Raw genomic sequence first — 72,089 nt, 5'->3', positions numbered from 1 at the left:
TCCTCATCTCATCTGCAAACTCATGACTCATCTTTTCATCTCTACCAAAGATAATGTCATCAACAAATAACTCACAGATTAGGATCAGATCTCCTTTAGACTTCAAGTAGATATTTCTATCTTTGCTTGTTCTCTCAAAGCCAATCTTCTCAAGATGGGAATGTAGGCGTTCATACCATGCTCTAGGTGCCTGCTTTAGACCATATAAGGCTTTATGTAGCCTACATACCATGTCACTGTCTTCAGATAGGGAAAACCCATCTGGCTGCTCTATATACACCTCCTCTTCAAGTACACCATTTAGGAATGTAGATTTTACATCCATTTGATATACTTTGAATCCTTTAAAAGATGCATATGCAAGAAGCATATGAACTCCTTCCAATCTGGCTATAGGAGCAAAGGTTTCTCTATAGTCTTCTCCTTCTTCTTGGGCATATCCTTTGCACACCAGTCTGGCTTTGTTTCTAATCATTGTGTCATCCTCATTCAGCTTATTTCTGAAAACCCATTTGGTACCAATGACATTTTTATGCTCTGGTCTAGGTACCAAAGACCATGTACCATTTTTCTCTATCTGGTCAAGTTCCTCTTCCATTGCCTTGATCTAGTCTTCATCTTTATGTGCCTCTTTGAATGATTTAGGCTCAATTTCAAAGATCATACATGAGTTTTCTCTGACCTTTCTTCTTGTAAGGATTCCTGCATCCTTATCTCCTATGATCTGCTTAGGGTCATGATTCAACTTGACATACTAAGGAATGGTCTTGATAGATTCCTCTTGCTTTTCTTCTTCATCTTCATCTCCATCAATATCAGCATCTACATCTATTGGTGTAGGAACACTGTTACTGGTACTTGGTTGACAGACAACCGATTCCCAGAAGGTTACAACTGGTTCATTTACCGCTTGCTCACTATCGGTTTCCTCAGTTTTCTCAGAGGTTTCATCAACTCTTACATTGATGCTTTCCATAATTCTCTGAGTCCTATTATTGAAACACTTGAGAGCTTTGCTCTTGGTGGAATACCCTAGGAATATTCCCTCATCACATTTCGCATCAAATTTGCTCTGGTGTTCGCTCCTCTTGATGTAACATTTTCTACCAAACACTCTAAAGTAGCTAACCACTGGTGTCTTACCATTCTAATACTCATAAGGAGTTGTATCCTTACCTTTCTTGATGAGTACCTGGTTCATTGTGTAGACTGCAGTGCTCACCGCTTCTCTCCAAAAGGTGTGGGCTACCTTTCCTTGAATTAACATAGTTCTAGCTGCTTCAACCACAGTCCGGTTATTCCTCTCTACTAGGCCATTCTTCTGTGGAGTCTGGAGGGTAGATAGTTGTCTCTTGATGCCATGTTCTTCACAGTACTTGTTGAATTCATCGAAAGTTAATTCCCCTTCTTGATCAGTTCTCAGGCACTTGATCCTTTTACCGCTTTCCTTCTCCACTAATGCTCTAAAAGCTTTGAACTTTACAAAATCCTCAGACTTATCTTTCAAGAATGTGACCCACATCATTCTTGAGTAGTCATCAGTGAGAATCATGAAGTAACTATCACCTTGCACACTCCTAGTTTTCATAGGACCACACAAATCAGTATGCACAAGATCAAGCAAATTGTCAGCAGTGAAAGGTTTACCTTTAAAGGTTGAGGAAGACATTTTCCCCAATGGACACTCTCTGCACAAGGTATTATCCAATTTGCTTAGCACCGACAACCCTCTAACTACCTTGATCTTACTAGCCTTCACAATGTTATCAAAGTTTACATGGCAGAGTCTCCTATGCCATATCCAGCTATCATCAAATTTAGCCATAAGACATGTACTTATATTTGCATTCAGCTGAAATAGGTTACCTTTGGTCTGATGTCGGTGGCCACCAATTCACCATTCTTTCCTTTGATTCTACATACTCCATTCTTGAATTCCAGAGTGAGACCATTGTCATTCAGTTGGGCAACACTTAGAAGGTTGTGTCTAAGACCATCAACCCAATACATATTGTTAGCACTATTCTTTCCATTCAGAGAGATGGACCCCCTGCCTTTGACCATACATGGTGCATCATTACCAAAGCGAACCACACCACCATCATACTCTTCCAAGGATAGAAACTTGCTCTGATCACCAGTCATATGGTGAGAACAGCCACTGTCAATAATCCACTCATTGGAATTATCAAACCAGGAGACAAGAGCCTTCTTGTCTAACACATCTTCCTTGACAACAACAAACACAATATCTTCATTTTCTTCATCTTCTGATTCCTCATCTGTGACACCTTCATCAACAACCACAAAATAGTTTCTCCCGTTTCCTCCTTTGAATTTCTTGAACCTTTCCGGTTTGTCCTTGTTGTCACCATTAGGACAGTTTACAGCAATATGTCCTACCCGATTACAAGAAAATAATTTCAAAGGGAGCTTACCTCTGTATTTGCCGGTTCCTTTAGGAATTTTCCTTGCAAGAAGAGCTTCAAATGCCATCAGAATCTCCTCATCATCCATTTCTCTGCTATGTCTTGGTTCACCACTAGTGCTAGCTTCTTTTCCTTTTCTGGATGGTACAGCAGAAGCTTCAAAAGTTGATTCAGTCTTTTGAACACTACCATCAAAACTATTTAGCTCATAGGCTGTCAACTTTGCAATGATGGAGTCTAGGGATACCTTAGTCTTGTCTATTGATCTCAACTCCTGAATAGCAGCAACCCTTATTGCATAGACCGGTAATAAGGATCTCAGGACTTTGCTTACCACAGTGGAATCTTCCATTTAACCACCTGCACTCTTGATATCTCCAACAATGGTTTTTATTCTTATTCAATACTGCTGAATGGTCTCACCTTCAACCATCCACATGTCTTCAAACTTCCCTCTAAGGCTTTCTTCCTTAGCTTGTTTTACATGCTCATCACCACCATAGATATTTTCAAGAGTATCCCATACCTCTTTGGGATTTACCTTATCTTGGACATCAATAAACTCAATGTCAGATAAACTACGAATTAGGGCTTCCATGACTTGCTCATTCTCTTGCATCTCTCTCTTTTGGTCATCGGTGAGAATACCGGTAGGAGCAACATAGGAATTCTCAACATAACTCCAGTGTTGAGCACCCATGCTTCTGATGTATATCTTCATTCTGTCTTTCCATATACTGAAATTTTCTCTATTGAACTTTGGACCTTCCCTCTTCATCATTAGACTGAGATCTTTACCTCAAGTGGTTAAGCTTATAACACAGAGGACCTGGAGGATGCTTTGATACCAATTGATAACTCAATGATGAACAGATAGTACCAAACCGGTACTAAGAGGGTGGGGATGAATCTGTATAGACAAAAACACAATCCTAAACTGGTTTGTCAGCAGACACTGTGCTTAGGCAGACAAACAATAACACCGGTCTTGAACAGAGTACAACCAGCAAAACCCAGAGTAACTGAGACAAGAATAAACCGGTTGACACTTATCTTCTCATACAATCTAATACTTCATTTTCATTTCACCCTAGTATTTGAACAGGTAATCTACTATCAAAGATATATATATATATATATAAACAGCTAGATCAACATGATTCACCGCTTGACAGAAGACAACATATCATCACATGAAAAAGACATCACATATGACACACATATTTTTCACGTGGAAACCCAATTGGGAAAAAACCACGGTGGGGATGAATACCCACAAGCTTGTTTTTTAACTCTTTAGAAGTCTGCTCTGTTAGGAGCCTTGTCCGGTTAAAGACTGATACAATAGGTTCTGTTAGGAACCGATCCTGTTAGGGATCACCCAGTTAAGGGATGGCTAGAATACCCAGTTAAGGGTTAAACCCTGTTAAAGGTTACCTTGTTAGAGGATTTCAAGAACTCAATGGTTTTGAGTCACCCTGTTAAAGGATTTACAGGAAGCTGGTTAAAGCTACCCTATTAAGGGATTTCCCAACTGTTGAGGTGGTTAGAGATCAATAGGTATTACAATGCTCTGGTAACAGCACTCAATGCCAATGCAGATCCACTTAAGCTCCTCTTCACCTTCTGCACTTACACTCTACAGGTATCACTTCTTTCCTCTAGTCTAGCAAGAATCACGTATCTCTTCTCTTGGATACACACACACAACTTTTTCCAACAACCTCAGAAAGAAACACAACATCAACCTTATAGGAAAGATAGGTCAGTAGCATAAACCCTAAACCTATTAGGTTAAGGAATTCAAACGGTTCAATCCTGACCGTTGAGCATATTGCATTAAATGCAACAATCTTGATCCAATCTCAAGACATTCTCCATCATTCATTTTCCACCAATTTCATGGCGGCTGATAACTCATCACACGTTATCATCATTTTACAAGCTTCGCACATTCCTAAGGTAGATGGGAACAATCTCCTTCATGCAAGATCCTTCACGCACACAAAGTTGATGTGGCAATAGGATATATTCTTCATTACAATGCTAACTCATCACACAAAGTCACCGGTTGAGCCACATAGGCTTGAAGAACTTCAACCAGAAACCCTGAAGTTGAGACTACCAACTGGTAGTCATACAAAGCTTCCATGTGCCGATTCCCATAACCACATGTTGGTTCACCTTAAACAAACACACCTCTTCACTTTGGCACAAATGTCAGTTCACAGTGTTATACTAGTTCTCTTCTCTTTAGCATATTGACATCAATGACAACATACAATGTCATTATGTCCTCATACCAGTTCACATAATGCCAATAGTCAGCATATTGAGTTCTTAATTCTATTTGAACTACTATTCACCACAACTATGAGTCTAATTGAATTTAACTTTTCCTTACAAAGACCAACCAACAAGAACATAAGGATGAGGTTGTCACAGATGTATCTTATTTTATCAGATTATTATGATCACAAGTAAATATTTCATAAAATAATTTAAGATAGCATTCATTTGCTGGAAATGAAAATCATAGAGAACTAATATCTAGAAACAAGAGATCTTCCACAATGCAACTAAAATGAAACACTGAGTCTATTACTGGAATGAAAAAAAAATCAAAGTTTATATAAAACTATTGATGATGATGATTCAAACGATTATATTACATACTTATAATAAAGTGAGGCACCATGCCCCTTCAAAGAGTCTTTTGAATATTAACTAGCATAGAAATTAACTTAACAACTAGATATAGTAAGATCTGATCAAGAACATATGCACTTTTGTCAAATGATCAACATATCTTTGGCTCAAATAAGTGTCACGGTCCTCCATAGTTCTCCTTGTCATGTTCTCTGCAATGATCATCTCCTCCGTATGGTTGTTGACCATATCAGGATCTCCTCTTTTTGAAGCTTTCAAAGCATCTTGTAAATACTTCTGACAGTTATGGATCCATCTGGTTTTATCTTTTAGTTATCCATCTTCTTGCAATGCCTTATTAATTTTTTCTATCCAGAATATCTTTAATAACTTCTCACAGAGTATTCTTATTGTACAACATTAATGTCATCTACAATGATTAATACTTCAATGAATTTCAAAAATTGGATTGTCAGACTGGTGTGACAACTGCTTTCATCAGTATGGCACCATTTTTTTGCATATCATCAAGACTTGAGTAATATGTTTTCAATGGGGGATGTCATTTGGTCATCTTCCTTTCATTCGGGTTGACAACTAGCGATCTTACTGATTTTCTTAGTGACCTTATGTTTTGGTAGGTTTTTCTCATTGGGGAAACTTTCTCTGATCATATAGCCTTACATAGGAAGGTTACTTCATTTTTATAGGTTCTAACAAACTTATCATTCATAACAGTGAATTGATGAGTTCACTATTATAAATGGCAAATTTGTGCTCAATGGAGCTATAGTGTCAAGAAGCAACTAGCAGTTAACTTTGCATGTAAAGTCATAAGTAAAACAATATTGAATACATCAAAGCATGAGTCACATGAATAGTATCAAAAAAACTTTGACAAGTTCAAAGAGAAGCTATCAAATCATGAATAGTTCTCATTGATAAGTAATAATTAGTAGTTAAGGACAAGAGAGTCCAAGACATAATTGATCAAAAGATAGTCAATATTGATTTCCATATAATAATGAGGGTCTCAGTCATTGAAAATGATGAAAGATAGTCCTTGGCGTAGTCACAGTAATTTAGATAGAGGTCTCGAGGCAGTGGTGCATTATCAATATGAGAAGTCATGAGAAAAGTGATGTCATTATTAAAGCCTCAAGACTTTAGCAATGCAAACCTTAGGGAAAAAAGAGCCTTGCATTTATCATAGAAGAGTGACTAGATGGTGATTAAGATAGAGCCTAAGAGAGATCATAAGGGCTCTACAAAGACATAACAGTCTGTCACTCCATAAAGGGAAAATAAAGATCGGGATTACAATGACCAAAATCCTTACATGGATTCCTCAAGCCAATGAAGAATGTTGTATTAATAGTGAATCTGTCAAGCCATAGTTGATAAAGATATACTAGTCTCCAATGCACTATGACAATCCATTGTCAAGACATATAGAGCATCACCAAAACAAAAGTAAAGATGGTTTTATTAATACAATCACCAAAGGTGGTTGAATTAATAGTCATAATATAGTGATAAGGCCACAAATGCATCTAAAATTATAATAATAGATCTTTGACTTTGAACACAAAAAGGAAAAAGAAGATCAACCCATAGGTAAACTGCTACCAATGCATGAATACAATCCTCCATTAGATAGAGAAAATATATTTAACAGTCAAGTCACGAAGGTTCATCAAAACACCATTACTTGCAGCTTTACCACTAAATCATCATCAAAAAGACAAATTATTGAGGAAGATAGAACTTTAATATCATGAGATGTTTCGCACAAATAAGGGTGTGTAGTGGTAAAGAGAAACATGAATCATCCAAAGGTAGTCTCAAAGGCTAAAGAAGAAAGTTCCCAAAATAGTGATGCAGTCACAGAGATGAAAAGTTACAGTCAAGTGTTTAAATTTGCAACCTCAGTAAAAAACATACAACACTATGAACTTTCTCATAGGATAGTCAAGAACATAAAACATAAAATATCACATATATATCATAAACTATCCATCAAATAATAAATATCAAAGCATCATAGAGGAAACACTATATAACATCACTACCAAAACTGCATATCATATATAGCTCAAAAATGGTATTAGAGTATCATGTCATCATATCGATGAAATATGATAAGGCTCATAGGTGAAATGAAATCTACAAATGCCTTATCATAAAAAGAGAATCAATTAGTGCTCCCCCTATCCTCAACATATGGAGCCCTACCCTATCCCCCAATCGAAGTGCCTACCCTCAGATGCACTTAAGGTGGCAATGGCCTAGGTGGTGGTCCCATAGCACCCTTACTATTGGTTGTATCCCTAGAATTGTATGTGGCTTTTTTATTGACTCTATGATTGATCAGCCTTGTACTTAGTGCCCTTTTCTCTATGGGTACTTACACACTCTCATACAATCCACACTAGTAAGATATCTCAAGACCCGAATCGTATAAGTGATCAGCCATAGCCCTCGTGCCTAGAATTGTACCCCTTACAAATTACCATTGATAGGAATCAGTGGCCTGCTATGCCCTAGCCATGACAACATTTGTCTCAATCTGTAGATATTCCCTCTCTACAATGGTAGTCTCTCTCTATGATAAGAGAATCTCACTCCTATCTCCACTCAACATACTCCATAAAAGATACCATATCCTCAGCTATATGCCTCAATGTTGTACCCAGGAGTAGATCCAACTCTGTAATGTGACTCTATATTGTTTGAATCTAAGCCCTAATAGCCTATGGATCTAGTATTTGAGCAAAATCATCACTCACCTATACATCCTATAGTGTAATATTGACCATATATATATCAGGCATGGCTACACCATGGCCCTTGTCTTGATCACCATCATCACCCTCATAACTAGATCCTTAACCATCAAAGATCAAGAAATATGAAGATATATCATCTAAAGAGCTACTCTTCTGTGTCTCCCAAACCTCCTCAGCATCTATGTCCATCCCCTCCTCCTCTCCACCTACTATTTCTTGTGACTCAATCACTGGGGAATCCTTTGTATCTCCACTATCTCCTAATGTAGTCTATCCACAATCAACTCCACCATCATGTTCTCCATCACCATCTTCTCTCCTTCTCCTACCTCTCCCTCTTCCCCTACCATGGCACTGGCCTTTGCCTCTACCCCTTTTCCCTCCACATCCACCATCACCTCCCTAATCCTATTCATATTTCCTCCCATCACCACCTTGGCATTGATTCATTTACTAACCAAGCCCACCAATAATAGGAACTGCCAGGTCTATCAAGGGAGTCAGTCTGTGAGTAGCCTGCCACATATCATACTATGAAGTAGTACCTACATCAATAGTCACAAACTACCATACCCACTGAACTGGAAGAAGGCCTTAAAACTTAGTATATTCCACCTATGGATTGATGAATAGTCCCCAATCTATGACCTCCCTAGTAGACCAATCAAAATAGGCTATACCCTATGGAGCACAATATACCTCGTCAAACTATCTAAGCACCCAATTAATGTAATTATATATTGATAATCCACTAACACCTCACTATTTGACCAATCAAATACCTCTATTGCCTATAGAATAGGAGGTGCTACATATCATCATCCTAATTGGATCAATCATTATATGACCTCCAAGTGAATTTCTATAATATGTATGTCTTGTGTTGCCAATATATCATGTGACCCATGTTTCTTTGGACAATAGTGCCTGCATACTGATACACATAGGGCTTCCGTACCTCTAACTATATACCAACTATGGGCTAAAACACTACACTGTGCTCCCAAGCCCACGGTTGTAGAAGCATGACCCCATAATTGATAGAGTGAGCCCCTAAGTATGTGACTAAGTGTAAGAATTTTGAGCATACAATGACCCCAAGCATATACTCTTATATCAGATACCATCGCCCTCAGGACTCTACCCCAACTGACCAAAAAACCATGGTTCTATCTATCATAAAATAACATGTCAGCAATCAAGATGCATAAAACCACAAATTAACTACCATATGCTACCACCAAGATCCTCCACTTGATCTCATACAGATCACCCATGTCTAGATCCTTAGGATCACACTCATACAAATTGTAAAGAGATACAATTTCATACCATGGCTCATAGGTCACCCTCTCACTATGGATAGGGATTTATAATATCTTCCAAATGTCCTCAAGTGTCATAAAAGCCTCTCTAGTGGGTAAGTGGAATGAAATCATCTCTGAGTGCCACCACTCCACAAGTGTTATGGTCAGACCCCTATTGGTCATAATCTTGGGCATATAACACATGTGAGATAAACCGATATATTTTAAATAAGTGTTCTCATAATAGTCCAATTGATGGCACCAAGAAAGGCCTTTAGGCCTATTCTCATGAGTCCTTAGAATTGGAAAAATGACCTACAAATTATGCTTAATGCTTGAATAGACCTATCAAAAAACACAACTGCCCTATCCTAGTATAAATTACAAAATCAAAGTGAGGAAAAAAAGTAAGTTAAGTAGCGAAACAACTTCCTACACTAACCTTGAGAGGAGGATAATGCTGAAACTTTTACAAATCATTATAGTAGTTACTAAAACTTAACAGAAATAATCAAAATATCATGCATACCACAACATAGTAACATAGTGATTTATGTGGGGAAAACCCTTTTGGGAGAAAAACCGCACACTCTGAAAGCAGCTCAATATATTATTCAACAATCAACAAAAAATTACAATATACTTGCTGTGTGGGGGAAAAAGCGAGACTAGGCTAACATGTCCTAATCCTACCTTTTGTCACACATTACAGAATACGAAAGAGCCTAGAGGTATCGCACAATTGGCTACTTCTTTTTGGTGAAAGAGAGAGCCACAGGCTACCTATTAGGGTTTCTATTCCTTTGTTGTAATTGAAAGGTAAGATTATGCAAGTTCAATTCTTAACCCCAAAATGCAAGTATGAACTAATAACAAGATTGCAGAATTGAACTTAAACAACGGAAAGCTACAAACATAAGGACAAGATAAGAATGCAGATGCGTACCCGGAGTCAAAATCTGAGTGAAAATGTTTGGGACAGGGGCGCGGGCGCCACTGTCCTGATTCTGCACCTGAAACTGCACCTGAAACTGCCACTTTACAACCTGGAAAACTGTCGGAACTGCCAAAAATTGCTGTCTATCAGGAGGACCAGGGCACCCAGCACCCCTGTCCCAAGGACCAGGAGGCCTAGCGCCCCTGTCCCAAGGACCAGGGTGCCCCACGCCCCTATCCTGGTCTTCTATTCTAAAACTTGGTGTATGGTTCAGTCTCCGTCTGCTTCTTTCGGATCTGCAACTTGCGGTGTCGTCTGAATCCCGAAATCTGCACTTATATCTGAAAAGGTGTTTGGGCGGCTATATAGGGTTTTGCCTTAGTGAAACCCCCGCTTCGGTGATTTCCACCTCCACGAATAGCCAAGTTGTATTGTAAAAGTAGTGTGTGTGCAGACCTTATGTGTGTGCAAGATCTAAAATGCAAGTAAGCAAACTAGAGCAACCTAGAAAGTAAACCCTAATTGCTTGTAAATGACAATGTAAATGCTCCAAATCAAGATGCCAAGTGATCTAAAGCATGAATGCAAGTGACATAATGAGGCTTATGCAAAGACATGAAAACAACATGAAATCATACCCAACCCCAAGGGAGGGGTACAAGCCAATCTTCAGTCGATGATCCCTTATTGCTCTTCAATGCCTTCAAAGCCCTAAGTGAATGAATGGATTTGATGAATGCTTGGAGGATGAATGTTGAGAGTTGCTGAAGTCTTCAAAGATCTACTCTTTCGCTACATATGAGGTTCCTGAAAACAAAATTCGGATCCTTTCTAATGAAGAAAGAGAGCTCTTATGTATGAAACCCTAGGTCTTAATTCCAACTTTTGGCCGACCTAGAGATTGAATATCCTGCCAATTTCTTGGGGTTAATCTTTATTTTATGATTGGATCGCGCTCCTAAAATTTCAAGAAAAATGTCCGGGACCGTGTGCACTCTGGGCGCCATGGTTCCGGCAACTTTTCACCAAATTTTCAGCGCCGTCGGATATGATGATTTTAGAGAGAATCCCAAAGTTACAGGTGATTTCGAGATGTTTTGACCCCCGAAATCAAGCCCCCAAGTCCAAAAGAAGGCCTAATTAGGGTTTTTGATTAGATGATGTATTGGAGGAATAAAATGAAAAGGGGCACACTTTAATGAAAGGGCCCGACTTTATGATGTGGAGGATGATGAAATAGGACCTTAGACCTAAATAATTTGATTAATTAAGTGCTAAAGGGGAAATGCAATGCAAAATGCAAACTGCGCCAAGGCGGGTACTAAACTAGGTGTGAAATTGTACTGCTTTAGCAAGTGCGTACAATTTACGATGCTACATTTAGCCCCCACTTTAGCGGTCATATGAGTACTACGTGCATATGCAAGCTAAAGTACAGGAAAGTAAACATTATTTGAAAAAGGATATATCCATAAGTTCATCGAACGAAGCCCCCAGCGGTATCTGCAGTACACAGTTAGGAACCGCACCCTACAAAACACACGTTAGATCACAAAATCACCTAATGCTTACTAAGGAAAGTGATGAAATTTGTGAGTAGCTATATGCCCCCCCCTGTTTCGGCTTGCTTATTAGGGAGGTGAAATAGGGTAGCATGTTTACTTACAACAAATTGTGTGAACGATTATTGATGAGAGATGTTCACTACAAAGGCTTCATCAGAGCACATTTTGGAACATCAAGGGAGTAAGGGAATGAAAATATGATTCCTACGCAATAAATGGTTCGAAAATCGCATCCCAAACTCAAGTTATGATGAAATGAGTGATTTAGGGAAAATTAGGGTTTTGAAAGCAAAGGTAAAGGAATGAAAGTATATACCTTGAAAGTGACTATTGCATTTGTCACTTTGTTGATTCTGAGTATTGTTCATTGCAGCGGAGCCCACACAGCCATCATCATGCCTTCACGATGACCGGAGCATCCCGCGAGGATTGAGATCATGCGACAAGCCGTGATCGACGACGAGCCACTGGACGAGGTGAGTTGACTGAACTTTGACTTTCTGCATTTCTGTTGACTCTGATTTTCTGTGATCGAAAGCGGGCCCTGGAATCTGACCCTGGGTCCCACCCAGGGTGCCATGGTCCCTTCAGGGTGCCATGGTCCCCTCAGGGCGCCATGGTCCCAATCAGGACTTGGCAGGGGTCAACTTTCGATGTTCGTCAATTTGCGTATTTGGCATAGATGATTTTGATGATTGATTACTAATTACATTGATGTTTTTGTGTTGCAGGGTCTCCCATACATGAGAGAGCACACGGCGGGGTAGATTCTTCATAGTTTTCGAGATCAAATTCCTCAGCTGACTCAGGCAGAGAGAGATACACAGTCTATAGTAGGTTTGTGGTATATGATTCTTATGCCGGCCATTCGATTTCATCCCGTAATGCTGATGGCACTCATGGAGCGATGGGATCCTGACACATGCACATTCCAGCTTCCAGTAGGGGAGATGACGGTGACACTTGAGGATGTGTACCGCATTTTTCGCCTACCGATCAGAGGAGCTACCGTGACATATGCGACCGATCGGTCAGTAGAGGATCATCAGAGGGAGCAGGTATACTGCATAGGGAGAGTCATGCTGAGTGAGACGAGAGGTCGTATCATGGTCAGCTGGCTCTTACATCCTATAGGAGAGGTGCCCCTCATGAGACGTCTTATGATAGCCATCATTGCACTAGTTGTCTGCCCTAATGGGTGAGGTACACACATGCATGGGGGTCTCACATGGTGCATTAGGGCTATGGAGAGACATAGGAGAGTATACGCCTGGGGTCGGAGTATGCTTGCACATCTCTATCACAACCTCGAGGAGTATGTTTTCGGATAGGGTTGCAGCATGATGACATGCACACTTCTGCAGGTGTGGATATTTGAGCACTTTACATGCACTAGGCCTGTCGGCTATCCGATGAGTGTGGCTAGCGAGCGACCTAGGGTATTTGCTTATCCACTTACCAGCGAGTGGAGATTTGGAGGTCTACTGTATTGGAGAGTGACATTTGACAGATTGACAGCTGAGGTGACTGTATGGAGACCATATCTGCGAATGCACAGATGGGATGGGATGGAGAGACAGTTAGCATGCTTACAGAGGACCGCCTACTGAGAGGGCGATATCCACACATCATAGTCCCATTCTACTTTGACCGAGTATGGAGGCAGTTTGGGCTAGAGCAGTGTGTTCCAGCCGATGTACCCATCTACACTCAACACTCACGAGTCCTTCCCAGACCCAGAGCAGTAGCGAGACCCATGATAGATGATATCGAGATCACGGATATAGAGGGGTCCGACCAGGATGTGGTCACTGATTATGCTGCGGACCCTGGAGCACAGCGCAAGTATCTCTCATGGTTTGTGAGGACATACCTGGGGCCTATCTTTCCACCAGATCACCCGACAGGCCATCCAGGTCCATGGAGACATGGAGACCGAGATGAGGATCAGGGATCCAGATCGGAGGAGCCAGAGGAGGGAGAGGGTCATGAGGAGGCAGGAGGGCCTGATCCACCCATAGGAGATCAGCCTAGTGTCGAAGAGGAGGAAGGAGAGGAAGATGACAGAGATAGAGATGATGATGAGGAGAATGAGGATGCGGATGAGGATGAGGATGATGAGGAGGAGGAGGATAGAGATGATAAGGAGGAGTCAGATGTAGCTCCCCATCATTCAGGAGATGATACCATAGCCTTAGATCCTCCTGTTATTACCCAAAAGGGGGAACACGAGGTGATACGGAGACCTGTACCCATCGTGCACAGATCATTCGAGCATGGGGAGCCCAGTAGTTCCCAGTCACAGATGCTACCATATCACGATCCCTACTGGCGTGAGGGAGATCCAGGTATAGTAGGTTTATATTGATTGATTGATGTTTTGATGATATAAAATGGTACTAATAGATGATTTGTTCTACTGCTACAGCTAATGTGCAGGAATGGCGTTCTCTGATCCAGCAAGCAGTGACAGATATTTCTACGATGGCGCAGATCCCTAGTTCCTCACAGGTTGCTTCTAGACCTCAAGGGAACGCGGGTCGACATGATGATTTTTTTTCCCCATTTCGAGTACAGGTAGAGATATGGAGGGAGAGAAAGAGAGAGAGCGAGCTCTATCAGAGGACCTTCAGCAGGCACAGCGTGATCTAGCAGTAGCTCAGGCTGAGGCTACCTCGTATTGCGCGATCCTTATGGATAGGGATCGTAGGAGTTCCTCTCGAAGTCACTCACGATCTATATCATGGTATACCCCTATGGGTCCACCTGCACGGCCGGATCAGGAGGGAGCATCTAGTCGTCACTCTCCAGCCACCAGCCCTACGGATAGGAGATGATCTTATGATGTAGGGTAGGTCACATTTTGGATGTATAGTGACCTACCTTTGTATATTGATCCACATATATATACATATACATGCTTCTTTGTCTCAAACGTGTTATCTTTAATGCCTAAAACAATGTATATATTTTGCTTTGATTAAGGCTAACACATTTGGTAGATTTATATGTATGTTCTGAATTTAATTTCCATGTGATTGATTTCTCAATGCTCCATGATTAAATTGATACATGTGTGACTTAATTAAAATATTTGATCAAGTATTACATTGATGATAGGGAAGAAAATATGTGTTAAGCCTAAGAATCATATAACTAATGTGATTTAATTTGAATTTAAACACAACATGACACGATTCAACTTAACACATAAAGACATTGTATAATATGCCAACATAATGAAAAATGTAAATCTTTTGCAATTTACATAAATGAATTCAAGACAAACCATAAAGTAAAGAAACACGCTTGTCAGGAACGAAGCAATATAGATTAAACAAAACATCATTTAATTCTATTTTCTCTAACAAAGATATGCTAACATATTATCCAATTTTGAAGAAGTGAGAAAGGAAATAGATGAATGATAAGGAATGAGGAATTAAGCATAGTATCTACGCAAGTGCATAGCGTTTATAGGGTCTTTAAGAGATGTACCGTCTACACCCGCTATTTTATAAGCACCTGATCCATAATCTTCAATAACGATATATGGTCCAAGCCAATTAGGACTAAGTTTTCCCTTTTCTTCAGGTAAGGCATTCACATTGCGCTGATTCTCATAGAGAACTAAGTCACCCACTGAGAAGGAACGTTGAATAACCTTATCATTATAGCTTTGTTGTAGAGTTTTGTGATACGCTTGAATATGCTCAAGAGCATTTATACGCTATTCATCAAGCATCTCAAGCTGTTGAAGTGTTTGTTCTCTATAAGCGTCATCATCTACTATACCTTTGAGAGAAACTCTAAGTGATGGAATCTCTAATTCTAAAGGCATAATAGCATCAGCACCATAAACAAGATTATAAGGGGTAGTTCCGGTAGCAATTCGTACACTCATTCGGTAGGCCCAAAGAGCATAGATTAGCTGAGTACTCCAATCCTTACCATGCTTATTCACGGTTTTACAAAGAATTTGTTCAATTATCTTATTGGATGATTCGGCTTGACCATTTGATTGAGGATAGTATGGTGTAGAAAATCGATGTTTGATATGATACTTCTCAAGGAATTTCTTCACGTCCTTGTTCTTAAATGATGTCCCATTATCAGAGATTATAGTGGAAGGTATCCCAAATCGAGAAATAATGTTTTCTAGAAGAAATCGACAAATCACTTTAGCAGTAGTAGAGCGAAGGGGAATAGCTTCTACCCATTTTGTAAAGTAATCTGTTGTGGTTATAATGAAAGTATGTCCTTGAGATGAAGGAGGAGAGATTTTACCGATAAGATCTAGCCCCCATGTAGAGAAAGGCCAAGAAGCTACATGAGAATGAAGTTCTTGGGTAGGAGCATGAATCAAATTATTGTGTTGTTGACATTGATGACATTTCTTAACAAATGAAAAAGAATCCTGCTGCATAGTTTGCCAATAATATCCCATACGGAGCAACCTTTGAACCAAGGATTTGCCTCCAAAATGCCCCCCACAGGCACCTGAATGCGCCTCTTCAAGAGCAATAGGGATTTCTGATTTGTTAAGACAACGAAGGAGAAGACCATTATAACCCCTTCGGTAAAGAACATTAGAAAGAATGATATATCTAGCGGACAGCTTGCAAATTCTAGCCCTAGTGTTCCTATTGGCGGAATCAGGAAAGGTACCATCGGTCAAGTATCTTACGATATGCGAATACCATTCATCTGAGTCTATAAAGTCACAACATGTCACCAAGCTAGAATCATCTACAATAGCTGGAGAAATAAGGTTGTGAATAACAAATTTAAGATCAACCACAGGGTCCTCTAAAGATACCAGAGAAGCCACACATGCCATTGCATCCGCATGTCGATTATCTTTTCGAGGAATAGGTTCCATGGTGTAAGAATCAAATTTTTGTAACAAAGAGATAGCAAGGTCTTTATATTGTGATAATTTGTCTTGTTTCGCTTGATACAGTCCTGTTACTTGTCTTATAATCAATTGAGAATCTCCAAAAATATGTATGTGTTTTATATTCAAAGCTAAGGCTGCCTTTATTCCTACTATAAGAGCCTCATATTCAGCAATGTTATTGGTACATAGGAAATTGAGACGATAAGATAAGGGAATGGACTTCTTTGTAGGAGAAATCAGAACAACACCTGCCCCCGATCCCGTACGACACTTAGAGCCATCAAAGTATAACTCCCAAGTTTCATCTTTCTCTGTACAAAGGATGAAGTCGTCAGGAAAAGACTCAGGGTTAGGGAAGGAGAAAGGTGAAGGGGCCTCAACTAGGTGATCGGTCAACGCTTCCCCTTTAATTGCTCTTTGTGAAACAAATTTAAGGTCAAATTCAGTTAACATCATAACCCACTTATCTAGGCGTCCTGATAAATCAGTTTTAGAGAAAAGATGCTTCAACGGATCAAACTTTACCATGACATGGACTTCTGAATTTAAAAGATAATGTCTCAATTTTTGAGTCGCAAACACCAAGGCCAAGCATTGTCTTTCTATCGTAGAGTATCGAGTCTCATAATTGAGTAAGGTACGACTTATATAATAAACCGGACACTCCTTACCATCTTTATCATGTTGTGCCAACAATGCTGCAAGAGCATGAGAGGAAGCAGCTGTATAAAGAAGAAAGGGTTTAGAAGGTTCGGCAGGTTGAAGGATAGGAGGATTAGCCAAATACACTTTTAAATCTTCAAATGCTTGCTGACAATCTTCATTCCATTGAAAAGTGATATTCTTTTTGAGAAGTTGAGTAAAAAGAAAAGTACGATCCGCAAGTTGAGATACAAACCTACGAATAGCTTGAATCTTTCCTTGTAAGCTTTTGAGTTGAGACACATTTCTAGGAGGTGGCATGTTGACAATAGCATCTATTTTCTTAGTATCCACCTCAATCCCATGATGCGAAACTATGAATCCTAATAGTTTTCCACTATCCACACCAAAAACACATTTTCGGGGATTCAAGCGCATGTGATATTTACGAATCCTTTCAAAGATTTGACGAAGGATCTTAATATGATCTATGCGGAGAATGGATTTGGCTAAAACATCATCAACATAATCTTCTAAAATCTTATGCATGTAATCGTGAAAGATAAGGGTCATCGCTCGTTGATAAGTTGCGCCGGCTTTTTTAAGTCCGAAAGGCATCATTACCCAACAAAACGTACCCCAATGAGTGGTGAAAGGAGTTTTGAATTGATCTTGAGGATTAATGAAAATTTGATTGTATCCTGAAAAACCATCCATGAAGGATAACAAAGCATGTCCTGCTGTAGAATCAACTATCATGTCAATGTTTGGGAGGGGAAAATCATCTTTCAAAGAAGCTTTATTTAAATCTCGAAAGTCAGTACACATTCTTATTTTATTATCTGATTTAGCCATAGTGACAATATTTGAAATCCATGGGGAATAATCAATAGGGCGGATAAATCCAGCCTCCAATAATTTTTCAATCTCAGCCTTAACAAGCAAAGCCACCTTAGGATTCATTTTTCGAATCTTTTGTTTCATAGGCTTAGCATCAGGAACTAAGACAATATTATGAGTGACAATCTTAGGATCTATACCAGGCATGTCAGAATATGTCCAAGCAAAGATCTCAGGGAATTCACGCAATAAATCTTCATATTGTTTTTGTTCCTCTTCGTCCAAACATTTTCCAATTTTAATAACTTTTTCTTCATTGCCAGAATCCATCTTAACATCAATGGTGTCGCTTATAAGAAGATTACTTTGTTGAGGAGTATCCTTTAACTGAGGAAATTCTTTCACAATCTCATCGTTATCAGTCTCTTTTCCAAAATAGGCTTCAGTGTTCAAACAATAAGGGAATCCCCTATTGTGATGATAACGAGGAAGAGTATCATATGCTCCTAAAAACTCAGCTAAAGCATCATCGGTAGGAAAAACATCCAAAGCACAGGCATACGAAGGATCAATATACTTAGGGTGTCTCATTGGTAGAGATGTAGAAATAACATTAACACTAATACATGGTCTTCTAGAAGCTTTAGTGCACTTGCAGAGATTATAACCAAGTCCAAAGGCATAATCATAAAGATTATTCTCTAGAGGAAATTTTATTCCTTGTTCATGAGCGCCACAGCCATTTCCATTATACCCATGCTTAGCTAGAATACGAAAACCATGACCATAACGATCAGCCATTTCAGAAAGAGAAGGTGGTTTTTCATAGGACAAAGAATCAAACTCTTTAGAATTAGAAGTGTGAGGAGAAGAAGTTTGAGAAGCGGCCACGAAGTTATTTCTCATAGGCTCAGGTAATGTTGATTGATTTTTAGCTTCTTCCTTCTTTTCAGCTTTAAGCTCTCTAGAAGGAACCTTATATTCACCTACAAAGGTAGGATTAAAATCAAGAGATCCCCAATCGTCTTCTGCAAGAATCTTCTCAGGATCAAAATCCTTCTTATGTGTAGATTCAAGTCGAGAAGAATCTTCTTCAGGAGCTCCAGACTCATCCAAAGAATTTCGATCATCAGAGAACGAGGATTCATCGATAGGTATCTTGTTTAAAGAGTCATCGCTAGACGAGGAAGGCTTAGAAAAACCCCCTTTGGAAGTAGATGTTTGTAAACAAGCTTGGAAATTAGTATCACCTATCAAGGTATATGTCTTATTATTATAAATAAATTTAACTTGTCTATGCAATGTAGAGGGGACTGCTTGCATACTATGAATCCAAGGTCTCCCTAATAGCAAGTTGTATGTTAGATTTCCCGACATAACATGGATAGGAGTAGGCAAAGTAACAGGCCCCACTGTGATGGGTAAGGTGATAGTACCTAATGAAGTTTTAGCCACATTATCAAAGCCTCGAATAGGACAAGAGTCAGGCTCAATTAGGGATGTATCCACATTCATCTTATGCAAGAGATTAATGCTACACACATTAAGACCAGAGCCATTATCTACTAGTGTTCGTCTTATAGCAGTATCATTTATGATAACCACAATCATCAAGGGATCATATTGATGTTGAATTTCACTAGTGGGCAACTCATCTTGAGTAAACACAATATGAGCTTTAGGATTCATCACAGAGTTAACCAAAGACACTATATTACTAGATGTATTTGGTGGAGGAACATTCAAATCTTTCAAAGCATCTTGTAACATTTCGTGATGAGCAGAAGAAGTTTGAATCAAATCCAAAAGGGATATCTTAGCAGGGGTAGCTTTAAGTTGTTCTATGAGATCATATTCCTTACTAATAACTTGTGAAATACGTGGAGCTTGCGGAAGAATTGGTTGAGGATTAGGAAGAGAAACTAGAGTAACCGGAGGAGGATTAGGCTGCCTATTATTTCTAGTATGATAAGTATGGGCAACCACATGATAACTCTCTCTAGTTAATTGCTTGGCATAATTATAAGGACTTATAGGTTTTCTTCCTTGCACAGTGATGATAGGTTTATTTGGAGTAAGAAAGGAATCATACCCCCCTTGGATAGTAAGGAGAGGTGATTTAGGAACTTGAAAGGTGGCAGAAGGACAAGCACCTTGGACTTCAAAGAGAGGCTTATTATGCTCATTCATGTTTATCATGTTAACTAATTTAGAAGTTTCGTTCTTGTTTAGAGATTTCGATAAAGCCACAAAATCATCAAGAGCATCATCCAACAAAGAATGATCATATCTATTAAAAGGTTTATCTTTTGATTCAAAAGGAGACATCTCCTCATAGAGGGGATTATTGAAAACAACCATGTTACTAAATTCAGTGGAAGAGTTGATAGGAATGTACCCTTGAGAGGAATCATTCAACTTATCTTTCTCATCACAACGAAATGGCATAGTAACAAGGTTTATGAGTTTTTGGTAAAATGAAGGTTTGGCCTCTTTAGGATTCAAAAACTCATCTAAAGCTTCATCTAATTCATCTTGGCTATACTCATAATTGGCATAATTGCATACATCATCATAAATATGAACATCTTGCAAATAAAAATCTGACATTTTGAAATAAAAGTTGCATAAAACTTAGACACACAATGCAAAGAAACAAAGAAACATACTCTTTTTTTTTTTTTCTTTTTTTTTTTTTTGAAAATGAAACTTAAATGAAACACACTAAATCTAGATCTAGATCTAACAAATGCAATGCGAGAGAAAGAAATAATTCGTTCATGTCGGGTTCACCAAAATGTGTGGGGGGAAAAGCGAGACTAGGCTAACATGTCCTAATCCTACCTTTTGTCACACATTACGGAATACGAAAGAGCCTAGAGGTATCGCACAATTGGCTACTTCTTTTTGGTGAAAGAGAGAGCCATGGGCTACCTATTAGGGTTTCTATTCCTTTGTTGTAATTGAAAGGTAAGATTATGCAAGTTCAATTCTTAACCCCAAAATGCAAGTATGAACTAATAACAAGATTGCAGAATTGAACTTAAACAACGAAAAGCTGCAAACATAAAGACAAGACAAGAATGCAGATGCATACCCAGAGTCAAAATATGAGTGAAAATGTTTGGGACGGGGGCACGGGCGCCACTGTCCTGATTCTGCACCTGAAACTGCACCTAAAACTGCCACTTTACAACCTGGAAAACTGTCGGAACTGCCAAAAATTGCTGTCTGTCAGGAGGACCAGGGCGCCTAGCGCCCCTGTCCCAGGGACCAGGGCACCTAGCGCCCCTATCCTGGTAGGACCAGGGCACCCCATGCCCCTGTCCTGGTCTTCTGTTCTGAAACTTGGTGTATGGTTCAGTCTCCGTCTGCTTCTTTCGGATCTGCAACTTGCGACGTCGTCTGAATCCCGAAATCTGCACTTATATCTGAAAAGGTGTTTGGGCAGCTATATAGGGTTTTGCCTTAGTCAAACCCCCGCTTCAGTGATTTCCACCTCCACGAATAGCCAAGTTGTATTGTAAAAGTAGTGTGTGTGCAGGCCTTGTGTGTGTGCAAGATCTAAAATGCAAGTAAGCAAACTAGAGCAACCTAGAAAGTAAACCCTAATTGCTTGTAAATGACAATGTAAATGCTCCAAATCAAGATGCCAAGTGATCTAAAGCATGAATGCAAGTGACATAATGAGGCTTATGCAAAGACATGAAAACAACATGAAATCATACCCAACCCCAAGGGAGGGGTACAAGCCAATCTTCAGTCGGTGATCCCTTATTGCTCTTCAATGCCTTCAAAGCCCTAAGTGAATGAATGGATTTGATGAATGCTTGGAGGATGAATGTTGAGAGTTGCTGAAGTCTTCAAAGATCTGCTCTTTCGCTGCATATGAGGTTCCTAAAAACAAAATTCAGATCCTTTCTAATGAAGAAAGAGAGCTCTTATGTATGAAACCCTAGGTCTTAATTCCAACTTTTGGCCGACCTAGAGATTGAATATCCCGCCAATTTCTTGGGGTTAAGCTTTATTTTATGATTGGATCGCGCTCCTAAAATTTTGGGAAAAATGTCCGGGACTGTGTGCACTCCGGGTGCCATGGTCGGGCAACTTTTCACCAAATTTTCAGGGCCATCGGATATGATGATTTTAGAGAGAATCCCGAAGTTACAGGTGATTTCGAGATATTTTGACCCCTGAAATCAAGCCCCCAAATCCAAAAGAAGGCCTAATTAGGGTTTTTGATCAGATGATGTATTGGAGGAATAAAATGAAAAGGGGCACACTTTAATGAAAGGGCCTGACTTTATGATGTGGAGGATGATGAAATAAGACCTTAGACCTAATTAATTTGATTAATTAAGTGCTAAAGGGGAAATGCAATGCAAAATGCAAACTGCGCCAAGGTGGGTGCTAAACTAGGTTTGAAATTGTACTGCTTTAGCAAGTGCGTACAATTTACGACGCTACACTTGCAAAGTAGGATCTTCATAGGAGTAATACTAACTAGAGACTCAGAGGTAAGTCAATCACCATAAGACTCTTACACACAACCTCTATCTCATGCATCTCATATATAGGAGATACAATATAAGAAACCATCAAGCGATATTACAAAACCATGGGCTAAAACCACCCAATAAAGTAGAGTCGACCTTATCTCCCTTCTAGATTCCCGGTGATGTGTTAAAACACACATCCACACACGTCCCTCCCTTTTACAGCTCATTTATGTGTCCAATATATTTTATATTTTCTATTTCAGGAGTACAAACTTCCAAAGGCCATAACTTGAGAATTGTGTGTCATATTGACGAACCGTTTGAAGTGCTGGAAATCTAGCAAAGAACTCTATTGCCTTGTAAATTGATATGTCATTTACTCCCACTTTTTATTGAATTTAATAGCCTCTAAAGTCCTCAAAATTAAATTTAAACCTTTCATTTCAACCCTCCAAAATAGAAACTTTAATATCTTAAAAACTAGTTGTGATCTTGCAACGAAACTTTATCAGAATGCTTATCTAGCCAACCAAAATCTTAAGGGATAATTTTGCACCATATTATGCTCAAATGAAAACTTACTATAAATAGTAACCTTTTGTAAATTCAATATTGAGACACCATTTTTTCCAAAATTCTCCCACTTCTTGAACACCTTGCAGGAGCAAAGGGAGTATCAACACAATAAATTAATTTATAGGGGCCATGAAGCTCATAGACTTTAAACACCATCTGACCTTCTCTATGCTCACAGCCTTAGTTAAATCATCTCTAATATTCATCAAAGTTTCTACCATAACCAGCTTCACCTTGCCATCTTCGAACATATCTCTGACAAAATGATACTAAACATCAATGTGTTTGGTGCGGGCATGAAATGTCGGGTTCTTAGCTAGGTAGATTGCACTCTAACTATCACAATAAACTGTTACTGTACCTTGTTTTACTTCAATATCTAAACGTAATCTCTTAAGCCAAATGGCTTCTTTACAAGAATGAGTAGTTGTCATATAATCTACTTCAGTAGTGGACAAAGTAACGATAACCTATCACTTACTCATCCAACTAATTGCACCACCACATAAAGTAAATACATAAGCATTGGTGGATCTTCTACTATTAGTATCATCTGCCTATTTTGAATCCATGTAGCCATGAATTTCAAGGAAATTCATGTCTCCAACCAAATTACCATGATAACACAAAGAATACTCTGAGGTACACTTTAAATATCTGAAGATTCTTTTGACTGCATCCCAATGAACTCTACCATGATCAGACATATATCTGGAAAGAACTCCCACTTCTTGGGCAATGTTTGGTCTGGTACAGACCATAGCATGCATCAAACTTCCACCTACACTCTTGTAAGGCACTCTTCTCATGTCTTCCATCTCCAATTGGGATGTAGGACAATCTGAAGCAGATAATTTTGTTCCAACTAAAAAAGGATCACATAATGGTCTACAATCCTGCATGTTGAACCTCCACAGAAATGAATTCACATACTTACTCTGGCCTAGCCATAGCTTTCTATTCAAACTATCTCTTCTAATTTCTATCCCAAGGATGTGCTTAGCTACACCAAGATTTTTTATTTCAAATTTAGCGGCGAGTTGAGACTTTAGTTTTGAAGTCATACCTTTCCCTTTATCAATGAATAACATATCATCAACATGCAATACAATATACAGGAAATGATCACCATAAGATTTATAATAAACACAATGATCTGATTTAGAACGTTCAAATCCAAAACTCAACACATATGTATCAAATTTTTCGTACCACATCATAGGAATCTATTTGAGGCCGTATAGAGATTTCTTTAATTTATAGACCAAATTACTTTTACCTTTCACTACATAGTGCTTCGACTGTGTCATATAAATATCCTCCTCCAAATCACCATGAAGGAAAGCAATTGTCACATCCATTTATTCAACCTTTCAATCATAAGCAACAACAATAGAAAGAAAAAATCTAATGGATGTCACTTTTGAAACAGGAAAAAATATTCCACCATAGTCAACACCCTCAACTTGAGAGTAGCCTTTTGCAACCAATAGGCTTCTATCCTTCAGGCAATGGTACAAGATCCTATGTATCATTCTTTTTCAAAGCTGACATTTCTTCTTCCATAACAATCTTTGAGGATTCTGCATCATTCATATCTGATGCCTCTTCTATAGATCTAGGCTCATCCACATTAGTATTAAAAGAAAAAATAGATCTCCAATCATCAGGTGAATACCTTTTAGGTCGTTGTCTATGTCTTGTATACCTTCAAACAAGTTTATTTGGAGGTTCTTCCTCTTCTTCTGAAGATTCAAAGCTAGATGAGCTCTCCTCAGCTTCTTTCCTATCAAGGGGTCTCAATTCAACTCTCTCATGCAAAGAAGGGAATTGCATCACATCTTACTACTTAGTTTGTTCTGGTTCCAATGTAATAGAAGGAGACTTAATTTCTCTAAAAATAACACTTCTACTATGAATTACCTTTTGTGCAACAAGGTCTCAAAGCTTGTATCATTGCACAACCTAGCTCTCTAACTTTTTTCGCTTCTCCTTTGGCACATGTGCATATTCTTGGCAATAAAAAACTCTAAGATGTCTCAATGAAGGCTTGTGACTTGACCATGCTTCCATAGGTGTTTTATCAACAAGAGCTGATGTAGGAGACTTGTTAATCAAGTAGCAAGCAATGGCAACAATTTCAGCCTAAACCTTTTGTTCTAAACCAACACCACTCAACATACTCCTAACCTTCTCCATCATTGTCATGTTCATTCTTTTTGCAACTCCCTTGAGTTGTGGAGAATACGGAGTTGTCTTCTATATGTTAATACCCTAGTCTAAAGAATCTATCAAAATCATTAGAGAAAAATTCACCACCATTATCAGTCCTCAAATATTTAATTTTCTTTCCGCTCTACAACTCAACCATTGCTTTAAATTATTTAAAACGACTGCAAACTTAAGATTTACTCTTTAGAAAGTATACCCATTTCCTACTAAAATCATCAATAAATGAAACATAATATGTGGATTTTCCAATCGAAGGAACATCTATAGGGCCAAGCACATCAAAATGAATAAGATCCAAAATAGTACAAGATTTATGAGAACTCAAGTAAAACTGAATGCGGTTTTGTTTTCCATAAATGCAATGCTCATGGAAATCAAAGTCAAGATTGCAATCATTCAAACCTTCAACAATTATTTTATTTTTCCTTTTGTCCAATTTGGCCAAGTCTCTGGTGCCATAACATAGTCTTCTTTGTAGGTAGATTTGCTTTAGAAGAAAGAGCACCCTTAGGTACCCAAAAGCCATGTCCATCTACTGAAGGAGAAATCCTCAAATCTTCTGATGAAGCATCAACATATTTTATTTTTACATAAATGCTATTACACTCAACAGTGTATGCTTCTAGCTTGTACAAAGTGTCAAACCTGACACCTCTAGAAATCACTATAGAACCCTTAATCATCTTACATCCTACAACAAAAAAGACTACCTACACACCTGCATCTATCAATTTTCTCATGGATAAAAAAAATTGTTTTAAACCAGGGATATGCAACACACCACTAATCCTTTTTATTCTACCATCAGGAAACCTGATCCTAACTTTACCTCAACCAATAATGTCTAAATGTGAATCATCACCCAAGTACACCTTGCCTCCATTAATTCTTCATATTCAGAAAACTAATCTTTATTGGAATTCATATGAAAAGATACACCTGATTCAATTAACCATGTGGCATTACCTGCATGAGTAGCCAAATTTGCAATGAATGCATCAATATCTTCCTTCTCAGACTCAAAATGGTTGGATATTGTTGCTTCTAGGATATATGTTGTCATTAATGTCAACATATTCTTGTGGTTGGTGTTCTGGTGATTGCAAAATTGATTTGGTTGGTTTGAGTTTTTGTGGTTTAGTAATGAAGTATCTCTACTTCATTCTTTATTGATTCCATGATGCTATGTGGTGATTTGGTCGAGTTGTGGATTCTTGTATGCAAACTATTTTTCTGTTCAACAACTACCAAACTCTGTTATTTGATTCGTTGTACTCCAGTATGATCATATATTTGGTTTCATATTTGGGAAAGTGTTTTGGATGTTCATGTGTATCTTCAGTTCAGATGGCTCATGATTTGGTGCTCTGCAAGCTATCTTTCTAATCTAAATTGTTGTTAAGTGCTCTTGAGTATTAGCATGTTGATCGATGAATATTTGAATAAGTGGTGTTGTTGTAGCTATTGTGGATGGTTCTAACGTTCTTGTTGGTGTTTCCTAATCATGTCCTATTTATTTGGTGGTCTGCATTGATCCTTGTGCACATTATTGAAGATCTTTTGGGTCTAATTCTATTCTTTTAGTAATGTGGTATTTTTGGTGGTGTAGCATGTTGCGATTGATCTTTGCGAGATCTCTTGTGATGATGCATGTTTGAGGAGTTGATTCCATGGTATGTTGTCTATGGAATTGTATTGGCCCATTAGTTTATCTATGTATCGTGTATTGTAATTTTGTAATTAAGGGTTGAGTGTTTGGTCAACCTTGTAGTAAAGGTTGATGATCTTTATAAATAGGTATTATATTCATGTAATTTGGGTTTCGATGAACTGGTTGCATTATTAGAGAGTGGTGTATGTACGAACAAGCAAATTCATCTTTCGGTGTGGTGTATTGAGCAGAGATTGTTGCAAGGTAGGAGCTTAACCAGAACTGTCATTAGGCATTAGCAGATGCTATCTTTACAGTTCATGTAATCGGGATTGTAGTCTAAATATTATTGTAAGGTAGTGAACCCTCCCTGAGGGTTGCAGCCCTCTAGGTTATCATATTTTGAGCATTGAGCTCTAGGTAGTGTTTCTGAATGCATGTGCATTCTTCATTGTAGTATTTACACATACTACTACAAAGTATCATCTTATTATGGGTAGGTTCCCATCATGATTTTTTCCTTAAACGGGTTTTCCACGTCAAAAATCTTGATTTTATGTGTGTTGCTATTCTTTATTCTTTCTACGGTTGATCATATCTAAGATTAATCTTAATTTTCTTGATCCATTGAAAATTGATTCACCCCTCCCCCCCTCTCATTTTTCCTTCATTTTTGTTGCCAACAATTGGTATCAGAGCTAGATCCTTTGAAAGAAGCTTGATCGCTTGTGGAGATCCAGGATGGAAACTTATGTGTTCAAGAAGGGGAGTCTGAAATTTGATGGAATTAATTATACTATATGGAAGGACGGGATGCAAGTTCACCTGAAGTGTCTTGGAGATGAGTATTGGAAGATTACAAAGAATGTCTACAATACTATTCAGATTGGACCAATTACTACTGCTAAGATCAAGGATGTTGAACATAACATAAGAGCTAAGGAAGCATTATTGAGTGCCTTGACCAATTCAGAAATGACTAATGTGATGGGTTTGCAAATTGCACATGAGATTTGAAAGAATATAGAGACCTTGTATGAAGGAGATGCACAAGTTAAAGTAGCTAAGTTGCAGAGTTTGAAAGGTAAGTAAGCATTGAAGATGGGAGAAGATGAAAACATCACATCCTTTATGGCTAAGGTGAATGAGCTTGTTATGAACATCAGATGTGTTAGTGGAACTCTTGAAGAAGATGAGATTTTTGCTAAGGTACTGAGATCATTGCCTCCTGCTTACAAACATAAAGTAGTTGATATTGATGAAACCCAGAGTGTGACTACTATGACTAGAGACATGTTGGTTGGGAAGATTGTTGCATTTGAGTTAAGTTAATTTGGAGAAACAAGTGGAAAATATGAGACAACATTTAAAGCCTCTATATCCAGAAACCAGAAGTATGATTTAAGAGAAACCTCGTGTTGGGTATCTAGATATGAAAGAGAAAAGAGAGATGGAAGAGAAAGAAAGAGAATTGAATGGTCTCGAAATCCTTATTGCTCAGAGATTGCCTAAGGGAGCTGATAAGTATGATGGAAAGTTACCTTTGAAATGTTTCTCTTGTAATAAGATAGGACATTTTACTTCTAGATGTCCTGATAGAATGTCTAGATATGATAAGAATGAAAGGGATGATAGATTTGAGAAGCATGATAAGAATGATAAATCCTATAAGCCTAACCGAAAGTTCAGATATCAGAAAAGATGTTATTATGTTGTTGATGAAGGTGTGATAGATGAAGAATTAGAGAATGGGGATTCAGAAGCTGAATTTGTATTTATTGCTATCAAGGAAGATGGTCTGGTATCAGTGAATTCTACAAGTTGTATTATTGAGGAGAAAGCTTTGGCTGCTAAGATTGAAGAGAAAGATGAATGGGTGATTGATAGTGGTTGTTCATATCATATAACAGGTGATAAAAATAAATTTATGACTATGGAGAGGTATGATGGTGGTAGAGTGATATTTGGAGATGACAAAGCTTGTGTGATTTGTGGTAGAGGTTCTATATCTTTCAATGGTAAGAATAATGTTGATGATGTCTTGTATGTTGAATTTTTTAGGCATAATCTTTTGAGTGTTGGACAGATGGTTGACAAGGGATATGATTTGTGATTCAAGAATGGTAAATGTAAGATCCTAAATGCCTCCGGTATAGAGATTGCATCAAGGACTAAGACTAAAGGTAATATCTTTCACTTGAATGCTGGTGAGAAAAGTTTTTTAATTGCTCAAATTGATGAAAGTTGGTTGTGGAATAGGAGAATATGTCCTATTAATTTTGAATGTATGATAAGGATAAATTCTACTCAAGCTATTAGAGATTTGCCTAAGATTGTGAAGCTTGTTAATTTGGTATGTAAAGAATGATAGATGGGAAAGCAAACAAGAACTAAATTTAAGAGTAAGTTATATTCATAGAATGGTTGTTAGATCTAGTACATACTGACTTGTGTGGTCCTACTAGAGTGAGAAGCATGCAGGGTGACAGATATTTCATGTTGCTGATTGATGATTACTCTAGGATGATGTGGGTTACCTTTCTAAGGGAGAAATTAGAAGCATTGGAGAAATTCAAGATATTCAAAGATAGAGTGGAGACTGAGACAAGATTGAAGTTTAAGTGCCTGAGATCTGACAGGGGAGGAGAATTTGCATCAAGAGAGTTTAATATATTTCATGAGAGGAATGAAATTAGAAGGCAGTTATCTACTCCTAGAACCCCTCAACAAAATAGAGTTTTTGAAAGGAAGAATGGAACTATTTTGGGTGTTGTCAGGTCAGGACTATGTTAATTGAAGGAAATGTTGCACAAACCTTTTGGAGAGAAGTTGTTAGCACTGTCATTTACACATTCAACTGGGTGCATATTAAAGCTGATTCTAGTAAGACTCCTTATGAGCTATGATTTGGTCATGTTCCTACAGTGAGATATTTGAGAGTTTTTGGAAGTAAATGTTATATCAAAAGAGATGAGGATATACAGAAGTTTGATGCAAGATGTGATGAAGCAATCTTCTTAGGATATTCTACTAAGAGAAAGGCCTATCATTGTTACAATAAGAGGTTGAAGAAGATAGTGGATAGTGAAAATGTGAAGATTGATGAATATCTTGGAAAGAAAATCAGAGCATGTAGTTATGATTTTGATGATGTTGTTGTTTTAAAGCCTATGCAAACTCATATTTTGAAGTAGAATGATCTGGTGGAGACAATTAATCAAGATATTGTTGTTGTCGGTGAAGAAGTTCATTAGCCTAAGAATTAGAATAATTAGAAGACTCCAAGGTATGTAAGATTAAATCATTCATAAATTCAAATTATTGGTGAGAAGAGTAAAGGTGTGATGACTAGGAGAAGGATTGTTACTAAAGAGATATGTTTGATTTCAAAGATTGAACCTAAATATATTGCAAAAGTGTGTAAAGATAAGAATTGGATAAAAGTAATGGAAGAGGAATTGAATCATATTGAGAATAATAACACTTGGGAGCTTGTTCTGAGGCCGAAAGACAACAATGTTATTGGTACTAAATGGGTGTTCTGGAATAAACTGAATGAGGCCGATGAAGTGGTTAGAAACAAAGCAAGATTGGTGTGTAAAGGGTGTTCAAAGATGGAAGTAATTAATTATGAGGAGACTTTCTCTCTGGTAGCTAGAATTGAAGTTGTTAGATTGTTTCTTGCATATGTTTCTTACAAGAATTTCAAGGTATATCAGATGGATGTCAAGTCAACCTTTTTGAATGGTTATTTAGAAGAGGAAGTCTACATTGAGTAGATGGATGGATTTTCATTATTAGATGAAGTACCTAATTTGCAGGATGTGCTCGATTGGAAAAATCATAAAAAACAAATACTCAACAAAAATTACAAAAAAATACACAAATTCTAGTGCTCACTCTTAACTATTGTTTGCCAAAGTATTTGTCAAAATACTAAATCTAACTATGAATTTTTCGATGCACACGTCAGACACTATGTTATGTTTTTCAAAAAAAATTAGGGTCTATTTTTCATGCATGATGGATTTGACCCCTTAAGACCATCTGATGTCCTAAGGGGTCATATGATGTTCTAACACATGTGCAGCCCCATATCTCCTTCATCTAATAATGACCCCTTAAGACCATATGATGTCCTAAGGGGTCATATGATGTTCTAACACATGTGTAGCCCCATTATGACCCTACATGACCCTCAATGATGACATATAACCGTTTCAGACCATGTATGATATCTTAAGGGGTCATAGGTGTTGTAACAATGCGTGGATCAATTAGGACCCCATGTGACCCCTAACTACATCATGTGACATCTCTTCCTCTCTCTCTCTCTCTCTCTCTCTCTCTCTCTCTCTCTCTCTCTCTCTCTCCCTTAGGACCCCACATAACACCACATGACCTTTTAGGAGCATATGATTTTTGGTATTATGGATGTGTTGCATTAGTTTTGTCATGTCAACACTTATCCTTCTGGAAATCTATAATTATGTTGAACTGACACATTATGTTCACCGACAAGGTTAGTGACTTATGCACAGTCATCGGTATATGCTCACCGGTAGGTTACATGGTTCATCGACACTGATGAAGACTTGTTATCATTTGGAGATCACTTGATTATGTTGAATACATGGTTTGGATACTTGGGTTTATTATTTTGGTTATTGATCTAATCGGGTTGACATATTTTATGTTACTGACAAATAGGTATAGGTTATGGACAAGTACACGTTATCTATTCCAAATCACCACAACACGTTATGGAGATGATTCATTATTGATTATTGTATTGAAGCCGATATCTTGGATTTATTTTGTAATTAATTTTAATATAATATTCTTAGTGAGCTGACCTACACATTTGATCTTAGGTTTGGTATAAATGTAAGATCTCATTTGTGAGATGAAAATGTAATAGTGTGGTATTTGGTATATGCGAATATGAGTAGATCATAGAGCTATTCAAGAAGACATCATTCAAAGTTTAGAGGAAGGTTCAAACGTGTTTATCAGAGCTTAAACCAGTACTGAATCTAGAATTGGAGATACTATTTTGAGCAGTACATTATTCTAGGATTTAGCCATCCTACTATAGTCATTGCGACTCCCATTTGAGCAGTGTTCTATAGGCGGTTGGCCTTTCTACATGTGCAGACCCCATTTCTATACACATACTATCTGAAGTAGTATCATTTTATTGTGGGTAAGGTTTCCCACCATGGTTTTTTCCCTTATAGGGTTTCCATGTCAAAAATCTCTATGTTATGTGTTGTGGATGTTGTTTCTATTTCTGTTTCATGCTTTAAGTTTCACCGGTATTGATATTCAATGTTAATCTATTAACCGACATTAAGATTGGTTTACCGGTGTTAAGTATCAAGTTGAAGTAATTTATAATTGGGTTGAAATTCATTGACAACTGATTCACCCCCCCCCCCCTCTCAGTTGCCTTTCGGTCCTAACAATTGGTAACAGAGCTAAGTCCTCCTTTTGCAGAATCCTAACAACTTGAGGAGATTGATAGGGAGGATCCCAGTTGCTTGAGTCATCTTGACTCACTCTAAGGATTTCTTCCTAGCCTAACTCAGGAACTCTCCTCTCACTATTCCCCTAATCCACTCTAGGTCCTCACTACTGAGGTTTGATACTCTGCTCTATGTGAATTCACTTTTGTAAATCCACCAACTCATTAATCCACCGGATCTCACCAACCACCTTGCAGGGTTTTCTCTACCATGGATTATACCTACAACTTCTGCTAAGTTGTTTTCCTCCTCATGCTTGGATCTTCTCTCCCTTTGATCCCATCTTCCTCTGGTCTGAGGCTAATAGCCTAGACTCTAGTCTACCCTGCAAGTGATTCCTCTTGGTTACTGATACCTGGTTGAGCTATCATCAAGCTTGCCTAGGTCTAGTCTGTTAAAACAGTCGACGCCATTCCCTGGTCTGCTACAAGTAGAACTCTACTATACATGGCTGGCTCTTCTTGACAACCTCCAATGGTTGTGTGGATCCCATGATGGAGAATCAAGATAGAGCCATGTTATAACTACTTATCACCAATAGAAAACAAGAAACAAAATGACAACTTATTTACAGAGTTGAGCTTGGCACGACTTATAAATTGGAACTCACAAAACACAAAAAAGTAACATCTACTCTATCACCCTGGCATTTAAAGATTTAAGCCATTAAATACAGTTTTCAAACAAAAATTGAACTCTGAGAAAGAAACCAGAAAATGGTCTTCAAATTGTTATTCAAAAGATGTTCCTTGTTCCACCTATCCAACCTCCTAACAAAATGCCCATTGGGTCTTTTATAGCCTCTATGACATGTCATGAAACATCCTTAATGGATGAGATCAAACTCAACACAATCAGTTTCTAGTTGTAGCTGTCTTTCAACCTCCATCGGGTCATCGGGTTAGCACCACAACACTTACCCCAACATCTGATGGTGGTTTACAACTCACTTTTTTTTCCATCAGGTCATCGGAGTAGCCTCAAAACACTTACTCCAATGTCCAATGACATTCCACACATTGCGCACTTCCACATTGGTTTCCATCAGGTCATCGGGTTAGCATCAAGTCATTCTTGTCAATGCCCGATGGTGCGCTCCCTACAAAATGCTTCCTTATCGGGTTGTCGATATAGCCCCAAACATGTTCTGCCAATGGTCGATGATGCACTCCAAACCTTCTGCCTTCCCATCGGGTTATCAGTGTAGCTCCAAACATGTGATACCGATAGCTAATGGTGCACTCCAAACCGCATGCTTTCCCATCGGGTTATCGGGTGGCACAAAAACTAGTCTTGCCCCAATGCCTGATGGATCCACTTTGACTCGCTCTGCTCACTGACTTCTTGCTGGGTCCCACCATGGTCGCCAAGTTGCAGGAAATAAATCTTGTGCAACTTTCCATCGCGGTATAGCGATCGACGTTGATCATCCCATGACTTGCTCACCGGTTAGCTGGTGGTTTCATCGGGTTATCGAGGTAGGTGGAGAACACTCCCATTGATATCTGATGGTTCCACTTTGACTCACTCCAACCGTTGGTGACTTCATCGAGGTAGGCCTTGCTAGAAAATAAAACTTTCACAAAGAAGATAAAAATGCACTCCAAGGTCCAAACAGACAACCTAATGGACTACAACCAGTCCTTATGCCAAAATTGCCAAAATTGAAAAAAAAATAAGGGTATTTTCTCACCCTTAGGTGCTCCTACACCATACCCCCCACACAAAAATCAAGTCCCCCTAGGGGCGGCTAGGTCACTTCAATGCCCAATCTTTTGAAATTGGATTCTACAACCCAAGTGGCTTTGACTTCAAGTATGTTGCGCCACTTGATTAGTTGTTCCATAGACATGCCATGCCTCATTTGCTTCTTCACCCTGGAATCTAAAATCTAATCCGCCTATGGTTTAAAAATGGGTGGTACTGGAATATCACTAAGATTAGTTTCCCCTTTTGGATTTGGTCCATCTGGCACTACTACGGGACCTTTAAACTATACCAAATCTTGCACATTAAACACAAGGGACAATGCCAAATTTGCGGGTAAGTCCACCTTATAAGCATTTGAGCCATACTTAGCCAAAATTTTGCAAGGACCTATTCTCCTCATCTGAAGCTTACTAGGGACTCCCTTATACATTCTTGCCTTGTTCAGATGTACCATAACCATGTCTCCCACTGCAAATTGAATGTCTTTTCTCCTCTCAATTGCTTTAGTCTTAGTCCTCTACATAGTGTCGATCCAGGTTCTTTGCACTTGTTCATGCACCTCTTTCATAGACTGAGTGAAATCCTCTGCATGTCCACTTCTTCCTTCCAAGATTCCCAAATCTTGAAGTTCATAAAAACCGCATGGGTGGAGTCCATAAACAATCTCAAAAGGACTCTTACCTGTAGTTTTGTTGACACTGTAATTATATGCAAATTATGCCTGTGGTAGCACTTGATCCCACATCTATCCATACTCTTTCATCAAACACCTCAAAAGATTACCCAATACTTGGTTAATGACCTCAGTTTGACCATCTATTTGCAGATGGTACGCAGAACCAAAACAAAGGTTAGTTCCCAGTCTTGTCCACAGAGTTTTCCAAAAGTGTCCCATAAATTTCACATCCCTATCTGAAACTATACTGAGAGGCAGCCCATGAATTCTTATGACTTCTTTGAAAAATTAAAGTGCAATGTAGCTAGCATCATGCGTAGTCTTGCATGGAACAAAATAACTCATTTTACTAAACCGGTCAACAATGACAAAAATACTATCCAATCCAGTTTTGTTTTTGGCAAACCTATAATAAAATCCATGTTGATGTACTCCCACGATCTTTTGGGAATTGGTAAAGGTTGGTATAGTCTAGCATTTGAACTAGTACCCTTGGCTTTCTAACACACAATACACTATTCAAAATACTTCCTGATATCTTTATGCATTTTCGGCCAATAATAAAATCTTTGCACCAACTCAAGTGTTTTATTCAGACCAAAATGTCCACTAAGACTTCCATTATGTTCTTCCTGTATAAGATTTTCCCTCATAGATCCCTTTGGCACACATAATTGACATCCCTTAAACAAAAGACCACTCTGCAATGTGTAATCTGCATACTGGGTATTGAAATGATTATCAAACTCACTGCATACCTTGTATACCTCAGAAAAGTCTTCATCCTCCCTGTAAATCTCCTTGAAATGCTCCACACCTATGCTCTGCAAAGTCACTTCTTGGACAGTGAGAAGTTTTCTACTTAAGGCATCTGCTACCTTGTTCAGCTGTCCCTTTTTGTGCTTGATAGTGAAAGTGTATGCCTGCAGGTATTCTATCCATTTGATGTGTCTATTTCTCAACTTTTCTTGATAATTGATAAAACTCAAGGCTTGGTTATCTGTAAACACTACAAATTCTTTGGGAAAAAGATAATGCCTCCACTTCCTAAGAGCTTGCACTAAGGCATAAAATTCTAAGTCATAGGATGAGTATCTCTTCTTAGCTTCATTCAATTTCTCACTATAGAATGCTACTGGTCTTCCCTCCTGGTTCAAAACAGCTCCTACTGCTATATGACTAGCATCACATTCTAAGGTAAACAACTTTTCAAAACTTGGTAAAACTAGGATGGGTTGGGTAGCTATCCTCTTTTTGAGCAACTCAAACCCCTGGTCTGCTTCTTTAGTCCACCTAAACTTAGTTTTCAACCCACCTTTAATTGTATCAAGAACAGGAGCACAAATTTCACTAAAACCTCAAATGAACCTCCAATAAAATTGGGCAAGTCCATGAAAACTTCCTACCTCGGTAGCATTTTTTGATGTAGGTCAACTCTATATTGCCTCCACCTTACTAGGATCCATTTCCAAAGTGCCTTGGGATACAACAAAACCCAGATAAATGAGTTCTTGTTTCATGAATTCACATTTTTCAAGATTGATTGCCAACTCTTCCACGTGCTGTTTCCTTAACACAATTTGCAAGTGTTCAAGATGCTCTTCCTCTGTTTTGGTGAATATAAGGATATCATCAAGGTATACCACTACAAATCTACCTATGTCATCCTTCAACACCTCATGAAGGTGCTAGGGGCATTAGTAAGCCCAAATGGCATAACTAACTACTCATATAACCCCTCTATAGTCTTAAAAGTTGTTTTCCATTCATCCCCTTCTTTAATCCGAATCTGGTGATATCCACTCTTTAAATCTAGCTTAGTAAAATACTTTGCTTCTCCAAGAAAACCCATTAAATCCTCAATTCTAGGGATAGGAAATCTATACCCTATGGTGATTCTATTTATTGCCTGAGATTCAATACATAGTCTCCATTTACCTCCTTTCTTGGTTGCTAAGACCACTAGCACAGCACATGGACTTATACTTTTTCTAATTAGACCTTGATCAAGCAACTCTTGTACTTGTCTTGCCACTTCTTTGTTTTGTTCAGAAGTCATCTTATATGTAGCCTTATTAGGCAGTGATGCTTTGGGTATAAAGTGTTGGCGTTTGTTCCGGTGAACCGGACATGATGATATTGTGTTGTCATTCATGTCAATATGTTGAAGAGTGAACCAGCAATATGTTGAAGAGTGAACTGACAATATGCTGAAGAGTGAACCGGCTAAGCAACTCGCAAAGTGAACTGGTATAATGTTGTGAACCGGTATATGTGCAAAAGGTGAAGCGGTATGCTTGTTTAGGTGAACCGGTATGATGAAATGTGAACTGGCATATGGAATGTTTTTATCAAGGCTTTATATGGTATGACTACCGGTTGGTAGTCTCAGCTTCAGGGTTTCCAGTTGAAGTGTTTTGAGTCTATGTTATTCAACCGATGGAATTGTGTGATGAGTTAGCACTACATTAGAGATCTAATGGAGACCAGATCGTGTTGCCATGTCAGCCTCATGCGCATGAAGAATCTTGCATGAAAGAGATTGATCCTATCTACCTCGAGAATGTGCGAAGTCTCTGCAAATGGTGGAGAACGCATGATGGGTTATCGCCTCCATGAAGCAGTGAAGAATGAATGATGGAGATTGTCTTGAGATCTATTCAAGACAGTTGCATTCAAATACAAAGTGTTCAATGGTCAGGATTGAACCGCCTAAAATGCTCAACCTAAATGATTAGGGTTTAGGGTTTTTGTTACCGACCTATATGTTTCCTATAAGGTCGATGTTGTGTTTCATGCTAAGGTTGTTGGAAAATGTTGTGTGTGTATCTATGTGCAGAGATACGTGATTCTTGCTAGACCAGTTGAGAGGATTGATACCTGCATAGTGTGTGTGTAGAAGAAAGGAACTAAAGCAGATCTATATTGGCATTTGAGTGCTATTACTAGATCATTGTAATACCTATTGATCTCTAATCACTTCAACAGTTGGAAAATCCCTTAACAAGTAGCTTTAACTAGCTTGTTGTAAATCCTTTAACAGGGTGACTCAAAGCCATTGAGTTCATAAAATCCTTGAACAAGGTAACTTCTAATAGGGTTTAACCCTTAATCGGGTATTCTAGCCATCCCTTAACCAGGTGATCCCTAACAGGATCAGTTCCTAACAGAACCTGATGTAACAGTCTTTAACCGAACTAGGCTTCTAACAAAGTGGACTTCTAAAGAGTTCAAAATAGCTTGTGGGTATTCATCCCCACCATGGTTTTTCCCAGTTGGGTTTCCACGTGAAAAATATGTGTGTCATATGTGATGTCTTTTTCATGTAATTCTTTGTTGTTTTCTGTCAAACTGTGAATAATGTTGATCTAGCAAGTTATTATATCTCTGATGATAGATTATCTGTTTATGCATAAGGACAAAGTGGAAATGGGGGAGTAGGTTGTATGTAATAGCTAAGAAGATTGACTGGTTCATGTCTTTCACAGTTGCACGATGTTTAACCGGTAGTAGTCTGGGTTGGACCAATGTTCTGGATTGCTAGTGGTTTACAGTCTGCAATCAAACTGGTTCAAGAAAAGTTTTTGTGCCTGTACTGATTCACCCCCCCTCTCAGTACTAGTTTGGTATTCACTATTCATCATTGAAGTTATCAATTGGTATCAGAGCATCCTCCAAGTCCTCTGTGTTGAAAGCTTAACCACTTGAGGGAAAGATCCTATTGTAATGATGAAGAGGGAAGGTCCAAAGTTCAACAGAGATAATTTCAAAATATGGAAGGACGGAATGAAGATATACATCAAAAGCATGGGTGCTCAACATTGGAGCTATGTTGAGAATGCTTATGTCATTCCTACCGGTACTCTCACCGATGACCAAAAGAGAGAGATTCGGGAGAATGGGCAAGTCATGGAAGCTCTAATCAATAGCTTATCTAACATTGAGTTTATCGATGTCCAGGATAAAGATAATCCCAAAGAAGTATGGGAAACTCTTGAAAATATCTATGGTGGTGATGAGCATGTAAAACAAGCTAAGGAAGAAAGTCTTAGAGGGAAGTTTGAAGACATGCAGATGGTTGAAGGTGAGACCATTCAACAATGGGTGAACTCACAATAATGGTTCCCACTTTTTTGCCACTTTTGACACTGAGATGTACATTTTTAAAATAATCTTCAACTTCCGAGAACTATAACTTTTAAACTATTAAAAATTTGAAGATGATGTAAATTAGTGATTTCTAGCATTTTGTTTGTAGATTCTATATACATTTTTTTCAAATTTTTTTGAAAGATTTTTAAAAAAAATTTCCATCTCCCTCGAAAAGTAGTTTTTTACAACAAACTACATTTTTTAAGAGTGATGTGCCTTCCGTAATGCATAACTTTTTTTCTATAAATGATAAAAACTCAATTCTTTTGAATTTTGGTTTGTAACATCAATATCCAGGGCATGCATTTGGTTTTATAGTGATATGTTCAATATTTTTCATTTTATAAAGTTTTGAAGTCCGACTAGTCATAATTCAAACATAGGTTTACGTTTGAACACATAACTTGTTCTATATAAATCGAAATTCAATTTATTTTTTTTTGTTAGAAAGAAGACATCAATACCAAGGGCATAGATATTTTTCAAAAAAATTTTGAATTAGTTTCTTATTTTTCCCAATGCGTTGAACAGAGAAGTTCATGTTCGGTTAAAAACCAACTTTTAATAAAATTAAAAAATCAAGAACATAATAAATTCAAAATATAACAAAATTATATCCGTTGGAAAGCTTGTTTCGAGTACTACCATCTAATATTTTTGGGTTATGAAGATTATTTCATTCATGTACTGAACCAAAGCTCCGAAGTCATTAATTCTTCAGAACTCTGAAATTTTTTGGGAGAAACTTCCAATTTTGGGGTTTCGATCGAACACGTGTTCGATCGGATTGGGTTCGCTCGAACCAAAAGGGGTTCGAGCGAACCCCCATTCGCTCGAACAAGTGAGCTCATTTTGGCATGTTTGATGTTCGAGCGAACCCACTCGATGTTCGAGCGAACCCAACTGAACAGTTTGGTTCGCTCGGACTCCCAGGGGTAGTCCGAGCGAACATTTGTAGTTCGCTCGAACACTGGCAAATCCGAAATTCCCACTTTCGCCAAATTCCTTCGTTGGCAAAAGTGGGAACCAGTTTTGTGAATTCACCCCAATATGGAATAAGAATCAAGACTATTGTTGGAGACATCAAGAGTGTAGGAGGGAAAATGGAAGATTCTATTGTTATTAGTAAAGTCCTGAGGTCCTTATTACTGGTCTATGTTATAAGGGTTGCTGCTATTCAGGAGTTGAGGTCAATAGACAAGACTAAGGTATCCCTAGACTCCATCATTGCTAAGCTGACAGCCTATGAGCTAAATAGTTTTGATGGTAGTATTCAGAAGACTGAATCATCTTTTAGGGCATCTACTACACCATCCAGAAAAGGTAAAGAAGCAAGCACCAGCGGTGAACCAAGACAGAGTAGAGAAATGGATGATGAGGAGATCCTGATGGAATTTGAAGCTCTTCTTGCTAAGAGACTTCCTAAGGGAACCAACAAATACAAAGGTAAGCTTCCTTTGAAATGCTTCTCTTGCAACCGGATAGGACACGTCACTATAAACTGTCCTAATGGTGACAACAAGGACGAACTAGAAAGGTTCAAGAAACTCAAAGGAGGAAACCAGAAAAACTATTTTGTAGCAGTTGATGAAGGTGTCATAGATGAGGAATCGGAAGATGAATAAAATGAAGATATTGTGTTTGTTGCAGTAAAGGAAGATGTGTCAGACAAGAAGGCTCTTGTCTCCCGCTTTGATAATTCCAATAAGTGGATTATTGACAGTGGTTGTTCTCACCATATGACTGGTGATCGGAGCAAGTTTATATCTCTAGAAGAGTATGATGGTGGGGTAGTTTATTTTGGTAATGATGCACCATGCATGGTCAAAGGAAAAGGGTCCATCTCTCTAAATGGAAAAAGAAGTGCTAACAATGTGTATTGGGTAGAAGGTCTCGGACACAATCTATTGAGTGTTGCCCAGCTGAATGACAATGGACTCGCACTAGAATTCAAAAATGGAGTCTACAAAATCAATGTAAAGAGTGGTGAACTAATGGCCACCAGTATGCAGACCAAAGGTAACTTATTTCAGCTGAATGCAAATATAAGTACATGTCTTGTGGCTAAGTTTGATGATAATTGGATTTGGCATAGGAGACTCTGCTGCGTAAACTTTGATAACATTGTGAGGACCAGTAAGATCAAGGTAGTTAGAGGATTGTCAGTGCTGAGCAAACTAGAAAATCCTTTGTGCAGAGAATGTCAACTGGGGAAAATGTCTTCCTCAACTTTCAAAGCTAAATCTTTCACAGCAGACAATTTACTTGATCTTGTGCATACTGATTTGTGTGGTCCTATGAAAACTAGGAGTGTGCAGGGAGATAGGTATTTTATGATTCTTACAGATGATTGCTCAAGAATGATGTGGGTCACATTCTTGAAGGACAAGTCTGAAGCCTTTGGAAAGTTCAAATCTTTCAGAGTGCTAGAAAAAGAATGCGGCAGAAGAATCAAATGCCTTAGAATTGATCAAGGAGGGGAATTCACTTCCAGTGAATTCAACAAATATTATGAAGAGAATGGCATCAAGAGGCAACTATCTACCCCCCAAACTCCACAGCAGAATGGGTTAGCAGAGAGGAACAACCGGACTGTGGTTGAAGCAGCTAGAACTATGTTGATTCAAGGAAAGGTTGCTCACACCATTTGGAGAGAAGCGGTGAGCACTGTAGTCTACACAATGAACCAAGTACTCATCAAGAAAGGAAAGGATAAGACTCCTTATGAGTACTAGACCGGTAAGACACTAGTGGTAAGCTACTTCAGAGTGTTTGGTAGTAAATGTTATATCAAAAGGAGTGAACATCAGAGCAAGTTTGATGTTAAATGTGATGAGGGGATATTCCTAGGGTATTCCACTAAGAGCAAAGCTCTCAAATGTTACAACAATAGGACCCAAAGAATTGTTGAAAGCATCAATGTTTGGGTTGATGAAAACTCTAAGAGATCAGAGGAAACCGACAAAGAACATGTAGGAGATGAACCGAAAGTAACCTTCTGGGAACCGGTTGCAAATCAGCCCAGTACCAACAATTGTGCCCCTACATCAGTAGATGCTGATGAAGATGTGGATGATGAAGAAAAGCAAGAGGAAGTTATTAAGAACATACCTAGGTATGTCAAACTCAATCATGATCCAAAGCAGATCATAGGAGACAAAGATGCAAGAATTATTACAAGAAGAAAGGTCATAGAAAGCTCATGTATGATCTCTGAATTTGAGCCTAAATCATTCAAAGAGGCACATAAAGATGAAGACTAGATCAAGGCAATGGAGGAAGAACTTGACCAGATAGAGAAGAATGGTACATGGTCCTTGGTACCCAAACCGGAGCATAAAAATGTCATTGGAACCAAATGGGTCTTCAGAAATAAGTTGAATGAGGATAGCACAGTGGTAAGGAACAAAGCCAGACTAGTATGTAAAGGATATGCCCAAGAAGAAGGAGAAGACTATGGAGAAACCTTTTCTCCAGTAGCAAGATTGGAAGGAGTTCGTATGCTTCTTGCATATGCAAATTTTAAAGGATTCAAGGTATACCAAATGGATGTAAAATCTGCATTTCTAAATGGAATACTTAAAGAAGAGGTGTATGTAGAGCAACCAGATGGGTTTGCCCTATTTGAAGATAGTGACATGGTGTGTAGGCTACATAAAGCCTTATATGGACTGAAGTAGGCACCTAGAGCATGGTATGAATGCTTGCACTCCCATCTTGTGAAGATTGGATTTGAAAGAATAAGTGAAGATAGCAATATCTACTTGAAATCAGAAGGAGATCAGATTCTGATCTGTGAAGTATTTGTTGATGACAAAATCTTTGGTGGTAATGACAAGATGAGTCAAGAATTTACTGATGAGATGAAAAAGGAGTTTGAAATGTCACTCATAGGGGAGATTAAGTTCTTCATTGGACTGCAGAATCAACAAATGAAAGATGGAATCTTTATTACTCAGTCCAAGTATGTCAAAGAGGTATTGAAGACCTTTGGCATGGAAGACAACAAACTAGTTGATACACCAATGATAACCGGTTGTAAACTATCAAAAGAGGATGACTCAGCATTGGTAAATGACAAGGAATACTGATCAATGATTGGTAAGTTGCATTATGTAGTGCATAGTAGACCGGACATTGCACATGCGGTGGGTATTACCGCTCAGTTTCAGAAAAGCCCAAGAGAATCCCACTTGGTAGCAGTCAAGCGGATTCTTAGATATCTAAAGGGAACTATTGACTATGGATTATGGTATCCATACAATGATGATTTCAATCTGAAAGTGTTCACAGATGCTGATTGGGTTGGCAATGTAGATGACCAGAAGAGCACAACTAGTGGTACATTTTTTCTTTGTGGTAGACTGGTCTCATGGATGAGTAAGAAGCAGAGTTGTATCTCTCAGTCTACATCAGAAGCAGAGTATGTAGCAGATTTTATGAACTGCACCCAGACTATTTGGATGAAGCATGTGTTGAATGGCTTCAAAGTTCTTGTATCTGAACCGGTAAGTATATTCTGTGACAATTCAAGTGCAATTAACATTTCCAAGAATCCAGTTTTACATGCTAGAACCAAGCATTTTGAGCTCAAGTATCATTTCTTAAGGGAAAAAGTTCATAACAAAGAGGTGGTATTGGAACATGTTTCTAGTAAGGAGCAATTAGTATACATATTCACCAAGCCTCTACCAAAGGCTACATTTACCTATTTGAGAGCTGAAGTAGGGGTGGTGCCCCTTCAAAAGGTAAACTAAACATTTCTGCTCCACATCAGTCAGATCCTACTTTGCTATATCTTTTCAGGATTGATGTGTTGAAGGATGCTACTTCTCAGGGGGAGCAGCATAGTGGAATAGGGAAGCTCGTGTCTTCACTTTGGCATTATTGTCAAAGGGGGAGAAGATGTGAAGTGGAGAAGATATATGCAGTATTAAGGAGAAGATGTGATGCAGAAAGAGAGATATATTTGTATATTGCCATCAATGCCAAAGGGGGAGATTGTTGGCATTTGTTCAGGTGAACCGGACATGAATGCTGAAGAGTGAATCAGCAATATGTTGAAGAGTGAACCGGCAATATGCTGAAGAGTGAACCGGCTAAGCAACTAGCAAAGTGAACCGGTATATGTGCAAAAGGTGAAGCAGTATGCTTGTTCAGGTGAACTGGTATGATGAAATGTGAATAGGCATATGGAATTTTTTTATCAAGGCTTTATATGGTATGACTACCAATTGGTAGTCTCAGCTTCAGGGTTTCCGGTTGAAGTGTTTCGAGTCTGTGTTATTCAACCGATGGAATTGTGTGATGAGTTAGCACTGTATTGGATATCTAATGGAGACCAGATCGTGTTGCCATGTCAGCCTCATGCGCATGAAGAATATTGCATGAAGGAGATTGATCCTATCTACCTCGAAAATGTGTGAAGTCTCTACAAACGGTGGAGAACGTGTGATGGGTTATCGCCTCCATGAAGCAGTGAAGAATGAATGATGGAGATTGTCTTGAGATCTATTCAAGACCATTTCATTCAAATGCAAAGTGTTCAATGGTCAGGATTGAACTGCCTAAAATGCTCAACCTAAATGATTAGGGTTTAGGGTTTTTGTTACCGACCTGTCTGTTTCCTATAAGGTCAATGTTGTGTTTCATGTTGAGGTTGTTGGAAAATGTTGTGTGTGTATCTGTGTACAAAGATACATGATTCTTGTCAAACCAGTTGAGAGGATTGATACCTGCATAGTGTGTGTGCAGAAGAAAGGAGCTAAAGTAGATCTATATTGGCATTTGAGTGCTATTACTAGATCATTGTAATACCTGTTGATCTCTAATCACTTCAATAGTTGGAAAATCCCTTAACAAGGTAGCTTTAACTAGCTTGTTGTAAATCCTTTAATAGGGTGACTCAAAGCCATTGAGTTCATAAAATCCTCTAACAAGGTAACTTCTAACAGGGTTTAACCCTTAACCGGGTATTCTAGCCATCCCTTAACCGGGTGATCCCTAACAAGATTAGTTCCTAACAGAACCTAATGTAATAGTCTTTAACTAGACTAGGCTTCTAATAGAGTGGACTTCTAAAGAGTTCAAAATAGCTTGTGGGTACTCATCCCCACCGTGGTTTTTCCCAGTTAGGTTTCCACGTGAAAAATATGTGTGTCATATGTGATGTCTTTTTCATGTGATGCTTTGTTGTTTTCTATCAAACTGTGAATAATGTTGATCTAGCAAGTTATTATATCTCTGATGATAGATTATCTATTTATGCATAAGGACAAAGTGGAAATGGGGGAGTAGGTTGTATGTAATTGCTAAGAAGATTAGCTGGTTCATGTCTTTCACAACTGCACGGTGTTTAACCAGTAGTAGTCTAGGTTGGACCAGTGTTCTGGATTGCCAGTGGTTTACAGTCTGCAATCAAACCGGTTCAAGAAAAGTTTTTGTGCCTGTACTGATTCACCCCCTCCTCTCAGTACCCGTTTGGTATTCACTATTCATCATTGAAGTTATCATAAAGTCTATCTGGTGACTTACTATTCTAGGAGGAGGTGTCATTGCAAGTGTTCCATCACTCACAATGTCCTTAAATTGTTATAACAACTATTGAACCTCTTTAGGTAAACTTTCTTGTTTAGTCTTCTTTTCTTGACTAGGTTTCACTAAGAGAGCATAATGTTCTCCATCTCCTTTCTTGAGATCTCTCAAAAATTCTTTTCCTCCAGGAAACAACACATTAGGACCACTAGTCTTGGTTCCTTCATCCTCTACTAAAGATTGAATCATGTATGCCACCCCTTCCTTTGTGAATGAATAGGATTTCTTTTCTCCATCATGGATAGCCTTTCTGTCAAATTGCCATGGTCTCCCTAGCAACAAATGACAGGCATCCATGGCTAGAAAATCACATAAAACTCTGTCAGAATATTTCCCAATTACAAATTCAATCCATACTTGTTCATTTTCTAACACATGTTGTCCTTTATTCAACCATGTGACCTTGTAAGGATGACTATGTGGCATGCTACTCAACCCAAGTCTACTTACTGCTTCTTTGGAGATGATATTGTCTGTCGATCCTGAGTCAATGATCACTTTATAGACCTTACCAAGTGTCTACCCCAACAATAAGAATAATAACTTTAAGTGAAGTCTCAACCCGAAGTTTGGACATTCACTTGGTAAAGTCACTATTTTCATGGCTAGTCCTTATTTGGTTGTCAACCCAAGGATGTAATACTTGAAATGGGTCTTATATGCACTAAGTTCCTGCAATAGCTATTCTACATTACTACAATGACTAACATCATGCGGAGAAAGGAAAACAAGAATGGAAATTATGGAAAGGCTAGAGGAAAAACTTCTGCATAAATTCATAAAAGCAATGTTGGAAAGATCCAATATGGATAAACAGCAATTACTCTATTCTGGCTTGGCTGAAGGAATAGTCAATGGATCTGTTTCCAGTGGCTACAAGAATAGTCTAAGCAATAACTTCTACTATGGCTAAAGAAAGAAAACTAATTTTAACGAACACACAGGATCACTCACCAAGTGGGCCCCTTGGATGAGTGATGCCAGGCTTCCCAAAAACTACACTTAACAGATCAGAACAACATAATTTTTATTCATTGCTTCCTAAAAGTGATTACATATTTTGAAAAGAAACTCAAGAATGATTCAAAAATCCTCTGCTCTATTCTTTTCTCCTCTGTCTAACCTCTGAGAAAAACAAGAGCTTATTATTAAAGGGAAATAAACTACAATAGACAACACAAATCATGCCCAGAAGAAGAGGCAGATGATTAACCGATAAAGAAGATAACTGAAGCTATGTTGCAAGAAATGTGGATCCAAACTGAACCATAGTCTTTGCATGTCGTGGCGGTGTTTTTAAATTCAATGCCAACTGAAGTTAGGCATTGGTAGTGTCGCTTGACTACTCTGCCTATGCCATACCTTGTGCTTGCTCAGCTCCTATTCAGTTTGACCTTTAGTTATCTCTTACATAATCTTCCCTTCTTTAGGTGCAATAGGAGAATATCCACTGCGGCATCCATTATTACCTGCACTACAACAAAAACAATATACAAGGACACACACACACATGTTATTCAATTAACACATCTATTAATTCACATATGATATCACCCTAATTAATCTACATGGTAATAGGAATAAATCACATGGTTGTAGGAATAAATGGCATGGCTGCAAGAATAGACCGGCAAAGTTCAAACATGATTTAATAAGTTCAGGCTTAACATATGGAATACATATAGTCAATTTCCAATACATCACTACTACTATGCAAACCAAAAGATGTCAAAACTTAAGAGTTTTGATGATAAAAACATGACAAAATATCAACTCATCATGCCCCCCAACTTTAAGAGCTTGATGATCCTATAGCAAAAGGAAAATTTCTGACTCTTGCACTAACTCTCAAATCACCAATGGTGCCTTGACCTGTCCCTCCTAAAGCCAAGTTCCAATAAAATCCCTTCATTTTTTCCAGTCTGGCCCATCTGGCTGACTCTTCTGTGACTACATCATAGCTCTGTTCTATAGGCTGACATCCCAATAGTGGCCACATGAGGATTGGGGGCTGAAAGATCAGTGGTAGCTAGTTGTTGGCTTTTTCCCTGCCTAACTGTATATATATGGGGGCTCTTTGCATAGCTGCCTGAAAATTCTATAGTGAATAAGGTTCTCCCTGCTTTAACTACTCTGGTAAGTTATTCCAGCGTGAGTTAACCTTTCTATTGTATTTGTTTTGTCAGTCTAAACTAAATGCTCATATTCCTAATAAATTTCTTCTCTCATTGGAAGCACTATTTTTCTAACATCATCCCTTACTAGTAATTTTTGCCACTCATAATAAAGAACTCTTGGTTCTTTTGATTCTCTCCTTAATGGAAATGGATAGTCAAACTCTAATTTTTCAAATGCCCTAGCTTGTGCCCCCATGCTGATCTCATTTTGGATCCATGACATTAAAGATTTGATATGGATATCCCCAATATACAATAAAGGGTTCCACTCATTGTCTGAGGGTACAACATAGTTATGTAAATAAAATTCACATAGAAAATTCTTCACAGCTGGTGGAGAGGTTTAGTAAGCATAAAATAATTCTTCAGGTGTGTCTAAGGAGAGGCTAAGGTCCCTAATAATGTAGTTCAATTTGAAGTTCAAATATCGCTCCTTCAAGTGCACATCATAATCCCTTGGAGGTGACCTACATTGCATCAACTAGGGAACCATACTAGCAACTATTTCTACCTTAGCCTCTAATTCCTCAATTTTGTTATCCCTCTTTTCAATTTCTTTATGTTGTTTATCAATAATCCCTTGCAACCTAGCCCTCTCTATTTCTCATTGTCTATAAAATGTTAAAGCAATAGATAAATTGGTTAGGGATGAAGGAGATATAATAGGTGTCACCTTAGGCCGTGGGATTTACTCAATAAACTCCTCATTCTATGTTGGCATCTCTCCAATATTTTCCTCAAATTGCTATAAAGTGTCTCCAACAGTATCCTTGGGCTACTGTGAAATATCTCCAATGGTCTCTTCAAACTACTCAGCGATCTCCACAACAATTTCTTCAGGCTGCTATGAAACATTTCCAACAGTTTCCTCAAATTGTTGTGCCACAAAAGCAAGATTTTATAGTCTATCGTCATCAACTTCTACTTGAATTTCATCATCCGCAATGCTTACTTTTCCTTGCATTTCAACTTCTGTAGGACTTCCTTCCTCTGAAGTTTCTACCACAATCACTTCTGCTGGATCACCTGTAGGTTGAGCCTTCTGTGTCCTACTCCATGTTCTTCTAACATAAACCTTTGGAGTGGCTACAGGAGAGGTTTTAGTTGTTGCAGGAGTTTTTCTTTTTGACCTATGCCTCTTGACTGTAGGAGAAATTTGAGCTGCCTATGGCTGGACCATGGGTTCTTCATTTCTTTCATCCTTTTCCAACTCCTTCCCTTTTCTCCTAGGAATTGGTGACTCTCTTTGAAGAGAAGTAAAGGGTTGCTCCACATTTGCCTCGGCCATCTCTTCCTCCACAATAAACACAACTCCTTCAACAACAAGCAAATCATCGTCTGTAGCAACTACAGGGGAAGAGGGTTCTGCAACATTTTCTTCTTCAACTGGCGGATTCTCTACAACAGGGGCATCTTCAATAGGGGCATCCTCAACCCTAAACTACAGTATATCCTCAAATACTCCCCATTCCATTTGTGAAACATCTCTTAGGGACCGTTGTACAAGCAGTTTAACCAATCCATGATGGCTAACGGAGCAATTTTCATTTTTTGTGTCTCCTTAGCGCTTATAGAAATGAGGTGGTATAGGAAATTAGGGACATGCACCCTTTGGCCATGCTGTAAATGACTAAGTGATTTAAAATGTGGTGAATGCAGATTTGAATATCTCCCTTCACAAGTAATGTATTCCATAACATACAAAGCTACCTGAGGCCACTCTGCTGGCAGGGAAACCCTTCTAGTTCCTTGTTTGTCCACCAATAGGGGTCCATCCATGGGAATTGTGAACTCTGCCCTGGCGCTCCTTGCATCTTTTGATTTTGGAAATAGTTCCCCTTCCTGCAGCAACCTTGTTACTTCTACTATTCACTGCTTCGTAGAAATAACCCTCAAGCCTTTAACCGTAGCTTCTCCTTCATTGAAGGAATGCATGAATTCTACAGCAATTTCTTCGTTATAATCTCTAATTTTCAAGAAGTAATCCAGCCAACTATGGTGTCTAAAATAATGCTCACAAAGAGCATCTTGTAGCAACACTTCATGAATAGTTGGCTCATGGTGAATTGGATCACCACCCATCTCTTACTCTGCTAGTATTGAATACTCTGCAGTTAAGAAAGAGAAAACCAAAATATCCGACAGACTTACCAAATTGAAATTTCCATACATATCTCAATTCTAGCGGCAAAATTTATTATTCCCCTGCGTGAAATAATAGCTTGTTAAACAATGATGGCAAGAAGTCAATTCAAAGTACCAAAAAGGATGGATAATCAACAACTTTGGAAACTAAACCATAAAGCACCCCCCCCCCAACTTAACCTAGCACGTGTCCACACAAGCGGAGGAGATTATGGGGAGTGTTGCGGACTTTTAAAAAAGGCATAATCATAATGAATAAATAAATGCGTAATTAAAACAAACACGATATGTACATACCTGCAATTGTACGAAAAAAATGATGGCGAAATGAAGTGAAATGACAAATAAGAAAGGGGGATGGAATGACGTGGGTGGAATTTTATTTACGGAGAATAATATTCCCATAAGATATAGAAATATTTATTGTGAAATGATGCATGAAGAATTCTGAAGTGACAAACATGTTCACTATAGTGGATGCAGGAACCTTACCTTTATTACTTTGCTCAAGCGTAGTAGAGAGTTGATTAGTTACTGCAGGATCTTTGTCAGTTGCTGCAAGAACCTTTTTAGTGGCTACAGGAACCTTTGTTTCATCCTATTGGGCAAATTGATGCATGAACTCCTCTTTAGCGGCCGACTTATGATATAGACATAGTCAGTGACCATTCACCAAGAGTTTAAATCGAACAAGATCAATTGTGGTTAAACGAACAACTCCATTTTTGAAAACTTCTTCTATCTCATACGGACCTAACCACCTAGTTTGTAGCTTCCCCATAGAATCTTTATATTTGGAATCATATATTAGTGCCCACTCACCAGCTTTGAACTTCTTTTCCTTGATATATTCATCATGCCACTTTGTTCTTTGATTCTAGATCAGTTATGTCTGCTGAACAACTATCTTCCTCCATTCATCCAGAGTATTCAATTGCTGAATATGTTCTTTCTGTGCTTCAAATAATGTCATATTTAATTGTAAAGTTCTCCTCAGAGTTTTATGCTCAAATTCAATAGGCATCATTGTTGTTTTGCCATAAACCATCTCAAAAGGTGTAAAACCAGTTGGTGTTTTCCAAGTTGTTTTGTGTGCCCAAATTGCTTCTGAAAGCCTATGAGACCAGTCTATTTTTATGAACAGATACTATTTTTGTAAGAATAGCCTCAAGCCCTCTACTTGTAACCTCTACTTGTCCATTAGCTTGTGGATGATATGGAGTAGATTTCCTATGCCTTATATTGTATTCATTGACCAAAGATGTTATCAATGTTGAAGTAAATTGAGATCCCTGGTCTGAGACAATTTCCCTCAGTACTCCATATCTTGTAAATATTTCTTCATAAATAAACTCAGCCACCTTATTATCTCTTGCATGTGTCATGGCACGAGCTTCCACCCATTTTGTTACATAGTCTGTACATATCAAAATGTAGGATTTTCCATTAGAAGGTGGAATCAATTGGGCCAACAAAATCTAAACCCCATTTATCAAATGGTGCTACTGATATTTGTGGATATAATGGCATCTCATCAGATTTTGTAGGTCTTCCCATTTGTTGGCATCTGTCACATTTCCTTGTATATTGTGTTGCATCCCTATGTAATGTGGGTCAATAGTACCGTGTATTGAGTATTTTCAGTGTTGTTCTTTTGGAAGCAAAATGGCCTCCACATGGCTCATCATGACATGCATGCAAGATATCATACGTTTCATCTTCACTGACACATCTTCTCATGACTTGATCAGGTCCAGTATAAAACAAACAATCAACAATCCATGAGAAGTTAAAACTTTTTTTCAACTAGCAACCTTCTTTCCATAGGAGAGAAATAAATTGGCATTTTAGCAGCAACTAAATAGTTTGCAATATCAACATACTAGGGAGTGTGAGATTGGATAAGAAATAAATGCTCATCTGGAAAAGCAGCATCTATCACTGTAGAATCTTCTTGTAACTGAAGTCTTGAAAGATAGTCGGCAACTACATTAGACTTCCCTAGTTTATCAATAACTGTAATATCAAATTCTTGCATCAACAATAACCAGCAAGCCAATCTACCAATAATTGAGGGCTTATTCATGAGATATCTAATTGCAGTATGATCAGTATGCACAAATATGGGATATCCCATGATATAGTGCCTAAATTTGTTAAGTGCATATATAACAACTAACATTTCTTTTTCAGTGACTATGTAATTCAACTCAGGTCCCTGTAAGTTCTTGATGATATAATATATTGCATTTTCCAATTTGTTAATCTTTTGTCCTAACATTGCTCCTATTTCATAATCAGATGCATCTGTATGGATTTGGAATGGTAAAGACCAATTTGGGCCCTTAAGAACTGGTGCTTGAGTCAAGGCATGCTTAAGCATCAAGAAAGCTTCATTGCATGCTGGGGTCGATTTAAAATCCATATCTTTGGTAAGCAGTGAATATAAGGGACTTGCAATTTTACTGAAATCTTTCATAAACCGTCTGTAGTATCCCTTTTGTCTCACAGGAGCATTGATATGCTGAATGACCTCAATCTTTTTTGGATCTACCTGGATGCCTTCTACAGAGATATGATGACCAAGGACTATTCCTTCCCGCATCATGATGAAACATTTCACACTATTTAATGACAAATTGTAGTCTTCACATCACTGCAAAACCTTTTTCAGATTATCCAATGCTTTTTCAAATTCATAACCATAAGTTGTAAAGTCATCCATATAGATTTCCATGATGTCTTGAGAAATATCAGAAAAGATACTGATGACTACTCTTTGAAAAGTGGCTGGAGCATTACATAATCCAAAAGGAAGAACAGAATATGCATACGTGCCCCAAGGACAAGTAAATGTTGTCTTCTCTTGATCCTCCGAGGCAATCTGAATCTAACTATAACCACTAAATCCATCAAGAAATGAAAAGTATCTTTTACCAACCAACGAATCCAATACCTGATCCACAAATGGTAATGGAAAATGATATTTTATTGTTGCTAAGTTCAGGGCTCTATAATCAACACATACCCTCCATTTTCCTCCTTTCTTAGGAACTATGACTAGAGGTGATACCCATTGGTTGTGAGAGATGGGATAGATAAACCTGGCCTTTAATAACTTTTGCAACTCCTCTTTAACTATCTCCTTTAAGGTAGGATTGATTCTTCTTTGAGGTTGTCTGAGTGGACAACACTCTTCCTTTATATAAATACAGTGGGTGCAAACTGCTGGATCTATCCCATGCATATCCTTGTAATCCCATGCAAAAGCATTTTTATGAAATTTCAGCAAGTCCACAAGGGCCTCTTTTTGAGTATCTAATAGATCTCTATTGATATTCAAATATTTATTCAACTCTACTTCTATCTTAATAGTAAGATCAATTTGGTTCATATCAGAAAAATGAGAAGAAGATACTTCCTGCGGCAATAGAGTATGCAATATATCAGTGGTTGCAAGAAAATCCAAACCTATAATATTCGGAACCAATTCCTGCAATTTTTGCTCTTCTATTAACTCATTTATCAGGATTTTATAAAGAATTGATGCTTCATCATGTAATTGCATGAATGGCCCTCGATTAATCATCATAATAGAGTCAACTCCCTCAGATTCTTCTCCCAAAATAGGCCAAACGGCTTGTTGTTGATCAAGTTGGGGTTGTGCAGGAGAATACAAGGCTAATGTTTTTGTAGAATTCCCATCTGAAATAGTCATATCTCCTGATCTACATCCAATATATGCATCAGCTATGGCGAGCCAAGGTCTACCCAAAATTGCCGGATATCCTCCCAATGTTGCTTTTGGAGATAAAATCATAAAGTCTGTAGGGTATTCCCAGGAATCCAAAATAACCACTACATCCTCAATGATACCATCAAGTCTCATTGTAGAGCTATCAGCAAGTTGTAGAACTGTGGGTGTAGGCCTTAAATTATTGATCCCAAGTTGTTTCATTACTTCCCTTGTCATCACATTAATGGCTACCCCTAAATCAATGAAAACATTTTTTATTTGACTGTCATTAATGACTATACTCACAACAGGACTACCTGGATCAGAATATTTTGGAATGACAATCTTGCCTAGCATAATATTTGCTAGTTGACCCATAACATGCACTATTTGTGGATCCTTTTTCTCCCTGTCAGGTTTCTTTAGACATGCTTCTCTCAGTGCCTTACCATAAATGGGAACATCATTTATTGCTTCCAACAGTGGAATTTTAACACAAATATGCTTTAGTTGGTCTATGATATCAAAGCCTTGTTGTTGTTCTATGGAAACTTCCTTTTATTGCAATCTCTGGGGAAATGGTGGCAATATTTGGCTCTGAGGTACTGGATCTATTGGACTAGAAATTTCTTTCTCCTCTTGTACCTCAGTGATAACTGGATGAGAGCGATTAGGCAGAGTTGTCCCAAATCAGAGGTGAATGTCACTTAGAGATAGAGAATAGGCTGGATATTGATTAAGATCATCTAAATAAGCTTGTTGTTGCTGAGACTTAATATTAGGATTTGGCAGCGGTTGAGTAGGCAACTGTGTTGGTTTAGGTGGTACAGCAGTGGCTGCAGGAGGAGGCATTAGTGCAGGAGGTTGTAGCTACTGAATAGGCTACTGATAACCAGAAGATTGAGCATTCCATGGCTAACTCCCCCTCCATTGAGAAGTATGTTGCCAATTCCCTTGAAATTGGCTTCCTTGGCCCTGAGGTGGGTACCAGTTCCCTTGTGGCTGCTGCCACTGTGGCATTTGATTACCAAAATGCTTCCCTTGGCCTTGAGAAACATACCAATTTTGAGAATTACCAAAATTTTGAGCATATGGTGGTTACCATTAGTTATTTGGTGCATAGGAATTTCCACTATAACCAGAAAAAGAAAGTGGATCCGGAGGCATACCTTGTCTTTGGAAATTTGGTCTTCTTTGAGCAACATAGAAGACTTGCTCGTCCTCACCTTGAATTGGCTTGAAGTCTGGTACCTCCACATTTGCAACCATCTTACATCTACAATCCTTCTTTCGTTGTCTACAATGAGGGGAAAATTCTACAAGAAATGCATTAGCTTCTTCATGCTTCTTCTTAGTTGCAAGTGTATCCAACTGGGTAGCCATATTATTTATAATGACTTCCTTAAAGTCCTTCAATAAATGGCTAAGTTCTAATCTAGAAACTCCAGTTCTAGATGCTGATGATGGTGCTCTTGGTTTAAAATGTTTGTTCTTCTTAGAGGCAGATATGGAATACTTATGGCAGATTTATCCTATTTCAGCCCAATTAGACTATGTAATGTCACCTCCTCCCATAATATCCAAAGAATCAATGCATTCATCACTGATTCCCCTCAAAAATATCAACTTGAGGGAATCTTCATTGAGAGTACTATGCTTGGACTTTTTGACACTAAACAGGAACCTTTCCAGATAATCTTCAAGACTCTCATCTTCTTTCTGTGTCATTCTAAAGATATCATCCCCATGACGATCAGTGCCTCTACAATAATCTTTGTATTTTGCAAGAAACAACCGTTTCATTTCATCCCATGTATTGATTGTGCTACTACCCAAGCTCATAAACCATCTCAAGGATGACTCCTTCAAGGTGGTAGGAAAAATTTTGAGTCTATGGGCATCTGTAGTATAGTCAAAACTTCTATAGAGAACATCAAACTCAAACAGAAATGTGTTTGGATCCTCTATCACCAATCCATAGAATTTAGGGATTGAAGATGCAAGAATGTTTTTGAGATTAGCATTATCATGCTGATCAGATATGGGGAACTCAAACATTGGGCCTGGTGGTGGTGGTGGTGGTTTATTTCCACCTGGAGGTGGTTTATTTCCACCAGGAGGTGGGTTCCCTTGCATTGGACCTATGGCGCTTGTTACTTTGAGAAATTCATCTTCTTGAAGACTAAAGAGGAACTGAAGACTACCTTCTGTAAATTTAGATTCATGGTGGTTCAAATTCTGTGGGGTTTGGTAAAGTTTAGCAAAAGGATTTATATCTGGGAAATGATCTTCTACATGATTAGAATGAGTGGGCAGAAATCTACCTCTGGCATCTCTTCTTCTTCTATGCATGCAGAGTCATGAAATTTTCGAACAATCAGGTATACCAAAAACAATTAACTAAAAACTAAAAACTAAAAAGATAATAACCATAACAGATTCTTAGTTTGACACCATCCCCAACAATGGCGCAAAAAAGTCTACCCCAACAATAAAAATAATAACTTTAAGTGAAGTCTCAACCCAAAGTTTGGACATTCATTTGGTAAAGTCACTATTTTCATGGCTAGTGCTCATTTGATTGTCAACCCAGGGACATAATACTTGAAATGGGTTTGCACTATATATGCACTAAGTTCCTACAACAACTATTCTGCTTTACTGCAGTGACTAACATCATGCGGAGAAAGGAAAATAAGAATGGAAATCATGGAAAGGCTACATGAAAAAATTATGCATAAATTCATAAAAGCAATGATGGAAAGATCCAATATGGATAAATAGAAATTACTTTGTTCTGGCTTGGCTACAGGAACAATCAATGGATATGTTTCCAGCGGTTGCAGGAACAGTCTAAGCAAGAAATTCTAATGCAGCTAAAGAAAGAAAACTAATTTTAACGAACACATCGGATCACTCACCAATTGGGCCCCCTTGGATGAGTGATGCCAGGCTTCCCGAAAACTACACTTAACATATCAGAACAACATAATTTTTATTTATTGCTTCCTGAAAGTGATTACATATTTTGAAAAGAAACTCAAGAATGATTCAAAAATCCTCTGCTCTATTCTTTTCTCCTCTGTCTAACCTCTGAGAAAAACAAGAGCTTATTATTAAAGGGAAATAAACTACAATAGACAACACAAATCACACCCAGAAGAAGAGGTGGATGATTAACCGATAAAGAAGATAACTGGAGCTATGCTATAGGAAACGTGGATCTAAACCGAACCACAGTCTTTGCATGTCATGGTGGTGTTTGTAAATTCAATACCCACCTAAGTTAGGCATGTGTAGTGTCACTTGACTGCTCCGCCTATGCCGTACCTCATGCTTGCTCAGCTCCTCTTCAGTTTGACCTTTAGTTATCTCTTAAATAATCTTCCCTTCTTCAGGTGTGATAGGAGAATATCCACCGCGGCATCCATTATTACCTGCACTACAACAAAACAACATACAAGGACATACACATGCATTTTATTCAATTAACACATCTATTAATTCACATATGATATCACCCTAAATAATCTGCATGGCAACAGGAATAAATCACATGGCTGCAGGAATAAATGGTGTGGCTGCAGGAATAGACCGACAAAGTTCAAACATGATTTAATAAGTTCAGGCTTAACATATGGAATACATATAGTCAATTTCCAATACATCACTACTACTATGCAAACCAAAAGATGTCAAAAATTAAGAGTTTTGATGATAAAAACATGACAAAATATCAACTCATCACCAAGTATCTTTCACTTTACTCTGAAAAGAGACCTCCTCTGTTTTGGTTCTTCCTTAACCGGTTCACTGATTAGTACCCTTCTAACCATCAGATTCTCACCATTAGTTGAGTCAAGGTTTACTTCAAGAGACTTCACACTACTAGAATCCTCTTGCACATAATTGATTATTTTCTCTGAATTTGATGAAGTAGCCTTCTCCGGACACCGATAGGTAGGATAACCAAATTACTACAATGGTAACACTTCTTGTTTGCAAAGTATGAACCTCCCCTAGAACTTCCAGATCTACCTCTATTGTTGCTGTTATGACCTCTTCCTCTACCATAATTTCCTCTTCCACTGGATTCATTAGACTTCTCAGTCAATTTTGACTCTCCTTGTGATCTTACTTCACTTCCTCTGCCACTATATCTTCCTCTATAACCTTTTGAATCTCTGCCTCTACTAGTACCTTCATATTTCTTCTTATTCTTTTCTTCTACTTTCAGGGCCAACTAATAACATTTATGAATGGTATTTGGACTCAACAAAATTAATTCCTCTTGTATGTTCCATCTTAGACCGTTAAGATACCTTGCCACTCTAATTCTTTCATCCTCCATCACTTTTGACCTTAGACACAACTTCTGGAACTCTTCAGTGTAGGTACTTACATCTAGCTCCTTTTGCCTTAGGTTTTATCTTTTCCTATGCAATTGCACTTCATAATCCTCAGGAAGATAAGTCTCTCTAATTTTTCTTACCATCCCTTTCCAAGTAAAGATGGGGATCTTACCTTCTCTTTCTCTCTCATTTTGTATAAACTTCCACCAATTAACGGCAGTACCTCTCATTCTTGACTTAGCCACTTTAACCTTTTGGGCCTCAGTCACACCTTCACACTCAAAATGGTTTTCCATACCCTCTATCCATTCCATTATTGACTCTGTTTCCATCTTGCCGCTAAACAGTGGTACTCCTTCCAAAGACTTTCCACTCATTGCCTTCAAAGCCTTCAAGAATGGTTCTTGATTAATAACAGGGTCTGGGGCAGGGACTTCATCCTCTATTGCCAACATTTTACCCTTCTCATCTATCTTCCCACTCACTTTTGTTGTCTTGACTTCCACCACACCTAGTTTCTACTCTAACTGCTTCAACCTTTCCTTGAGCAATCAGTTTTCATCTTCTTGGTCAATGACCTGCTTAGCCAATTTTGCATTGGTCACCATCTTTACTCCTTTTGATACTAGATCAGACATACACTCTTCACCCCAAATCTTTAACTTTCTCTGATACCAATTTGATAGGGAGGATCCTAGTTTCTTGAGTTGGCTTGACTCACTCTAAGGCATTCTTCCTAGCCTAACCCGGGAATGCTCCTCTCAGTATTCCCCTAATCCACTCTAGGTCCTCACTAACGAGGTTTGATACTCTGCTCTGTGTGAATTCACTTTCATAAATCCACCAACTCACTAATCCAATGGATCTCACCAGCCACCTTGCAGGGTTTGCTCTACCATGGATTATACCTACAACTTATGCTAAGTTGTTTTCCTCCTCATGCTTGTATCTTCTCTCCCTTTGATCCCATCTTCCTCTAGTCTGACGCTAACAGCCTACACTTTAGTCTACCCTGCAAGTGATTCCTCTTGGTCACTAATACTTAGTTGGGTTATCATCAAGCTCACCTAGGGCCAGTTTTCTGAAACAACCGATGCCATTCCCTAGTCTCCTACAAGTAGAACTCTACTATACATGGTTGTCTCTTCTTGACAACCTCCAATGGTCGTGTGGATCCCACGATGGAGAATCAAGACAGGCACATGTTATAACTACTTGTCACCAACAGAAAACAAGAAAGAGAATGACAACTTATTTACAGAGTCGAGCTTGGCACGACTTCAAAATTGTAACTCACAAAACAAAGAAAATTAACATCTACTCTATCACCCTGGCATTTAAAGATTTAAGCCATTATATACAGTTTTCAAAAGAAAATTAAACTCTAAGAAAGAAACCAGAAAACAATCTTCAAATTGTTATTCAAAAGATGTTCCTTGTTCCACCTATCCAACCCCTTACAGAATGCCCATTGGGTCTTTTATAGCCTCTACAACATGTCATGAAACATCCCTAATGGACGAGATCGAACTCGACACAATCGGTTTCCTGTTGTAACTGTCTTTCAACCTCCATCGGCTCATCAAGTTAGCACCGCAACACTTACCCCAACGTCCGATGGCGGTTTACAACTCACTTGTTTTTCTATCAGGTCATAGGAGTAGCCTCAAAACACTTACTTCGATGCCCAATGATACTCCACACATTGCATACTTCCACATTGGTTTCCATCGGTTCATCGGGTTAGCATCAAGACATTCTTGTTGATGGTCGATGGTGCGCTCCCAACAAAAAGCTTCCTTATCAGGTTGTCAATATAGCCCCAAACATGTTTTGTTGATGGTCGATGATGTGATCCAAACCTTTTACCTTCCCATCAGGTTATCAGTGTAGCTCCAAACATGTGATACCGATAGCTAATGGTGCGCACCAAACCGCATGCTTTCCCATCGAGTTATCGAGCAGCACAAAAACTAGTTTTGCCCTGATGCTCGATGGCTCCACTTCAACTCGCTCCACTCACTGACTCCTCAGTGAGTCCCATCATGGTCACCAAGTCGTGAGAGATAAACCTTGTGCAAATTTCCATAGCGATATAGTGATCGACATTGGTCATCCCATGACTTGCTCACCCATTAGCTAGCAGTTTCATTGGGTTATCGAGGTAGGTGGAGAACACTCCCACTGATATCTGATGGTTCCACTTTGACTCACTCCAACCGTTGGTGACTTCATCAGGGTAGGCCTTGCCAGAAAACAAAACTTTCACAAAGAAGATAAAAATGCACTCCAAGATCCAAATAGACAACCTAATGGACTAGAATCAGTCCTTATGCCAAAATTGCCAAAATTGAAAAAACAAAAGGGTATTTGCTCACCCTAAGGTGCTTCTGCACCAGAGATCCTATGGCAACTAACATTTTTAGGAAGGACAGTCTGAAACTTGATGGAACTAACTATGGTATATGGAAGATCATAATGGAGACACATCTAAATTGCATTGCAAGAGATATATGGGAAGTTACTAATAATGGCTATGTTGGTCCTGCTACAAATCAACCTAATCCACTGAAATTGGCTAAGGACCAGGAGAATGATTGCAAAGAAAGGGAAGCACTTTTGAGCACATTATCAGATCAGCAAATCATGGGATTATCAGATTGATCTACTGCTAAATCTATTTGGGATAAGTTGGAGACTTTTAATGAAGGTGATACCACTGTCAAAATTCTAAACTGGAATGTTACCGAGTCAGGTATGAAAATCTAAAAATGGAAGAAGATGAAAGAATTTCTGCTTTTATTGAAAGAGTTAATGAAATTGTTCTGGGTATACAATATTCTGGAGGTTCCTTAAGTGAAGATGAAATTTTTCTAAGGTATTAAGAGCTTTGCCACCGGCATACAAAATGAAAGTGACAGCTATTAATGAATTGAGGACAATGCCTAAAACATCAGTTTCTAGAGATACCCTGGTTGATAAACTTTCTGCATTTGAGCTTGAGGAATTTGGTCATGTTGCTACAGTAAAAAATAATTTAAGCTTCAAAGAATCATCATCTACAACATCATCAACATCATTTGATTGGAAAGCACTTTATGCAAGAGAACTTGAAGATATCAGAAGGGAAAATCAAGAACTGGAAAAACTTGAAGCACTATTTGCAAGAAAAATGCCTAAAGGTCTAGTTGGAAGTAAGTATGAAGGTAAAGCACCATTTAAATGTTTCAATTGCATTAAAGTTGGTCACATAGCATCTAGATATCCTGATAGACATACAAGATTAAGAGAGGAAGCTAAAAGAACATATAAGCCTAACCTTGAATATCAGAGATACAGATTTAAGAAGAATAGAGATAAATCATGTTACTATATGGATGAAGGAGTTACTGATGATTTTGGTGAAGAACCGGCAGACAATGGATGGGCTTTTGTTGCAATAATAGAAGATCAACCGACACCTATTGTTCCACCGGTAGAGTAGGCCCTGGCAAGTAAAATTGAAGAGAAAGATGAATGGATCATTGATAGCGGAAGTTCACATCATATGACTGGTGATAAGAGTAAATTCTTATCTTTTCAGGAATTCAATGGAGGTCTTGTAAGATTTGGTGATGATAAAGCTTGTTTGATCAAAGGAAAAGGCACTATATCTTTGGATGGTAAGCATAACACTGATAATGTTTATAATGTTGAAGGATTGATGCATAATCTTTTGAGTGTTGGTCAATTAGTTGAAAAGGGATTTCAGTTACAATTCAAGAATGGAAAATGCAAAATCAGAAATAGAACTGGATTAGAGAGTGCAACTGGTAATCAGACCAAAGGTAATATCTTTCATTTGAATAACAGTGATAAAACATGTTTGATTGCACATAAATTGATGAAAGTTGGTTATGGCATAAAAGACTCTGTCATGTAAATTTTGATTGAATTGTAAAAATCAGTTCAACTAAGGCAGTAAGATATTTACCTAAGATTGTGAAACCTCATAATCCGGTATGTAACAAATGTCAAATGGGAAAGCAAGTTAGAACAACTTTTAAGAGTATTTTTGAGAAATCCAATAATGTTCTTGATTTAATTCATATTGACCTATGTGGTCCGGAAAGAACAAGAAGTATACAGGGAGATAAATACTTTATGCTAATTATTGATGATTATTCTAGAATGTGTTGGGTTACTTTTCTCAAGGAGAAATCAAAAGATTTTAGAAAATTCAAGTTATTCAAGGCAATGGTAGAGAATGAAACCGGTAAGAAAATAAAATGTTTGAGATCTGATCAAGGAGGTGAATTTACATCTAAGGAATTTAGTACATTATGTGAAGTAAATGGAATCAAAAGACAACTATCAACATCCCGGACACCTCAGTAGAATGGGATTGTGGAAAGGAAGAACAAAACTATTTTGGAAGCGGCTAGAAGCATGATATTGGAAGCTAATCTACCTCACATATACTGGAGAGAAGCAGTAAATACAGAAGTCTACACTTTCAATAGAGTTCACATCAAAGGTGAAACCAATAAGACCCCTTATGAACTATGGTTTGGTAATACTCCTAAGTTCTTAAGAATTTCATAATATTTGGAAGTAAATGTTATATTAGGAGAGATGAGTATATTGAGAAATTTGATCCTAGAAGTGATGAAGGGATATTTCTTGGTTATTCATCTAATAGCAAAGCATATAGATGTTTTAATAAAAGATTACATAAGATCATTGAGAGTGCTAATGTGAAGATAGATGAACAGTTTAGAGGAAATACAAGGTTTGTAGATTCTAAACCGACAGTTGAGATGATCATAAATGAACCACTATAGAGTGCACTAGTACAAAATGTGGATCTAATCACACCGGCATCATCAGAGAATTCCACTATGACTGAAGAATAGCAGGATCAAAATAAACCTAGCTATGTAAGACTGAATCACTCAAAAAATTAGATAATTGGGAATAAGTATCAAGGTGTTATGACAAGAGGAAGACTGGCAAGTGAAGAGGTATTCTTAATTTCTCAAATTGAACCAGCAACTATTATTGAAGCATGTCAGGATGAACATTAGATAAAAGCAATGGAAGATGAATTAGAACAATTTGAAAAGAACAATACATGGACTTTAGTTCCCCAACCTAAAGACAAAAATGTAAATGGAACTAAATGGGTATTTAGAAATAAACTTAATGAAGATGGTAAGGTAATCAGAAACAAAGAAAGATTAGTTTGTAAAGGATATTCATGAAAAGAAGGAATTGATTATAATGAAACCTTTGCACCGATAGCCAGAATTGAAGTGGTTAGATTATTTCTTGCATTTGCAGCTCATAAGAACTACAAAGTTTATCAGATGGATGTAAAATGTGCATTTTTTAATGGTGATCTTGAGGAAGAAGTTTACACTAAACAGCCTGATTGATTTTCATTGACAAATGATAAAGATATGGTTTGCAAATTAAGGAAAGCTTTGTATGGATTGAAGCAAGCTCCTAGAGCTTGGTATGCTAGATTGGAAAAATATCTTTTAAAGCTTGGTTACACTAAAGGTAATACCAACAACAACTTATATTACAAAGTAACTAATGATGACATCTTGGTTATTGAAGTTTTTGCTGATGATATCATTTTTGGAGGAAAATATGGATTGTGTAAGGACTTTGCTAACAAGATGCAGGAAGAATTTGAAATGTCTATGATTGGTGAGATTAAATTCTTCTTAGGATTACAGATTTCATAAACTAATAAAGGTATATTCATATGTCAAACAAAATATTTGAAGGAACTACTGAAAAAAATTGGTATGGAAAACTCTAAACCAGTAAGTACACCTATGACTACAACTGACAAATTATCATTAAAGGATGATTCAGCTCTTGTTAATCCGACAAGATACAAATCTATGATTGGAGGTTTACTGTATTTGACACCAACAAGACCTGATATAATGAATGCAGTATGTATTGTTTCAATATTTTAGAGTAATCCTAAAGAAAATCATGAAGCAACAGTAAAAAGGATTTTCTGATACCTTCAAGGCACAACAAATCTTGGTTTACGGTATCCTAAAGATAAAAATTTTGATTTATGTGCATAAACAGATGCAAATTGGGTAGGAGATGTGGATGGTAGAAAGAGCACCACCGGCGGAGCATTCTTTCTTGGTAGCAGATTGATTTCATGGTTAAGCAAGAAGCAAAGTTGTACTTCATTATCAATAGCAGAATCAGAATATGTTGTAGCAGCATCTAATTGTACTCAGGTATTATGGATTAAGAAAATGTTGAAGGACATAAAGGTAAAATGCAAAGAACCTATAATCATCTATTGTGACAATTCAACAACAATTGATATATCAAAGAATTTGATATTCCACTCTAAGACTAAACATATTTCTATTAAGTATAACTTTCTGAAAGAGAATGTTGAAGCAAAAGAAGTGAAATTGGTTTATATGAATACTAAAGAGCAGATTGCAGATATCTTTACAAAGCCTTTGCCTAAGGAAACTTTTGAATATATCAGAGAGGCACCTTGGGGTAATACCCTCACTAGCAAAGACTTAGATGATTGAAGTTTGGCATCAAACCGGTAGAAACTAATAGAGAAACCTTTTTCTGGCTTTGATGGAGGAGAGCTACCCCTCGAGGGGAGTAGTTGGTTGTATGTTCTAGTATATTTTATTTATTGCTTTGGCATTTGATTTAAAAGGGGGAGAGATATCTATGGGAAAAAAATTATCTTTTGGGAGAGATTATTCATTGGGGGAGAGTTATATACTCTCTGCATTTTGGTTTTTGATTTCTGGTATTGATCTCTACTTTGGGAGATTGTTGGTTTTTGGTTTTTGGTATTTTTTCTTTGTCACTTAGATGTTTTTCCATCTAGTGTTGCCATCAATGCCAAAGGGGGAGATTGTTGGTATTATGGATCTGTTGCATTATTTTTGTCATTGATGTCAACACTTATCCTTCTAGAGATCTATGATTATTGAACTGGCACATTATGTTCATCGGCAAGGTTAGTGACTTATGCACAGTCATCGGTATATGCTCACTGATAGGTTATATGGTTCACCGGCACTGATGAAGACTTGTTATCATCTAGAGATCACTTGGTTATGTCGAAGACATGGTTTGGATACTTGGTTTTAGTATTTTGGTTATTGATCTAATCGGGTTGACATATTTGTTGTTACCAGCAGATAGGTCTAGGTTATGGACAAGTACACGTTATCTATTCTTTATCAGCATAGCACATTATGGAGATGATTCATTATTGGTTATTGTATTGAAGCCAACATCTTGGATTTATTTTGTAATTAATTTTAATGTGATATTCTTAGTGAGCCGACCTACACATTTGGTCTTACATTTGGTATAAATGTAAGATCTCATTTGTGAGATGAAAATGTAACAGAGTGTGGTATTTGGTATATGTGAATATGAGCGGATCATAGAGCTATTCAAGCATACATCATTTGAAGGTTAGAGGAAGGTTTCAAGGTGTTTATCAAAGCTAGAACGGGTACTGAATCCAGCATTGAAAATGCTATTTTGAGTAGTACATTATTCTAGGATTTAACAATCCTACTGTAGTCATTGCAACTCTCATTTGAGCAGTGTGCTCTAGGCGGTTGGCCTTTCTACATGTGCAGACCCCATTTGTATACAAATACTATTTGCAATAGTATCATCTAATTGTGGGTAAGGTTTCCCACCGTGGTTTTTCCCCTTACAGGGTTTCCATGTCAAAAATATTTGTGTTATGTGTTGTGGATGTTGTTTCTATTTCTCTTTCATGCTTTAAGTTTCACCAGTATTGATATTCGTTGTTAATCTGTTAACCAGCATTAAGATTGGTTTACCGGTGTTAAGTATCAAATTGAAGTAATTTATAATTGGGTTAAAATTAATTGACAAATGATTCACCCCCCCCCCCTCTCAGTTGCCTTTTGGTCCTAACAATGATGTCCTAAGGGATCATACGGTGTCTTAAGGTGGCAAGATGAACCATTATTACAATATAAAAAGCAATGCCAATATTGCTTACCAAATTCAACACCTAAGGGGTCATATGGTGTCCTAAGGGGTCATGTGGTGTCTTAAGGGGTCATACGGCACAATATGACCCCTGAGGACATATTATGACCCATAACAACACCTAAGGGGTCATATGGTGTCCTAAGGGGTCATAGGACATTGTATTACCCCTTAAGACACAATATGACCTCTAATGGAACCTAAGGGGTCATGTGGTGTCCTAAGGGTTCATACAACACAATATGACCCCTTAGAACATAATATGACCCATAACAACACCTAAGGGGTCATATGGTGTCCTAAGGGGTCACATGATACCATATGACCCCTAAGGACAACAGATGTCCCATAACAACACCTAATGGTGTCGTAAGGGGTCATAAGGTGTCCTAAGGGGTCATAGGATACAATATGACACCTAACAACACTTAAGGGGTCATATGGTGTCCTAAGGGGTTACAAGATACCATATGACCCCTAAAGACACCATACAACCCATAACGACACCATATGGTGTCCTAAGGGATTATAGGACAAAATATGACCCCTAACAACACCATATAACCCTAATGTGGTTTCCTAAGATCTCTCTCTCTCTCTCTCTCTCTCTCTCTCTCTCTCTCTCAGGACCCCACATAACACCACGTGACCCTTTAGGAGCATATGATGTCCTAAGGGTTCAAGATGGCAATATGGCATTATGATGTCGTAAGGTGGCAAGATGAACCATTATTACAATATAAAAACCAATACCAATACTTCTTACAAGAATAACAAACAAGAATGGTCCCCCTCTCTCCATACCCTATCCCTCTCTCTCTTCTCTCCCTCCCCACTCTTTCTCTCTCCCTTCCCTCTCTCTCTCTCTCTCTCTCTCTCTCTCTCTCTCTCTCTCTCTCTCTCTCTCTCTCTCTCTCTCTCTCTCCCCCTCAGGACTCCACATTACACCTAATGACATCATGTGACCCCTTAGCACACCACATGACCCTTTAGGAGCATATGATGTCCTAAGGGGTCATATGGTGTCCTAAGGTGGCAAGATGAACCATTATTACAATATAAAAAGCAATACCAATACTTCTTACAAAATAACAAAATAACATGCTCCCCCTCTCTCCCTTCCTCCATACCCCATCCACACACAAATTCAACTTGGTAAACAACTTCTTTATCTGAAACTAGATGCAAGCCTCGCAAGTTGTTTATAATTTGCAAAAAAATTCATTATCACCCACTTTTCTTTTGTAGAGAAAATTTAGAAACACTTTCAAGCTTTCTCCTCCTACCTTCTCCACTATCACTTCTACTCTTCCGTTCTCCATGAAACCTGCAACCTGAAACACAATACTTTCTCTTGCCACCTCTTTCATCACTATATTTTGTTTACCCATCTCGTTATATACCACTTGGAACATAATAATATTATCTCCCACCTCCTTTATCACAATCACTCCTTTCTTTTGAACCATCAGATCCCCTTCAAACATGGCCTGAAAAACATCTGACCTGTTCACCTACCAATATATTATAAAACAAAAGACAATGAAATGTCCTTAATCTAAGCTCTCTCTCTCTCTCTCTCTCTCTCTCTCTCTCTCTCTCTCTCTCTCTCTCTCTCTCTCTCTCTCCCTTTTCCTTCACATTTTCTTTACTACAAGTAACATGTATGGGGTTTTGATAAGTTAAAAGTGCGTACGGGGTACTGGGAATATGGACATTGGTTTGTTGAGCATTTTTAGGGATTGAAAGCATGCACAGGGTTATTAAACATGTACTATGTACGCGATTCTTGGACATACTTTTAGTTTCCCAATGGCCTCAAGAGAAATTTTTGAGGTCGTTGAAGGCCCCACTGGAACTGTTTTGTGCTTCTATGATAGTTTTATATGTAGAAGTAAGTGAAATTTTTAATTTTTCAATATTTCAAATGATTGAATTATTGTTATTATTAGTTTCATCATTATTATTATGATTTTTTAATAGTTTGGATTTTAAAAAATAATGATAAAGCTCAATTTTATCTTTATTTGATTGTTTAAGAACTTTTGTTTACATATATATGTAATATGATTCTATTTGAGACAACTAGTATTAACGATGGGAAAGAACAAAAGAGGAACGATGGAACAACGAGAGGCTGAATAAGAAAGACAAAGGCAACGTATGAAGAAATTGTGTGACATAAGAACAATGGGACAAGAAGGTGTATCATCCTCGGCATCTCAATTCGATTTACCAAATGAACATAATGCAATTGAAGAAGAGATCACAATGAATAATCAAACAAATGATGAAGATGCCCCAACAAAATTTGATTTTTCATATGAACCTAATGCAATAGAAGAAGAGACCACATTGAATATTCATTTAAATGGTAAACATACACTAACTCTATTTGATGCAATGAATGTACCTAATGCACCCAATGTATCGATGTTAACACCTCCTAGAATCATTCGTAGGAAACCAAAGTATCTAATTGACATCGATTAAAACATTTTGAAGCCAATGCTCGATAAAATGAATGAACAAACTTACAAAACTATTTTGAAAACTTAAATCAAACTGCAAGATGCCAATTAATTGTTGAAATGATTAAAATTTTAATTTTAAAGAGAAAATAAAAATTCTAGGCCTAACATCATCTAAAAGTAATAGTGAAAGAACTATTGTGAGAAATCTATTTGATGCATATCAAGCTATTGGTTCAAAATCATATACTAAAGATTCTAATGTTACTCGACATTTTATTACATCAACCATAATGAGCAAGAAAAATTAAAAAGATCATTTGATAAGAAAAACAAATAAGTCATTAAACATAAGTAGAACAACATTATGTAAAGCATTAGATAAGCGAGAGAAAATAGAGGATCCTAAAAATAATTCTCTTTGGGCATTCTTAGGTAGACTACCATGCAAAGGCAAGGTTGTTGTTGATGCACTAAGAACATTAATTAAAACTTTTTGGCATGACAACACAAGGGTTTCGCCTAACCAAAGAGATGATGTTAGAAGGTGAATTGGATCTAGAAATCATGAGCCACATGCCAAACACTATTTGGATATGACTCAAACAATATTTTATGAAAGATTCCTTAAAAACTTTTCTCAGATAAGAATTAGTCAAAGATTTTTTGAAATGAAAAAACCTTTTTATGTTAAGATTAATCATGTACACACCACGTGTTGTTGTAGGATGCATATTGAATTTTCCATGTACTATGATATTTATCATCATATATGTTGTACTTTGCACACTAACGATGTTTTGCAGGAATGCAATATACAACCACCTCCTATGTCACCAAGAGAATTTATTTCAAGTGTGTTATGTAAAAGAGATGATAGTTGCATTTATTATAAGATGATGTGTATGAAAGGTTCTTGTGCTACATGTGGTGGTTTGCAACATTTGCCAAGATGTCTACATTTGGATAACACACATGAAATTGGTAAGAAACTAGTATCTTTTGGAAAGTACAAGATAGTGACATATGGAGTTAAAGATGGAAAAGAATAGAAGAGATGTGAGTTAGTGAAAAACGATATATGTGTAGCTGATTTTATGAGAATATTTAAAGAGAAACTAGTTTATGGGTACACAATGTTGGCATTTTGATAATGTTTTGTATGACCGATAAATGGTATGGTTGTCATTGTTGGCAACATCATATCCTTAGTCTTCACAGTCCATCAGCAGTAAGGAGAGTGACAAGCAGAGAGTAGACCGGCAAGAAGAGAGTAGACCGGCAAGCAGTGAGTAGACTGGTAAATAGTAAGAAGATCGGGTAGCGATGAGTAGATCGGCACATAAGAGGTTCATCAACTAAGCAAAGAACAGACTGGTATACAAGAGGAAATTGGCTAGATAGGTTTTGATCGGTACACAACTGGTAGCGTTCAGTTACATCTAGCTAAATCGGGAGTCTTCTCCAATCAATCGGCGGACGTATTGGCATGTTCAACTATATTGACAGAGATTCCTACATGATTTCAGAGGAGTAGTTTAAGGGCTGACAATGAAATTTTGAAAGGTATGTTTTGGAGGGAAAGTTTGCGACAAACTAAAGGGTCTATAATGTGAATAAAGATAATGTGAAAGTGGACATAGGGGGAGTTTAAGAGACTGCAGAGCCGAATGACAGAGGACCGGTAGAGTAGAGTTTTCATAGAGTGGTGAATCAAGTAACAGAGAACCAGGAGTGTGATATCTAAGGATCAACAAATCGGTAAAAGGCAAAGTTGAAAGTGCATTTAGAAAATTAGAGTTGTGTAGAACAAACACAACCGATGTAGACCTAGTGTGGTTCTTCAATGTGATCTGATTAGGCTAATGAGTAGCATTTTTAGCAGATTATCCATTTGTTTCTTTCTAACAACTGCAACATAAACCCTTAACTGGGTGGACTTTAATAGGTCCCATTCTAAAAATCCCTTAAATGGGTGACATCTTTATTGATGATCTAAGTCCTTTAATCAGGCTACCTTTAATAGGGTAAAGGCACTAACCAACCTTGTAAAAAATCCATTAACTGAGTGGCACCTAGCAGTGTCTTTGTAATCTCCTAATAGGGATAGCTCTTAAGTGAGCGTACTCCAAAAGAGTACAAATTTTGTGAGTTCCTACTCACACCATGGTTCTCTCCCTATTGGGTTTCCACGAGATAAATCTGTGTGTCATTATGTATCTTTTCATGTATGCTTAATCTTATGTAGTAAATGTTTACATTGATGAATGGTAAATTAGTTCAAACTTAAAGTAAAAGTTTAAATTGGTTAATATCGATCAAGTGTTGATTCACCCCTCCCCTCTCAGCACTGGTTGGGACTAACAATTGGTATCAGACCTCAATTCCACGTGTGGTAATTTTGGTCATATTACAAAAAAATGTACAATAAGAATGGGTCAGAGAAACAATTCAAGAGCGTGGAGGACAACTGGTATGCCATGCTTTAACTGCCATAAGATTGGTCACGTAGCCAAAGAATGTAGGATTTAATACTACAACTGGTATGTAGACAAGAACCGGTTTAGCAAGAAGAAAGAGTGAAATGACGTAAAAGGAAAGAAGACAACTGAAGAAGTAAGAAATGAAATGAAAAGAACATGGATCAAGAAGGATGAAGGAAAAGAAGAAGAAGGACAACCTGAAACCAAGTCATCATCCATCGGTGATGATAGTTCCTCTTCTAACTAGGCATACTGATGCTTAGGGGGGGCACATATGGTAAGATTACTTTTGAATCCCCTTAACAAATATAAGGATATGTTTATCTACATAGTTGTGATGCATAAAATCTGGTCTAAAAGCTCTTAATTAAAGTATGTCCTATGAGTTATTTATTTGTGTGTCGGTTTCGGCAACAAATAACCAGTAAAGTCAAATCGGTGTACTTTAAGTTATAAGTTTCAAAACTAACCATTGGATCATAGCGCCAATAAATCTCAACAAATAAATAGGGAAATGTTAGTACATTCTCATTTACACTGACTTCTTGTGAACTTGCCTGAGCTCCTATGCGATCAAAGGAGATTTGAAACTTGCTAAGTTTTGTTTGTGCAAAATTTCAAGTTGAGAAATAGTGGTGTTTGATATTCCCTAAGAAAAGGTTTTCAACCTTGTCTGAGAAAAGATTATTGAATGTCATCATGGCAGTGCCAATATCGACTCTTGTGTTGGTTGAAGCTATCAAATAACCCCAACCCAAGTTCAAGCTTCACCCGATGAAAGCCAGTGAAATCGACAAGACAAGTGCTTTATCATCTATGCCCTTCGATTTATTGTTGGTAGAAGATATTCTCTCCTACATTCACTGCAAGATCGAAGAACTTGGAGAAAAGTTCATTCGAAATGATTTCAAAGGCTTCTGTGACAATGATCAATTAAAGCCTAAATTTCTATCTCTGAAGACAATGGGTTTGGCTACTATGATTGATTTTCCTGATCAATTTCATGACGACT

The sequence above is a fragment of the Cryptomeria japonica genome, chromosome 5 (assembly GCF_030272615.1).
Source record: "Cryptomeria japonica chromosome 5, Sugi_1.0, whole genome shotgun sequence".
NCBI lineage: Eukaryota > Viridiplantae > Streptophyta > Pinopsida > Cupressales > Cupressaceae > Cryptomeria > Cryptomeria japonica.
Note: the sequence above shows the minus strand (reverse complement) of the source record.